Source organism: Cibotium barometz, chromosome 62 (genome assembly GCF_041138505.1).
Source record: "Cibotium barometz isolate CiBa-2024 chromosome 62, ASM4113850v1, whole genome shotgun sequence".
Lineage (NCBI taxonomy): Eukaryota > Viridiplantae > Streptophyta > Polypodiopsida > Cyatheales > Cibotiaceae > Cibotium > Cibotium barometz.
The window spans coordinates 23,225,777-23,297,865 of record NC_141107.1 but is presented as its reverse complement, the minus strand read 5'-3'; the positions used below and the strand labels follow the sequence as shown (position 1 = coordinate 23,297,865).

The 72,089-nt window shown below is 39.3% G+C and overlaps 4 protein-coding genes across 4 annotated transcripts; 2 read left to right on the top strand and 2 right to left on the bottom strand.

Moving 5' to 3' along the window:
• Positions 1–54,889: 54,889 nt before the first annotated feature.
• On the top strand, positions 54,890–56,347 carry LOC147604269 (uncharacterized). The gene is made up of 2 exons (XM_086795270.1): positions 54,890–56,116; positions 56,199–56,347. The coding sequence occupies exons 1-2, from the start codon at positions 55,204–55,206 to the stop codon at positions 56,345–56,347; spliced, it is 1,062 nt and encodes a 353-aa protein (XP_086651396.1). The 5' UTR covers positions 54,890–55,203.
• Positions 56,348–56,439: 92 nt separating this feature from the next.
• Positions 56,440–57,563, top strand: LOC147604268 (uncharacterized). The gene is made up of 2 exons (XM_086795269.1): positions 56,440–56,850; positions 56,938–57,563. The coding sequence occupies exons 1-2, from the start codon at positions 56,440–56,442 to the stop codon at positions 57,376–57,378; spliced, it is 852 nt and encodes a 283-aa protein (XP_086651395.1). The 3' UTR covers positions 57,379–57,563.
• A 2,512-nt stretch (positions 57,564–60,075) lies between these two features.
• On the bottom strand, positions 60,076–62,851 carry LOC147604267 (uncharacterized). Its single transcript, XM_086795660.1, has 11 exons — positions 62,822–62,851; positions 62,603–62,674; positions 62,440–62,505; positions 62,213–62,281; positions 61,815–62,029; positions 61,579–61,707; positions 61,343–61,507; positions 61,099–61,236; positions 60,913–61,006; positions 60,713–60,814; positions 60,076–60,627 (listed from the first exon to the last, which is right to left on the bottom strand). The coding sequence occupies exons 1-11, from the start codon at positions 62,849–62,851 to the stop codon at positions 60,538–60,540; spliced, it is 1,170 nt and encodes a 389-aa protein (XP_086651786.1). The 3' UTR covers positions 60,076–60,537.
• Positions 62,852–62,885: 34 nt separating this feature from the next.
• On the bottom strand, positions 62,886–65,873 carry LOC147604266 (uncharacterized). Its single transcript, XM_086795254.1, has 9 exons — positions 65,647–65,873; positions 65,156–65,224; positions 64,925–64,993; positions 64,613–64,678; positions 64,027–64,098; positions 63,568–63,639; positions 63,405–63,470; positions 63,088–63,159; positions 62,886–62,988 (listed from the first exon to the last, which is right to left on the bottom strand). Exons 1-9 carry the CDS (start codon positions 65,737–65,739, stop codon positions 62,902–62,904), a joined length of 666 nt encoding a protein of 221 aa, XP_086651380.1. The 5' UTR covers positions 65,740–65,873; the 3' UTR covers positions 62,886–62,901.
• Positions 65,874–72,089: the final 6,216 nt, after the last annotated feature.

Genomic DNA, 72,089 nt, shown 5'->3' with positions numbered 1-72,089 from the left:
TCAACTGAGAAGACAAATATATCAAAAATTTATGAAGAAACACAAAAAGGTTATAATTGTGTGAGATAATTCATACAATTTGATATTCAAACTGAAATTCGTAATTTGGTAGTTGGGTCTTCAGATGGAAGTACCGCAATTATATAGAATCCTTGACTTTCTTGAGGCCTAGACATGATAGTAGTTACCTTATAATTCCAAGGGCCTTGACTACCCGTATATACCGAGAGTATACTGCAGCTCTTTACTGACAGTATATACGAGTAAATCTAAGACTTGAAATTATAAGCGTTAATGCTATCTAGATGATGATTTCGAATGTGATTGATATGATTTTTAATTCTGTTTGAGAATGGATGAATTGATTTGGATTCTGATTGAAAATTCTGATTGAAAAATGATGATTTTTAAAAATTAGTTGAAATATAATGAAACCACAATGAGGGGGAATGGGACGAGTCCCTGTGATGATATTCATAACTAGAATGATGATAATGAATTCAGCAAATCACTATGAGATTAGTGGGTTGTGCTGTCAGATTGCTGCTGTTAATACTTGATCGGTAGATCAAGTTAAGGGACGTCAAATTGAGGACTTGCTTGACTGAATTTCCGTGGAGGAATGTTCCGAAGGAAACTTTTCGGTCTAATGGACCATTATCATGTTAAAGATATGAATGATATAATCTGAATGAATTGTTATTTAATGATGAGTTCTATATAAGGGATATTTATCCTAGTGTTCTGTTGGGTTGACCAGAATATAAGGAACCCCAGAATAAAATTGGATCTTAAGAAAAAGAGCTGTCCTCTACCTTGCGAGATGAGGACATCTCGCACTTTTTAAGTGGGGTAGAATGTAAGATTCCTCCCCAACCTTCGAGGTATACAGGAGTAAGAATCTCCCTTTCTGATCTTATAATTATTCCCTCTCTAAAATAAAAGAAAGTTTCTGTTTAAAAAAGGAAGACCCTTTTCCTAGAATACTTCTCAAGAGTCACGCCTATTTTAAGGATTCAGAACAATGAGTTCAGAAGTGAAAATCGGTGTTTTGGATACCAAGGTTTTGGTTTTCATTCGAGTACGGCCCAAAAGAAGTTCTTTATCTATTGGGAAGTTTAAGAAGTTATCCCCCAGATATTGTGAGCCTTATATCTGAATTCAATGAAAGTAGGTGACTTAGCCTACAAGCTTCTTTTATCTCTTCATCTCAAAATTCTTAATGCCTTCTATAGAAAAATGTGTCAAACCCAAATCATGGAAAGACGGTAAAACTTCAGTGGCAAGTTACCGTTGGCTTCTAAGTTACGCTAGCTCCTTCCTTTATATAAGTCGTAACTTTTACTTGTCGCTCACAGTAATCTTACTTCCATCGATCTCCTTTCTTTCTTAATCTCCTTCATGGCTTGGCAACAAGAACTAGTTTTATCCATAATGATTCCTCACCTTCAAGACGCAAGTGAGTCTGTGAAGAAGGATTTTATAGAACAGTATGAGCGCTCACTTTTCCCTCACTTGGGAACTTCTGTAGCGCAGACCAAATGGCGGACCTATCAAGACATAACTAGGGTAACACCCTGGGGTCAGCAGCACTTTCGCAACAATGTCCGCTTGGCCATGGTTATTGAAGCCTTGGGTTTGGGTCCCCGATACTACTGCGTCATGAGATCAAGACATCCTGGGTTTTCTGAGCGGGTCTTCTTACTGGCGTGTTTTCTTCCTCATGAGAAGATATGCCTTTACCCCGTTTTTGGCTTGCCTCTCAGAGGTCCTTTTGTTAGAACACCTCATACCACTGAGATAGGCGCAGCAATAACCCACAGAATCATTCCCATAGATGAGTTACCTTATACTTGTGCAGCTTGTGAGGACTGCTTTTGTGACCATATGATGGACGGGCTTATGGAAGTGTAAAGAGTTCCTCTATCTTTACTGTATAAGTTCCAAGAATGAATAAAGTTTAAATCTTGTTCTTATCTTGAATCTTGCTCTCTTTGAGACTTTTTCTTGGTGGTTAATCCTGATTTAAATTTTTCTCTAAGTCTCATAATTCGTGCATCTTGCGAAATTATCCCAGTTTGCGAGATGAGGACATCTCGCGTTTTTTAAGTGGGGTAGAATGTAAGATTCCTCCCCCACCCCCTTTTTGATGTCTAGTATCTTTCCCTGTAATCAATGCCTCTTCAGAAATATAAAGACCTTGTTTCTATCTGTTTTAGCCTAGAGAGAGAAAAATATTCTAGAGAGAGAATATTCAGATTTTGAATATTTTTGGATAGAAAAATATCTCTTCTAATTCAGATGAGTTCCCCTGAAACAGAAATTCAAAAAGAATTTTCCAATGTGCAATTGGAATTAATTGAAAATAGCTATAAAGAACCTTAGCCTAAGGGTCTAGATTTTCAGAAATCTTTAGACTATGGTCCAATTAAGGTTCCTATGGACCAATAGCATCAATCCATGTGTAGGGAGGAGATAAATCCAACTTGTAAAAAGAAAATACCCAAAAATGAGTAAATGCTCACATGAGGTGAAGAGTTGAAAATGTACAAGGTTTATTAGTAAAAAACTATGAGCAATATTAAAAATATGACATATGTAAGGAAGGGGAATTCTTTAAAGGAGGTGCATATTTCACATAAGATGAAGAGTTGAAAATGTACAAGGTTTATTAGTAAAAAACTATGAGCAATATTAAAAATATGACATATGTAAGGAAGGGGAATTCTTTAAAGGAGGTGCATATTTCACATAAGATGAAGAGTTGAAAATGTACAAGGTTTATTAGTAAAAAATTATGAGCAATATTAAAAGTATGACATATGTAAGGAAGAGGAGTTCTTTAAAGGAGGTGCATATTTCACATAAGATGAAGAGTTGAAAATGTACAAGGTTTATTAGTAAAAAAATTATGAGCAATATTAAAAGTATGACATATGTAAGGAAGGGGAGTTCTTTAAAGGAGGTGCATATTTCACATAAGATGAAGAGTTGAAAATGTACAAGGTTTATTAGTAAAAAAATTATGAGCAATATTAAAAGTATGACATATGTAAGGAAGGGGAGTTCTTTAAAGGAGGTGCATATTTCACATGCTTGAATGAGTTTTAAACTCATAAAAATTGAGATATTTCATCTCTCCTCTCTCCTCATTTAAGTCTAGTTCCAAAAAGTTAGCTTAACTGACCTAAAAATGGTCAAATATTGACCAAACTGATTTAGAAAATTCTAGAATCAGTTTGTTTGGTTAGGAGCTCAATTTTTCCTATAAATAGAAGCCTCCCCCTTGTTGAAAAATATATAGTGTTTATGCATCGTTACTCTACTCCACCTAAGCCAAGAACTGTGAATTCATTTAATAATTCACTAGTTTTTGGAGCTTCCCTCTTTCTTCAATTCCCATTAGTGGCTCCATCAACATACTTAACCAATTGATTGGTTGGGGGCCTCTACCGTGAACAAAGAATCAAGCAAGTTGTAAGGTAATTAGTGAATATTGATCTTTCTATAATTTCTCAATGTTTCTCTCTTCTCAACCCCTCTCAAGCTTGAGAAGTTTAATTGGTATGGTTTTTTTTTAAAATGCTATTGAAGTTTGAATAGTAGTGAAGAGTTACATGATTTAATAAATGCTATTGAAGTTAATTTTCATTTATGTTTAAATTCTAATGATTCTTATGTAAATTCTCTCTCTAACTCAAGAAATGGTCATACTCATGACCCATTCTCAATCCAAATCAAGCTTTTCATAAAGCTTTTCCTTAACCCAAGATTAAGCTATGCTTGAGGCCAAATTAATGGCTTTTTCTTATGCTTTTAGTTTATATATATTAATGATTCAATCCATTATGGATTGATAATCCAATTAGAGATTATTTTAATTATTTTCTTAATGATAAGCATTATCCCTTAGAAAAATTGAGATTTATCAGTCATAGCAGCGGAGCTATGGCAAAATTTTTATAAAAATTATGCATAAAATAATCTCATTCAAAGCATAAAAAGAGGACTTCCTACCATATTCTAGGAATTATCATCCTAGATGAATTGAAAGAATTTCATTACAATCATGAAGAAATTGAATTTTAATATTAGGCATAATGGATAAATTTTTATATCAAAAGTGTTATTTTTACCATTTTTATTTCATGCATAGAAGTATGCATAATGGATAAATTTTTATATCAAAAGTGTTATTTTTACCATTTTTATTTCATGCATAGAAGTATGCATAATGGAAAAATTTTTATATCAAAAGTGTTACTTTTATCATATTGGATTTCATGCATAGAGGTATGCATAAAAGTTGATTATTTTATTATAAAAGTGTGACTTTTATCATAATTGAATTTCATGCATATAGGTATGCATAAAAGATATTCTTTTTATACTAAAAGTGTGATTTTCCTCATAAATGGATTTTATGCTTAACTTAGATGCATAAGAGAAATTTTTTTATTCTAAAAGTGTAATTCCTACCAAATTGAATTTATGCATAAGAAGATGCATAAAAGATTGATTTTTTTAATTCAAAAGTGTCATTCTCATCTAAATTGAATTTATGTATAGAAAAATGCATAAAAGATTAAAATTTAATTCAAAAGTGTCATTTTCATTAAAAATGAATTTATGCATAGGAAGACGCATAAAAGATTGATTTTTAGTTTGAAAGTATTAATCTCCTTAAATAGAATTTATTCATAAATAAATGTGTAAAGAAATCTTATATCAAATGTAAGAATTCTCTTGTATTATATAAATAGATAAGAGATGTGATAAGATGTGATAAGAGGTGTGATAAGATGCTTATGAAATAAGTTAGGAGGTGATAAGAGATGTGATAAGAGGTGTGATAAGAGGTGATAAGATGCTTATGAAATAAGTTAGGAGGTGATAAGATGAATTAAGATGTGTATGGGGGGATGAGGTAAGAAGTGTATGTGATAGGATAAGATGTATATGGGTTGTGATAGGGCGAGAATGGATGTGATGTAAAAGATTAGATGTGAAGGTATATGGGGTTATATAAATGGGAATGTGGAAATGGATGTATGTATGTGGATGTGTGGATGTGGAGATGGAGTGTGGATGTATGAACGTGAAAATGGATATATGCATGAAGATATATAGGCATAGATGTGAATGTGGATGTAGATGTGGATGTATAGATGTGAATGGATGTGGATGTATAGATGTGAATGGGAATGTGGATGTGGATGTATGTGAATGTGGATGTAGATGTGGATGTATAGATGTGAATGTGGAATGTGGATGTGGATGTATGTGAATGTGAATGTAGATGTGGATGTATGTGAATGTGAATGTAGATGTGGATGTATAGATGTGAATGGATGTGGATGTATAGATGTGAATGTGGATGTAGATGTGGATGTATAGATGTGAATGGATGTGGATGTATAGATGTGAATGGGAATGTGGATGTGGATGAATGTGAATGTGGATGTAGATGTGGATGTATAGATGTGAATGTGGAATGTGGATGTGGATGTATGTATGTATGTGGATGTAGATGTGGATGTATAGATGTGAATGGGAATGGGGATGTGGATGTATGTGAATGTGAATGTAGATGTGGATGTATAGATGTGAATGTGGAATGTGGATGTATAGATGTGGATGTATGGGAATGTGGATGTGGATGTATGTGAATGTGAATGTGGATGTGGATGTATGTATGTATGTGGATGTAGATGTGGATGTATGGATGTGTATGTATGAATGTGGATATGGGATGAGGATGTATAAATGAGGATGTGAAAATGGAGGTAAGCATGTAGATGTGGATGTATGGATGTGAATGTGGATGTGGATGTGGATGTATGGATGTGGATATGGATGTGTATATATGAATGTGGATATGGGATGTGGATGTATAAATGAAGATGTGAAAATGGAGATAAGCATGTAGATGTGGATGTATGGATGTGAATGTGGATATGGATGTGGATGTATGGATGTGGATATGGATGTGAATATATGATATGTGATGTGAAGGAATTTGAAGTGAAGAGATGGAAAATGAGGTGATTGGATGAGTACACATATAAATGGAATGTGGAATAAGTAATGTGGTTTAATGAGGAACAATGTGGAAAAATGAGAGTTAATATAGAAACTGTATTTGTAAACTGTTTGTAAATGCTGTTTGTAAATGGCTGTTTTATGTCAAGAATGCTGGGGAAGCATTTTGACCATCTTGTGATTAAGGTCGTGGAGACCTAACTGATAAAGTTGCAACTGCTGACGGAGAGTCAATGGAGGACGTCTCGCGTAGCAAGGTCGACCGAGGTCTTGACCAGCCTCGGTTCGATTAAAATGGTGAGCTTCCGGTACGGTGGATGAGGGACCAAGGAAGCGGCCTATGAGTGAAGCGCTAGGTCACCTGCGAAGGATCCTAGAGGGTGCTGACCATACGGTGCTCGGGCTCTGGGTCGCCTAGGATACCCACGCGTGCGTCGAGGAAGATATTGGAACAAGGAGTAAGAGTTGTTTTGTGAAACCGGGCATGGATCTGGTTGACTGACCTTGCTGGTCCTCAACGGATGAGTCCATGGCTCTTTTATATGGATCTGTTGGTTGATCTTGCTGATCTTCAACGAGAGTCCATCTTGATAAGTGATTATATTGCCGAGTATTATGGGCTAGGAACTATGGAAACGGCCTCTGTGTGGACAGGTGGTGAGCGTTCTAGTTGCCAATGATGCCATAGATACTCTGATGAAGGAATGATGGGAAATTATGAATCAACTGGATAAATTGGAAGATTGTGATCAGTGGTACTATGGTTTCATTAAAGGATTGTTTTAAAGTTAGCTGATGCTAAGAAAAAGGCAATTTTCATATTGGGTGTGTAAGTGGTGTGGCTAGTTTTATGTTTGCATGAACTTCCGGCTAGGGGGCCTTGGAACTCTTTTCCTTGGTACCCGGGACAAAACCTAACCAAATTCCAAATTGGATCCCATCACTACAGTGGTTGGGCGGTTGGCTAACCCATGGGATCGGATGGGGTTAGGCTGGACTGATGGATCCGTAAATCGAGATTTAATTTCTATTATTACGATAGATGAAGTAAATCCCGGATAGAAATTGTTCTATGGATAGGAATCAACGGCTGTGCCTCTTGATGGGGAAAAAAGCGTTGATCCCAATGATCCAAGTGCAAGTTCTTCCTTGATTTGACCAAGTACCGTTAAAGGTGCAGTCAGATCAGTTTGATCAGTAATGATCTTGACTACGTTAGAGTAAAGAGTTATCCTGGTGGAATCGCCCGTGCTTTCCGGGTAAAGGAAGTTTTTCCGGTTTCGGTTTTGGACAAACCGACGGATTAGTCTCTTGTCCGGATATCCGTGGGCGAGGCCCCGAGTGTGGGACCCCTGTCCCGCGCGAGAAGTGCTACTTCCGCTGCTAGTACCCCGAATCCGTTGCTCGGTGGGAACAGGGATCTCACAATACAGGTATGGCACCATATCTTGGACCCAGCAATATGGCAAGTGATCAATTTTTTAAATTTATCGTAGTCCTGATTGATCAACCCAAAGAGCCCTATGATGGCTATGAAGCTGAGCAACTGCAGTTTGACATGAATCGAGGCCCATCTAACTAGGGCATGATGTTGTATTACCATCATCTAAGGTGTCTTCCAGTTTACATGCATGTCACATTCGAAGACATGGTGGACACAGGGTTCTGGCACTCACACTCAGCATTCAGACGAACCCTTAGAAAGCTTCAGTCCCGCCGAAACTTCTACCGACATGAGTTCAGTGACTAGGTCTTTAGAGCTCGGTAACAGGTTTTGAGGACAGAACCTACATTAGGAAGGAGGAATTGAATCCCATTTTGGATTAACAAGTATGCTCCTCCAATTGAGGACATTAATAAGTGTCATGAAAAGGCACTATAAAAGTTGTACATTATGAGATTTTGGACACCCAAGGCCTAGTTAAGTAAGTTTTGGGTGCCCAAGTGTGAATAAGGACCAAATGTATATAAGGCATTTTCTCATAACGAAAAGACACAATCCCCTTTGTGCTATTAAAATCTCTTCTTTGTATCTTAAGAGAGATTTGGAGAGAGCATTCTAGCATTTGTGCCTCTTCTATGCTGGTATGATTCATGCTTGTATGGGAGAGTTAGAGAGAGTGATTACCTTATGCGACGGTGTGAGCGACTCTACGGTGACAGTGTGGAGGTGGATCTTGGAGGTTTGGAGCTTAACAAGTGAGCTTGGATGCCTTAAGGGACTCAAGTTCGAAACATTGGTAAGTGACCTACGACAGTTCTGTTCTATTGCTCATCTTTTAGGTGAATGCATTGAGTTCCCTCTCGGAGGTATGGTAGCCCATAACATTTTTGGCACTGTGTTGGGGGGAAACACCTTCGTTTCTTCCTTCCTCTTGGATTTTTAGCTCCCATTGCATAAGATTCATGATTTCCTTTACATTCTGGTGTAGTGCATTGTGTAGGAAATGAATGGATAAGATTTGTGTTGAAGTAAAAACTTATGTGAAATTGGTTGTGTTGTTGTGTATATGTGTGGTGGAGTGGTTTTAGAATAGAGCTTTACTAGTTTTTCTAGTTAATTTTGATATTTGCATCACTGGAAGCATCAACACGAATGAGCAAGTTGGTGTTCTATTTTTCTTGTTTTCTAAAAATTCACAAAAATCTAAAATATAAGGAGCCATTGACTGTGCCTTGAACTTGTATTCCACTCCTTAGACGTGGCGCAATCATTTTGGGAACAACTGTTTGGATATAAGTATTTTGCACCCCCAAAATCACATTACTCGACACGTGAAGTTCTCATGTGAAGCTGCAAGAAAATGTTCACACCGTGAACCATTTTTTGCTACTTCATGCCGTGAACCTCTCCCGACATCAGCACTGTGATTCACACCACAATTCCCTATAATGTTATGGCCTAACACACCTCCAAGAGGGAACTCAATGCATTCACCTAAAGGATGAGCAATAAAACACAACTCTCATAGGGCACTTACGAATGTTTCAACTTGAGTCCCTTGAGGCCTCCAAGCTCACTTGTAAAGCTCCAAACCTCTAAGCTCCACCTCCATGCTGTCTCACTGTAGAGTCGTTCACACCGTCGCATAAGGCAATCACTCTCTCTCACTCTCCCACATAAGCATGAATCATACAAGCATATAAGAGACACAAATGCTAAATGATCTCTGTCAATGTCTCACAAGAGACAAACAAGAGCTCTCAATGGCACAAAGGGGGATTGTGTCTTTTCATTATGGACGCTTGGAAAAGTTGCCTCTCTAAGCAGATTGGAACCATATAGATTGGCCAATTCCTGATTCATGCATTATAGAATCTATTAAGAGTAAGCTTTACAAAGACGTGCAACAATCTACGAGGGGGTAGTCCCACACACGGATAGTGAAAATTGTGCTCTCCCACACACGGATAGTGAAAATTGTGCTCCCCCACACACGGATAGTGAAAATTATGCTCATTTGCAAAAATCTAGATTCTACATTCTTGGCAACTTTACTTGACAAGAGCTAGGACAAGAAAGTGCATGAAGAGCAACGGTCTCGTTACATCAAAGGAGAGAAAGTTCCAATCAATCAGGAAGCGGCCAGTTTAGAGGGCAATAACGTGGTAGATATTGAAGTACATGATGCAGACTCAACCTTGCTCACAGTCATTTCAGTGCGAGAGCTATGCATTTTACAACATTTGAGGAAAGATATCATAGACGAATGCATAAATGAAATGCAAGCAGAGTTTTCTTTCTTTCACAATGGAAGAAAGGTGCAACAGAGAAGAGAAAAGATAATTATTTGTACAGATTTGCAGAACAAAGTAATTATCATTCCTAACTTCAATTACCCATGTACTTTTGATCCAAGACAATGTAATTTTTTATATTATCAACAATTTTGATTGCAAGACAATGTACATCATTTTTATATTATCAGTACTTATTTTTTATATTAGATGAAAGAAAGCTTGCAATTAATACGAGTCATCACTTTGATTTATAAGAAATTACTTCAATTAAATGGATTAATGCCAAAAAAATTGTACAAGCCTTTTAAACAAGGAATTAGTGTCTGTTCCAAAAACCTATCATCTACATCTCCCTCAAAAGATATAGGGGTGATATACAAGTGTGCTCTGGATTAAATATCCCCTTCTCAAGGATATCATCTATCAACAAAGTATTATGTATGTCAATAGGTAGATGGATAATGGCAAAGGGCTTAGTGTATAGCGGCACTCCCTCTTTGCTTGGATGAAACATACTGGGATGCACTTCACAAGCCCTTTGATTATAGATAAAATAAAATTCGCTTCGCTAAAAACCTATTTCTGTGCAAAGGACTCTGATCATAGGTTCCAAGTTCTGCGAAGCCATTGAGGATCAAATGGTAGCCCAAAAAAAATAGAGCACAAACTTGACAAAATCTGCCACTTCTGGCCTCATCATCATGTGCATATACCCTACACAAAATGTTCTCACCCCGCTAATATTGAGAGGAATAGATTTCCTTCTGAGAAGTAGACCATTTATGTCTAGAATTATCAGTCTCTGAATTCAGAAAACATTTCAATTAGTTTGATAAGAAATGTTACAAACCTTCACTACTTAAAAATATAGTGGGCATGTCTTTAAAGAATGTTACAAATAAATTGTCTACTGGCTCACATTAATCTTTTGAGGTGTGTATGTTCCACATCTCCATCGATGTCGTTGAGCTCAACTCCCTTCTCCTCTTCCAACTTGTTGTTCTGGTCTTCCAAAACATTCTCATCCTTCTTCTCCTCCTCACCCATATTCTCCACCTCACACTTCTCTTCCTTGCCCTTCTCAACCTTCTCATCTTTCTTCTCCTCATCATCCATCTTCTCATTCACACCCTTCTCTTCCCTGCTCTCCTCAACCTCCTCTTCTCTGCCCTCCTCCTCCTCCTCCTCCTTCTCTTCTCTGCCCTTCTCCCCCTTCTCTCCTTTTTCATCATCACCGTTCTTCTCTTTCTCAACACTCTCCTCCTCCTTCCCTTGGTTGGCTGAACAATTCCGTACTCAACGAGAACCTCAACCTCATCTGGGAAAGTAGGTTTGTTCTGTGGCATCTTCTCCTCAGCACATTTTAAGATCATCCATATCATGGTTACTCTATAGTGCTCCACAAAGAGGTTGTCGTATCTTTCAATATTTGACTGCGTGGTGAAAGGAAAAAAATCATCAAGTTTAGTAGAGCATAAATTTATGATTGTTGAGGAAGAAATTATCAACAAGTTTTATTACCTTGGTCCATGTAGGTTTATGTTGAAACATATGTATAATAGTTCTCCAGCCACACGAATAACCATCTGTTTGATATGGCACATATATTTCCTTGATTGCAGAATCAAAAATACCTTCAACAAGGCAAATAGGGCCAATAGCTGCAAGCATTCTCTTAATACAATTGTCAAGGCATACAAATTTAATAAGACACCAAAAATTGCAAAAGGACTTGGTAATTTAGAGTAACATAAATGAGCAAGACTCAAAGTCTCAATTTAAGGTGTGTGCCTGGTATGGAATTCATAGTCCAGACAATCTTCTTGTCTACCTCCAAACAGACAAGGCTCCAATGATTGCTGAAACATTAAAAATCAGAGTTAAAAAGATAAATTTTTAAATAATATAAAAAAATATGTATATTTACCTTGATTCGTATGGAAAAATAATCATGTTTACTTCCCTAAAGTTGTAGTAGGTAAACCATCTTCTTATGTTATCCCCGGTGGAGTACTTTTGATCCTTAGTAGAGGAGCCAGTTGAGAATTAAGAATAAAAACTTTAGTCTGGGAAATCGCTCTGCTTCCTAAAAGGGGATATCATAAGAATATCTCTCATTTTACAATCAATTATTTCGTGGTAGGAAACATAAGCTTCTTGAATCTCCATCTAACTCTCTTCAAAGTCTCCGAATCTTTAACCATGATGGTGATTCTGTGTGCGTGTGCAGGAACTATACACATATCATTGAAATATTCTAGAATACAACCTTCGGCTGCCTCTTGAAGACAAAGCAAGCCTATTCTCTTCCACCTCATCTGAAGAGACCATTGATCACAAACTGATCTCACTAACCTCTGGAAAGGAGCCTTAGGAATACAGAGCTCAATACATTTTTGAGCTTTCCTAATCTCCCTTAAAATAGTTACCATTTGAGCTTTCCTAATCTCCCTTAAAATAGTTACCATTTGAGAAAATCTATGCATAGGCTTTCCCTTTGTCCTCTATTTAGCATCAGCTTTTGTACCAACATTAGGAGCCTTGCCCTGCTTACAATGCGGGCAGTTCTCTTAGTCCTTGCCATACAAAAAACTGCACATTTAAAAACATATCCATAAGCATATATATATATATATATATATATATATCTTTCTCTCTCTCAAATATGCTTTATACACAAACACACACACACACACACACAAACACACACAAACACAAACACACACACACACACACACACACACACACAAACACACATACACACACACACACACACATGTACGCATCCACATATACACTTTACATTTCTATATAAATGCAGGTACAAGCATATGAGAAATTGGTCATGATAGCCTAAAGATGCTTTATCCCATTTGCAAACCTCTTAGATTTTTATATTCACATCAAATGGCTACGAAGGTGCAAGCATGAAAATATATGTATAAAAGAATAAATAGATAGATATATATATGTATGTATGTATATGTATATAAATAGTATATATACATACATACATATATATATATATATATATATATATATATATATGTACGTACATATATATATATATATGTACGTATATATACTTGGGAGGTTGCAAGATGAGGGTACTCACTTTCGTTCACCCTCTCTAAAATTGGGACATCCATGCATCTCGGGCGGAGTACCTCGATCGTGATAGTGCCGTGAATTAAAACACGACACGTGCCTCCCGAGCCTAAATCGACATATCTCGATCGAGATGCCAACTAATGCCACGCTAGCAGGTCCGGGTTTCCAAGCGTCATCCATGTCACCATTACATGTCACCGCCACCACAATATCTCGATCGAGATATCTATGCCACTCGGATCCACATCACGGCCACGCTGTATCCCCCTAGGCATATTTGACTAGCACATCTCCATCGTCCACGTATCTCGAACGAGAAATTAACAGCAAATCGTGACCATTCATTGTTCGAGGTAATGGGATACAATCTTCACTGTCCCCATATCTCGATCGAGATACTGAGATCAAATCTCCACCGTCCAAATAACTCGTTCTTCGAGATACAGAGATATAATCTCCACCGTCTAAATATCTCGATCGAGATATATAGATGCAATATCCACCATCCAAATATCTTGTTCGAGATACGCAAATGCAATCTCTACCGTCCATTCAGGTACATTGGAAGATGCGATCTCAGCCGTTTAAATATCTCGATCGAGGTATATAATGAATCTTGACCGTCGACATACCTTGGTCGTGGTAACAACTTTAAATCGTAGCCGTCCATGTACCTCGAACGAGATAGTAATACCAAATCTCAGCCGTCGATCCTTCACCAACCCTAAAATTAAGAGTGTATCTTGGTCATACGTTGCACTAACCCTAATATCCAGAGCGTTAATCTTGCAAACCCTAAATTGCATGATTTTACCGAACCTCGATCGAGGTTATAAAACCGGAAAACTTTTTTTTTAACCTCATTGTCACAAGTCGTTTTCACTCTCCTTGCTCTCTTGATTTGGATTAGCATTAGTGAGCCCATTAGCATTGTTTTATAGCTTCATTAGTGCTACTTAGCACTAAGCATTAGACCTTTCACATTAGACCCTTCACATTGAACCCTTCACATTTGGCTTAGGTTTTAGCATGGAGGGCCACGAGGAGGGCCACTCATCTATTGCGGACCTCATCGCGGAGATAGACCGTGAGTTAGCGGCTATCCGTAGGAGTGCTAGAGACACACCGTCTACATTACATATCGTGGCAGACTTGGAGGCGATGCTTTCGTCCCTTCGTAGCCTTCACGATATTGTTTATGTAGATGAGTGGATAGTCCACCATCGCACTGCTCCTGTGTCACATGGCCTGACATATCGTCAGGTCTGTGATCTTGCTCCGATTAGGGATGGAGCATACTTAGATCTTTTCCTCGATAGTCGTGGGATGATGCCTGGGGCGGGCAAGCCCCTTACTATTTCGCGGTGTTTGCATCCTCGTATGGCGGCACATATCTATAGTCGATATGTTGCCGCATATGGGAGGATGCCGAACAACCGCCAGATTCCCATATACTTCGCAAAGCAATTATATGCGGAGTTTGTCTTAGGGGAGGAGGTGGTGGTGCTGGCCGAGGCCGTCTCCAGGACCAGGGTAGGCGGCCTCCACCCGCCCTTCGTGTAGCACCTACTACAGATCCTTCATTTGTGCCATTGTCGACAGTAGAGGCACTTGGCACCCAGGTCGGCATCGACGTACCGAGTACCACGGAGAGCATCCAGCACGTGGTGCACCTATTCTCACGATCTATACCGACGAACAGATGTCGAGGTATTTACATATATATTACTTCTTAAGTTTTTTAAGTCATTTATTTACATGTTTATATGTACTTTTCTATATTTTTACATGAGCGGCGGCATGGTTGATTGTGTCACATAGGGTCCCACACCTACCATTGAGAGACTCACTCAGGAGTTGGTAGAGGCGAGAGTGGAGATTGACCGTTCAGAGCTGCATTACAGATGGCAGAGGCAGCTACTGCAGAGGCACAGCATCTGAGAGAGTCCGACATCCAGCAGGTAGGTTTCTCTTGCACGTAAAAGAGTTATAATTAAGGTCCTAAGTTATAAATTTCTTTAAGTAATACCTAATGAGAGACTAATGAATTATTTTAATGCTTTACTTTTTTGCGTAGGCTCGGACTGAGGTAGAGAGCTCTAGAGCTGAGGCACAGCATCATCAGATTATGGAGCGGATTGCCCATCATAGGGCAGAGCAGTTGATGCTGCATGTTCGAGATGCACCACCCTTCCTACGTGATGCGTGCTGCGCTTTATGTATCGAGGACATTGATAGTACTGGCGGATATGCCCTGGGATGTGGACATTTTTTCCATTTGTCTTACATCACCCAGAAGCTAGTACGTTTCTCAGCATGCCCCTCTTGCCGTGCATGCGTCAACCTAGTGACATACAGAGTTCTGGGCATCGATGATCTTCACCCAGGCCTCGTTCGAGTAGATGCTAGGACAGGCAGGCCTATTGATTTTACATCAGCTATTGACTTGGGATTCGACGCCTTCGACGATAGAGATCAGGAGCTTGAGGTGTCTCCAGAGATTGAGTGGAGCTCACATGAGTTTGATGCATACCAGAGAGTCCTACATGAGAGCCAGATCACAGCATATGAGCGCGTGGGTGGTGCTGGTCCTAGTGGCACCTCGGGTGATGGTGCTAGCAGCAGTGCTGCTTCTCATGAGCAGCGTGTCCTTACAGAGCAGAGGAGCTTACACGAGCAGAGTGGCAAACACGTACTCCTGTAGATTAGAGATTTTGGGTTTACAGATAGAGACGTCTTGCATTAGTACGACGTAGAGAGAGAGAGAGGGCTATAGCAGCTTTTGGGACTCGTGAGCTCCCGAGTACATCGGTACCAGCTCACGATCCTGCCTTTGAGGCAGACCTCCCCGCAGACATTCGACGACCCCCGCAGCCGGCACCGCCTCCTCGACGTGCACAGCAGCCTCGACGCGCACGTCGACCGACAGTTAGAGATGACGATTTTGATTGGGTTGCCGTTGATAGTGACTAAACTCAGACTAGCTGGGTTAGCTCACTTGTAAGATTCCTCCCCCAACCCCCTTTTTGATGTCTAGTATCTTCCCCCGTAATCAATCCCTCTTCAGAAATATAAAGACCTTGTTTCTAACTGTTTTAACCTAGAGAGAGAAAATATTCTAGAGAGAGAATATTCAGATTATGAATATTTTTGGATAGAAAAATAACTCATCTTATTAAAATAAGTTCCCCTGAAACAGAAATTCAAAAAGAAATTTCCAATGTGCAATTGGAATTAATTGGAAATAGGTATAAAGAACCTTAGTCTAAGGGCCTAGATTTTCAGAAATCTTTAGACTATGGTCCAATTAAGGTTTCTATGGGCCAATAGCATCAATCCATGTGTAGGGAGGAGATAAATCCAAATTGAAAAAGAAGATACCCAAAAATGAGTAAATGCTCACATAAGATGAAGAGTTGAAAATGTACAAGGTTTATTAAGTAAATAAACTCATATGTAAGGAAGAGGAGTTCTTTAAAGGAGGTGCATATTTCACATAAGATGAAGAGTTGAAAATGTACAAGGTTTATTAGTAAATAAACACATATGTAAGGAAGGGGAGTTCTTTAAAGGAGGTGCATATTTCACATAAGATGAAGAGTTGAAAATGTACAAGGCTTATTAGTAAAAAAACTATGACACATATGTAAGGAAGAGGAGTTCTTTAAAGGAGGTGCATATTTCACATAAGATGAAGAGTTGAAAATGTACAAGGTTTATTAGTAAAAAACTATGAGCAATACAATTTTGACACATATGTAAGGAAGGGGAATTCTTTAAAGGAGGTGCATATTTTACATGCTTGAATGAGTTTTAAACTCATAAAAATTGAGATATTTCATCTCTCCTCTCTCCTCATTCAAGTCTAGTTCCAGAAAGTTAGCTTAACTGACCTAAAAATGGTCAAAAAGTGACCAAACTGACTTAGAAAATTCTAGAATCAGTTTGTTTGGTTAGGAGCTCAAATTTTCCTATAAATAGAAGCCTCCCCTTGTTGAAAAAAATATAGTCTCTTATGCTTGTTACTCTACTCCACCTAAGCCAAAATATATAGTCTCTTATGCTTTGTTACTCTACTCCACCTAAGCCAAAATATATAGTCTCTTATGCTTTGTTACTCTACTCTACCTAAGCCAAATTAGATAGTCTCTTATGCTTTGTTACTCTACTCCACCTAAGCCAAAATATATAGTCTCTTATGCTTTGTTACTCTACTCCACCTAAGCCAAAATATATAGTCTCTTATGCTTTGTTACTCTACTCCACCTAAGCCAAAATATAGTCTCTTATGCTTGTTACTCTACTCCACCTAAGCCAAAATATATAGTCTCTTATGCTTTGTTACTCTACTCCACCTAAGCCAAAATATATAGTCTCTTATGCTTTGTTACTCTACTCCACCTAAGCCAAATTAGATAGAGTCTTATGCTTTGTTACTCTACTCCTCCTAAGCCAAAATATATAGTGTCTTATGCTTTGTTACTCTACTCCACCTAAGCCAAAATATATAGTGTCTTATGCTTTGTTACTCTACTCCACCTAAACCAAAATATATAGTGTCTTATGCCTTGTTACTCTACTCCACCTAAGCCAAAATATAGAGTGTCTTATGCATTGTTACTCTACTCTACCTAAGCCAAGAACTGTGAATTCTTTAAGAATTCACTAGTTTTTGATACTTCTCTCTTTCTTCAATCCCCATTGGTGGCTCCATCAACATACTAAACCAATTGATTGGTTGGGGGCCTCTACCGTGAATAAAGAATCAAGCAAATCATAAGGTAAGTATATTGAATTTCGATCTTTTCTATGATTTCTCAATGATTCTCTCTTCTCAACCCCTCTCAAGCTTGAGAAGTTTAATTGGTATGGTTTTTTTTTAAATGCTAATGAAGTTAATTGGTGAATAGTAGTGAAGAGGTACATAATTTAATAAATGCTATAGAAGTTAATTTCCACTTATATTTAAATTCTAATGGTTTTTATAATTTCTCTCTCTCACTCAAGAAATGGTCATACTCATGACCCATTCTCAATCCAAATGAAGCTTTTCATAAAGCTTTTCCTTAATCCAAGATTAAGCTATTCTTGAGGCCAAATTAATGGCTTTTTGCTATGCTTTTAGTTTATGCACATTGATGATTCAATCCATTATGGATTGATGACCCAATTAGAGACCATTCTAATTGTTTTCTTAATGATCCAATTAGAGACCATTATGGATTGATGACCCAATTAGAGACCATTCTAATTGTTTTCTTAATGATCCAATTAGAGACCATTATGGATTGATGATCCAATTAGAGACCATTCTAACTGTTTTCTTAATGATCCAATTAGAGACCATTATGGATTGATGATCCAATTAGAGACCATTCTAATTATTTCTTTAATAATGAGCTTTATCCCTTAGAAAAAAATTGAGATTTATCAGTCTTAGTAGCGGAGCTATGGCAAAATTTTTATAGAAATTACGCATAAAATAAATTCATTCAAAGCATAAAAAGAGGACTTTCTACCATATTCTAGGAACTATCATCCTAGATTAATTAAAAGAATTTTATCATGCATGGAGATGTGGATGTTTGCATGTAGGTGTAGATGTATAGATGTAGATGTGGATATGGAGGTGGATGGATGCATGTAGATGTAGATGTATAGATGTAGATGTGAATGGAGATGTGGATGTATGCATGTAGATGTAGATGTATAGATGTGGATGTGGATGTATACATGTAGATGTAGATGTATAGATACGGATGTGGATGTAGAGGTGGATGTATACATGTAGATGTAGATGTATAGATGTAGATGTGGATGTGGAGGTAGATGGATGCATGTAGATGTAGATGTATAGATGTAGATGGGAATGGAGATATGGATGTATGCATGTAGATGTAGATGTATAGATGTAGATGTGGATGTGGAGGTGGATGGATGCATGTAGATGTAGATGTATAGATGTAGATGTGAATGGAGATGTGGATGTATACATGTAGATGTAGATGTATAGATATAGATGTGGAAGTGGAGGTGGATGGATGTATGTAGATGTAGATGTATAGATGTAGATGTAGATACGAATGGAGATGTGGATGTATGCATGTAGATGTAGATGTATAGATGTGGATGTGAATGTGGAGGTAGATGTATAGATGTATGCATATAGATGTAGATGTATGGAGGTGAATGTGAATGTGGATGTAGATGTATGCATATAGATGTAGATGTATGGAGGTGAATGTGAATGTGGATGTAGATGTATGCATAGAGATGTAGATGTATGTATGTAGATGTGAATGTACGCATATAGATGTAGATGTATGGATGTGAATATGCGATATGTGATGTGAGGGAATCTGAAGTGATGAGATAGAAATGATGTGATGGGATGAGTATACATATAAATGGAATATGGAATAAGTAATGTAGATTGATGAGGGATAATGTGGAAAAATGAAAGTTAAAATAGAAATTGTATTGTAAACTGTTTGTAAATGCTGTTTGTAAATGATTGTTTTATGTCAAGAATGCTGGGGGGAGCATTTTGACCGTCTTGTGATTAAAGTCGTGATGGTAAAGTTGCAACTGCTGACGGGGAGTCAATGAAGGACGTCTCGCGTAGCAAGGTCGGCCGAGGTCTTGACCAGCCTCGGTGCGATTAAAATGGTGAGCTTCCGGTACGGTGGATGAGGGGCCAAGGAAGCGGCCTATGCGTGAAGCGCTAGGTTACCTGCGAAGGATCCTAGAGGGTGCTGACCATACGGTGCTCGGGCTCTGGGTCGCCTAGGATACCCACGCGTGCGTCGAGGAAGATATTGGAACAGAGTTGGAGTTGTTTTCTGAATCGGGCATGGATCTGGTTGATTGACCTTGCTGGTCTTCAATGGATGAGTCCATGGCCCCTTATATGGATCTGTTGGTTGATCTTGCTGATCTTCAACGAGAGTCCATCTTGATAAGTGATTATATTGCCAAGTATTAAAGGCTAGGAACTATTGAAACGGCCCCTGAGCGTTCTAGTTGCCAATGATGCCATATATACTCTGATGAAGGAATGATGGAAAATTATTAAAGGCTAGGAACTATCGAAACGGCCCCTGAGCGTTCTAGTTGCCAATGATGCCATATATACTCTGATGAAGGAATGATGGAAAATTAAGAATCAATGGGATAAATTGGAAGATTGTGATCAGTGATACTATGGTTTTATTAAAGGATTGTTTTAAACTGGTTGAATCTGATTGAAAAAGGCAATTTCATATTGGGTGTGTGAGTGGTGTGACTAGTTTTATTTTGCATGAACCTCCGGCTAGGGGGCCTTGGAACTCTTTTCCCTGGTACCCGGGACAAAACCTAACCAAATTTTTAATTGGATCCCATCACTACAGTGGTTGGGCGGTTGGCTAACCCATGGGATCGGATGGGGTTAGGCTGGACTGATGGATCCGTAAACCGAGACTCAAACTTTTGTTTTTACGATAGGAAAAAAAAGAAAAAAATAAATCCCGGACAGTAACTGTTCTATGGATAGGAATCAACGGCTGTGCCTCTTGAATGGGGAAAAAAGCGTTGATCCCAATGATCCAAGTGCAAGTTTCTTCCTTGAACTGACTAAGTATCTTATAGATGTAATCGGATCATCTCGATCAGAAATGATCTTGACTACGTTAGAGTAAAAAGTTATCCTGGTGGAATCGCCCGTGCTTTCCGGTAAAGGAAGTTTTTCCGGGTTCGGTTTTGGAACAACCGACGGATTAGTCTCTTATCCGGATATCCGTGGGCGAGGCCCCGAGTGTGGGACCCCTGTCCCACGCGAGAAGCGCTACTTCCGCTGCCAGTACCCCGAATCCGTTGCTCGGTGGGAACAGGGATCTTACAGTTGGTATCAGAGAATTTGGTTAATAAAGATCAACTGAGAAGACAAATATGTCAAAAATTTATCAAGAAACACAAAAAGGTTATAATTGTGTGATATAATTCATATAATTTGATATTCAAACTGAAATTCATAATTTGGTAATTGGTTCTCCAGATAGAAGTACCGCGATTATATAGAATCCTTGACTTGCTTGAGGCGTAGACCTGATATTATTTACCTTATAATTCCAAGGGCCGTGACTACGCGTATATACCGAGAGTATACTGCAGCTCTTTACTGACAGTATATACGAGTAAATCTAAGACTTGAAATTATAAGCGTTAATGCTATCTAGATGATGATTTCGAATGTGATTGATATGATTTTTAATTCTGTTTGAGAATGAATGAATTGATTTGGATTCTGATTGAAAATGCTGATTGAAAAATGTTGATTTTTAAAAATTAGTTGAAATATAATGAAACCACAATGAGGGGGAATGGGACGAGTCCTTGTGATGATATTCATAACTAGAATGATGATAACGAATTCAGCAAATCACTATGAGATTAGTGGGTTGTGCTGTCAGATTGCTACTGTTAATACTTGACCGGTAGATCAAGTTAAGGGATGTCAAATTGAGAACTTGCTTAACTGAAATTTCCGTGGAGGAATGTTCCGAAGGAAACTTTTCAGTCTAATGGACCTTATCATGTTAAAGATATGAATGATATGATCTGAATGAATTGTTATTTAATGATGAGTTCTATATAAGGGATAATTATCCCAGTGTTCTGTTGGGTTGACCAGAATATAAGGGACCCCAGAATAAAATTGGATCTTAAGAATAAGAGCTGTCCTCTACCTTGCGAGATGAGGACATCTCGCACTTTTTAAGTGGGGTAGGATGTAAGATTCCTCCCCAGCCTTCGAGGTATATAGGAGTAAGAATCTCCCTTTCGGATCTTATAATTATTCCCTCTCTAAAATAAAAGAAAGTTTCTGTTTAAAAAAGGAATACCCTTTTCCTAATATACTTCTCAGGAGTCACGCCTAATTTAAGGATTTAGAACAATGAGTTTAGAAGTGAGAATCGGTGTTTTGGATACCAAGGTTTTGGTTTTCATTCGAGTATGGCCCAAAAGAAGTTCTTTATCTCTTGGGGAGTATAAGAAGTTATCCCCCAGATATTGTGATCCTTATATCTGAATTCAATGAAAGTAGGTGACTTAGCCTACAAGTTTCTTTTATCTCCTCATCTCAAAATTCTTAATGCCTTCTATAGAGAAATGTGTCAAACACAAATCATGGAAAGACGGTAAAACTTCAGTGGCAAGTTACCGTTGGCTTCTAGGTTACGCTAGCTCCTTCCTTTATATAAGTCGTAACTTTTACTTGTCGCTCACAGTAATCTTACTCCCATCAATCTCCTTTCTTTCTTAATCTCCTTCATGGCTTGGCAACAAGAACTAGTTTTATCCCTGATGATTTCTCACCTTCAAGACGCAAGAGAGTCTGTGAAGAAAGACTTTATAGAACAGTATGAGCGTTCACTTTTTCCTCACCTAGGAACTTCTGTAGCTCAGACCAAATGGCGGACCTATCAAAACATAACTAGGGTAACATCCTGGGGTCAGCAGCACTTTCGTAACAATGTCCGCTTGGCCATGGTTATTGAAGCTTTGGGTCTAGGTCCCCGATACTACTGTGTCATGAGATCAAGGCATCTTGGGTTTTCTGAGCGGGTCTTCTTACTGGCATGTTTTCTTCCTCATGAGAAGATATGCCTTTACCCCGTTTTTGGCTTGCCTCTCAGAGGTCCTTTTGTTAGATCACCTCATACCACTGAGATAGGTGCGGCAATAACCAGTAGAATCATTCCCATAGATGAGTTACCCTATACTTGTGCAGCTTGTGAGGACTGCTTTTGTGACCATATGATGGACGGGCTTATGGAAGTGTAAAGAGTTCTTCTATCTTTACTGTATAAGTTCCGTGAATGAGTAAAGTTTAAATCTTGTTCTTATTTTGAATCTTGCTCTCTTTAAGACTTTTCTTGGTGGTTAATCTTGATTAAAAATTTTCTCTAAGTCTCATATTCGTGCATCTTGCGAAATTATCCCAAGTTGCGAGATGAGGACATCTCGCGTTTTTTAAGTGGGGTAGAATGTAAGATTCCTCCCCCAACCCCCTTTTTGATGTCTAGTATCTTCCCCCGTAATCAATCCCTCTTCAGAAATATAAAGACCTTGTTTCTAACTGTTTTAACCTAGAGAGAGAAAATATTCTAGAGAGAGAATATTCAGATTATGAATATTTTTGGATAGAAAAATAACTCATCTTATTAAAATAAGTTCCCCTGAAACAGAAATTCAAAAAGAAATTTCCAATGTGCAATTGGAATTAATTGGAAATAGGTATAAAGAACCTTAGTCTAAGGGCCTAGATTTTCAGAAATCTTTAGACTATGGTCCAATTAAGGTTTCTATGGGCCAATAGCATCAATCCATGTGTAGGGAGGAGATAAATCCAAATTGAAAAAGAAGATACCCAAAAATGAGTAAATGCTCACATAAGATGAAGAGTTGAAAATGTACAAGGTTTATTAAGTAAATAAACTCATATGTAAGGAAGAGGAGTTCTTTAAAGGAGGTGCATATTTCACATAAGATGAAGAGTTGAAAATGTACAAGGTTTATTAGTAAATAAACACATATGTAAGGAAGGGGAGTTCTTTAAAGGAGGTGCATATTTCACATAAGATGAAGAGTTGAAAATGTACAAGGCTTATTAGTAAAAAAACTATGACACATATGTAAGGAAGAGGAGTTCTTTAAAGGAGGTGCATATTTCACATAAGATGAAGAGTTGAAAATGTACAAGGTTTATTAGTAAAAAACTATGAGCAATACAATTTTGACACATATGTAAGGAAGGGGAATTCTTTAAAGGAGGTGCATATTTCACATGCTTGAATGAGTTTTAAACTCATAAAAATTGAGATATTTCATCTCTCCTCTCTCCTCATTCAAGTCTAGTTCCAGAAAGTTAGCTTAACTGACCTAAAAATGGTCAAAAAGTGACCAAACTGACTTAGAAAATTCTAGAATCAGTTTGTTTGGTTAGGAGCTCAAATTTTCCTATAAATAGAAGCCTCCCCTTGTTGAAAAAAATATAGTCTCTTATGCTTGTTACTCTACTCCACCTAAGCCAAAATATATAGTCTCTTATGCTTTGTTACTCTACTCCACCTAAGCCAAAATATATAGTCTCTTATGCTTTGTTACTCTACTCTACCTAAGCCAAATTAGATAGTCTCTTATGCTTTGTTACTCTACTCCACCTAAGCCAAAATATATAGTCTCTTATGCTTTGTTACTCTACTCCACCTAAGCCAAAATATATAGTCTCTTATGCTTTGTTACTCTACTCCACCTAAGCCAAAATATAGTCTCTTATGCTTGTTACTCTACTCCACCTAAGCCAAAATATATAGTCTCTTATGCTTTGTTACTCTACTCCACCTAAGCCAAAATATATAGTCTCTTATGCTTTGTTACTCTACTCCACCTAAGCCAAATTAGATAGAGTCTTATGCTTTGTTACTCTACTCCTCCTAAGCCAAAATATATAGTGTCTTATGCTTTGTTACTCTACTCCACCTAAGCCAAAATATATAGTGTCTTATGCTTTGTTACTCTACTCCACCTAAACCAAAATATATAGTGTCTTATGCCTTGTTACTCTACTCCACCTAAGCCAAAATATAGAGTGTCTTATGCATTGTTACTCTACTCTACCTAAGCCAAGAACTGTGAATTCTTTAAGAATTCACTAGTTTTTGATACTTCTCTCTTTCTTCAATCCCCATTGGTGGCTCCATCAACATACTAAACCAATTGATTGGTTGGGGGCCTCTACCGTGAATAAAGAATCAAGCAAATCATAAGGTAAGTATATTGAATTTCGATCTTTTCTATGATTTCTCAATGATTCTCTCTTCTCAACCCCTCTCAAGCTTGAGAAGTTTAATTGGTATGGTTTTTTTTTAAATGCTAATGAAGTTAATTGGTGAATAGTAGTGAAGAGGTACATAATTTAATAAATGCTATAGAAGTTAATTTCCACTTATATTTAAATTCTAATGGTTTTTATAATTTCTCTCTCTCACTCAAGAAATGGTCATACTCATGACCCATTCTCAATCCAAATGAAGCTTTTCATAAAGCTTTTTCTTAATCCAAGATTAAGCTATTCTTGAGGCCAAATTAATGGCTTTTTGCTATGCTTTTAGTTTATGCACATTGATGATTCAATCCATTATGGATTGATGACCCAATTAGAGACCATTCTAATTGTTTTCTTAATGATCCAATTAGAGACCATTATGGATTGATGACCCAATTAGAGACCATTCTAATTGTTTTCTTAATGATCCAATTAGAGACCATTATGGATTGATGATCCAATTAGAGACCATTCTAACTGTTTTCTTAATGATCCAATTAGAGACCATTATGGATTGATGATCCAATTAGAGACCATTCTAATTATTTCTTTAATAATGAGCTTTATCCCTTAGAAAAAAATTGAGATTTATCAGTCTTAGTAGCGGAGCTATGGCAAAATTTTTATAGAAATTACGCATAAAATAAATTCATTCAAAGCATAAAAAGAGGACTTTCTACCATATTCTAGGAACTATCATCCTAGATTAATTAAAAGAATTTTATCATGCATGGAGATGTGGATGTTTGCATGTAGGTGTAGATGTATAGATGTAGATGTGGATATGGAGGTGGATGGATGCATGTAGATGTAGATGTATAGATGTAGATGTGAATGGAGATGTGGATGTATGCATGTAGATGTAGATGTATAGATGTGGATGTGGATGTATACATGTAGATGTAGATGTATAGATACGGATGTGGATGTAGAGGTGGATGTATACATGTAGATGTAGATGTATAGATGTAGATGTGGATGTGGAGGTAGATGGATGCATGTAGATGTAGATGTATAGATGTAGATGGGAATGGAGATATGGATGTATGCATGTAGATGTAGATGTATAGATGTAGATGTGGATGTGGAGGTGGATGGATGCATGTAGATGTAGATGTATAGATGTAGATGTGAATGGAGATGTGGATGTATACATGTAGATGTAGATGTATAGATATAGATGTGGAAGTGGAGGTGGATGGATGTATGTAGATGTAGATGTATAGATGTAGATGTAGATACGAATGGAGATGTGGATGTATGCATGTAGATGTAGATGTATAGATGTGGATGTGAATGTGGAGGTAGATGTATGCATATAGATGTAGATGTATGGAGGTGAATGTGAATGTGGATGTAGATGTATGCATAGAGATGTAGATGTATGTATGTAGATGTGAATGTACGCATATAGATGTAGATGTATGGATGTGAATATGCGATATGTGATGTGAGGGAATCTGAAGTGATGAGATAGAAATGATGTGATGGGATGAGTATACATATAAATGGAATATGGAATAAGTAATGTAGATTGATGAGGGATAATGTGGAAAAATGAAAGTTAAAATAGAAATTGTATTGTAAACTGTTTGTAAATGCTGTTTGTAAATGATTGTTTTATGTCAAGAATGCTGGGGGGAGCATTTTGACCGTCTTGTGATTAAAGTCGTGATGGTAAAGTTGCAACTGCTGACGGGGAGTCAATGAAGGACGTCTTGCGTAGCAAGGTCGGCCGAGGTCTTGACCAGCCTCGGTGCGATTAAAATGGTGAGCTTCCGGTACGGTGGATGAGGGGCCAAGGAAGCGGCCTATGCGTGAAGCGCTAGGTTACCTGCGAAGGATCCTAGAGGGTGCTGACCATACGGTGCTCGGGCTCTGGGTCGCCTAGGATACCCACGCGTGCGTCGAGGAAGATATTGGAACAGAGTTGGAGTTGTTTTCTGAATCGGGCATGGATCTGGTTGATTGACCTTGCTGGTCTTCAATGGATGAGTCCATGGCCCCTTATATGGATCTGTTGGTTGATCTTGCTGATCTTCAACGAGAGTCCATCTTGATAAGTGATTATATTGCCAAGTATTAAAGGCTAGGAACTATTGAAACGGCCCCTGAGCGTTCTAGTTGCCAATGATGCCATATATACTCTGATGAAGGAATGATGGAAAATTATTAAAGGCTAGGAACTATCGAAACGGCCCCTGAGCGTTCTAGTTGCCAATGATGCCATATATACTCTGATGAAGGAATGATGGAAAATTAAGAATCAATGGGATAAATTGGAAGATTGTGATCAGTGATACTATGGTTTTATTAAAGGATTGTTTTAAACTGGTTGAATCTGATTGAAAAAGGCAATTTCATATTGGGTGTGTGAGTGGTGTGACTAGTTTTATTTTGCATGAACCTCCGGCTAGGGGGCCTTGGAACTCTTTTCCCTGGTACCCGGGACAAAACCTAACCAAATTTTTAATTGGATCCCATCACTACAGTGGTTGGGCGGTTGGCTAACCCATGGGATCGGATGGGGTTAGGCTGGACTGATGGATCCGTAAACCGAGACTCAAACTTTTGTTTTTACGATAGGAAAAAAAAGAAAAAAATAAATCCCGGACAGTAACTGTTCTATGGATAGGAATCAACGGCTGTGCCTCTTGAATGGGGAAAAAAGCGTTGATCCCAATGATCCAAGTGCAAGTTTCTTCCTTGAACTGACTAAGTATCTTATAGATGTAATCGGATCATCTCGATCAGAAATGATCTTGACTACGTTAGAGTAAAAAGTTATCCTGGTGGAATCGCCCGTGCTTTCCGGTAAAGGAAGTTTTTCCGGGTTCGGTTTTGGAATAACCGACGGATTAGTCTCTTATCCGGATATCCGTGGGCGAGGCCCCGAGTGTGGGACCCCTGTCCCACGCGAGAAGCGCTACTTCCGCTGCCAGTACCCCGAATCCGTTGCTCGGTGGGAACAGGGATCTTACATCACTTACATTGTACTTAGATTTTTGGACAGTGACTAACCTCAGAGTAGCTGGGGTAGCTCATTTTCATTCTGATGTACTTATTTGATGTTTATATCATTATGAGTTTTTTCATTATTGAGTATCATTACATTTTAGTTGATGTTCTTGATTTTATTATATTTTTTAACACTTTGGCTATCATATTGTTTGTTGAAAATCTCCATGCCATCGTACCTAAACATGCTCCGATGTGGGGACCAAACTTTGCAAGCATGGGGGGGGACCCACCCCCACATGCTTGCAAACTTTGGTCACAATCACAGCATGTTTGGATTGGTAATTAGCGCCCAGTGTGGGTTTTTGAAGTCTCTTGGTGCTTAAGAGGTTAAGGAAAATCCGGGCCTTCCCCATACCATCGTACCCAAACATGCTCCGATGGGAACCAAACTTTGCAAGCATGGGGGGGGACCCACCCCCACATGCTTGCAAAGTTTGGTCCCCATCGGAGCATGTTTGGATTGGAAATTAGCGCCCAGTCTGGATTTTTGAAGTCTCTTGGTGCTTAAGAGGCCATGGAGAATCCGGACCTTCCCCATACCATCGTACCCAAACATGCTCCGATGGGGACCAAACTTTGCAAGCATGGGGGGGGGACCCACCCCCACATCCTTGCAAAGTTTGGTTCCCATCGAAGCATGTTTGGATTGGTAATTAGTGCCCAGTGCGGGTTTTTGAAGTCTCTTAGTGCTTAAGAGGCCATGGAAAATTCGGGCCTTCCCCATACCATCGTACCCAAACATACTCTGATGGGGACCAAACTTTGCAAGCATGTGGGGGTGGGACCCCCCCACATGCTTGCAAAGTTTGGTCCCCATCGAAGCATGTTTGGATTGGTAATTAGCGCCCAGTCCAGGTTTTTGAAGTCTCTTGGTGCTTAAGAGGCCATGGAAAATCCGGGCCTTCCCCATACCATCGTACCCAAACATGCTCCGCCGATGGGGACCAAACTTTGCAAGCATGGGGGGGACCCATCCCCATATGCTTGCAAAGTTTGGTCCCCATCGGAGCATGTTTGGGTACGATGGTATGGGGAAGGCCCGAATTTTCCATGGCCTCTTAAGCACCAAGAGACTTGAGAAATCTGGACTGGACGCTAATTACATATCCAAACATTCTCCGATGGGGACCAAACTTTGCAAGCATGGGGGGGGGACCGACCCCCACATGCTTGCAAACTTTGGTCATAATCAGAGCATGTTTGGATTGGTAATTAGCGCCCAGTGTGGGTTTTTGAAGTCTCTTGGTGCTTAAGAGGTTAAGGAAAATCCGGGCCTTCCCCATACCATTGTACCCAAACATGCTCCGATGGGGACCAAACTTTGCAAGCATGGGGGGAGACCCACCCCCACATGCTTGCAAAGTTTGGTCCCCATCGGAGCATGTTTGGATTGCCCCAGTCCGGATTTTTGAAGTCTCTTGGTGCTTAAGAGGCCATGGAGAATCCGGGCCTTCCCCATACCATCGTACCCATGCTCCGATGAGGACCAAACTTTGCAAGCATGGGGGGGGACCCACCCCCACATGCTTGCAAAGTTTGGTTCCCATTGGAGCATGATTGGATTGGTAATTAGCGCCCAGTCCGGATTTTTGAAGTCTCTTGGTGCTTAAGAGGCCATGGAGAATCCGGGCCTTCCCCATACCATCGTACCCAAACATGCTCCGATGGGGACCAAACTTTGCAAGCATGTGGGGGGGTGGGACCCCCCCCACATGCTTGCAAAGTTTGGTCCCCATCAGAGCATGTTTGGATTGGTAATTAGCGCCCAGTGCGGGTTTTTGAAGTCTCTTGGTGCTTAAGAGGCCATGGAAAATTCGGGCCTTCCCCATACCATCGTACCCAAACATGCTCCGATGGGGACCAACTTTGCAAGCATGTGGGGGTGGGACCCCCCCCCACATGCTTGCAAAGTTTGGTCCCCATCGGAGCATGTTTGGATTGGTAATTGGCGCCCAGTCCGGGTTTTTGAAGTCTCTTGGTGCTTAAGAGGCCATGGAAAATCTGGGCCTTCCCCATACCATCATACCCAAACATGCTCCGATGGGGACCAAACTTTGCAAGCGTGGGGGGGGGGGGACCCATTCCCATATGCTTGCAAAGTTTGGTCCCCATCGGAGCATGTTTGGGTACGATGGTATGGGGAAGGCCCGAATTTTCCATGGCCTCTTAAGCACCAAGAGACTTGAGAAATCTGGACTGGATGCCAATTACCAATCCAAACATGCTCCGATGGGGACCAAACTTTGCAAGCATGTGGGGGGGACCCATCCCCATATGCTTGCAAAGTTTGGTCCCCATCGGAGCATGTTTGGGTATGATGGTATGGGGAAGGCCCGAATTTTCCATGGCCTCTTAAGCACCAAGAGACTTGAGAAATCTGGACTGGACGCTAATTATCAATCCAAACATGCCCCGATGGGGGACCAAACTTTGCAAGCATGTGGGGAGGACCCATCCCCATATGCTTGCAAAGTTTGGTCCCCATCGGAGCATGTTTGGGTACGATGGTATGGGGAAGGCCCGAATTTTCCATGGCCTCTTAAGCACCAAGAGACCTTAAAAACCCACACTGGGCGCTAATTTCCAATCCAAACATGCTCCGATGGGGACCAAACTTTGCAAGCATGTGGGGAGGACCCATCCCCATATGCTTGCAAAGTTTGGTCCCCATCGGAGCATGTTTGGGTACGATGGTATGGGGAAGGCCCGAATTTTCCATGGCCTCTTAAGCACCAAGAGACCTTAAAAACCCACACTGGGCGCTAATTTCCAATCCAAACATGCTCCGATGGGGACCAAACTTTGCAAGCATGTGGGGGGGAACCTATCCCCATATGATTGCAAAGTTTGGTCCCCATCGGAGCATGTTTGGGTATGATGGTATGGGGAAGGCCCGAATTTTCCATGGCCTCTTAAGCACCAAGAGACTTGAGAAGTCTGGACTGGATGCTAATTATTAATCCAAACATGCTCTGACCCACCCCCACATGCTTGCAAAGTTTGGTCCCCATCGGAGCATGTTTGGGTACGATGGTATGGGGAAGGCCCGGATTCTCCAGGGCCTCTTAAGCACCAAGAGACCTTAAAAACCCGCACTGGGCGCTAATTTCCAATCCAAACATGCTCCGATGGGTGGGGACCAAACTTTGCAAGCCATGCACGTGCTCCTGATGGAATGTAAGCCCAAGGTGCCAGGTACTGTGTCACAATCATGGGAGGCTCTACGGTCAATCATGCCACCATCCACATGCCAAAAAAATCTCCTGACAATCCGAGCATCACGTTTGGGGTACGATGATGCTGCACTCCCACACAAATGTTGGGAGCACCACTCGACTACGTGGCCCGCATCTCTGAACCGCTGAGCATCCTGCCGCAACTCTGATGACGCCTCAAGGCACGTTTCACACACGTGCCCGCACCATCATGCTCTCCCTTCCCGTGACCAGTCTCAAAGAATGACCAAATCACTGGGATACTAGGCTGCACATGCCACCTATAAATCCATAAAAGATAGTCTTAGTTATTGTTTTCTTTAAGATGTTCTAGTGAATTTAGTTTAATTGTAAATGTAAGAAAACCATAAGTACTACCTGTAGAGCCAATAGAATTGTCGTGATGACTTGAACTGTGCGCCACAACCATCCGACCAAACCCATCGCTGGACATGTCTGATCCCACAATCTCCTAAAAAATCGTCATGGAGACGAAAAAAGTGTTGCACAAAATGTGCATCATGTGAACGATCATCACTGATATAGAAATGATACTCTCGAATAATGACACGTGTCTCAGGGGGGTACTCGCTATCCCATCTACATGAGCCTCTGCATGTCGATAGCTAATGTGGACCATAATAGCAACCTGGTGAGGTAAGCAATACATACGTTTAGGACACAAAAAATCAAATAAGTAATGTAGCTCAAACATAAAACAAATATTACAAAATATAACCATTACCTGCTCTGAGAAGTAATACTCAGATTGTATCTCCTGAAAAGGTGTGAAAGTGTAGTTCTCTGCAAAATCAATCACAGAGACGACCACACCAATAGGAAACTCTGCTAGGCATGCTCGGAACTGACGATCCTTCCACTTGGCACAATGACTGTGCTGTATGTAGGGGTAGATCTGCTCCCTAAATGTGGCTGTGAAGTGACAACGTGGTGTATGTTTGTCCACGAGCTGCAACTTCCTGGACTGTCCACCACTCTGGTGTGTCACATACTCATAACGTTGCCATGCCACTATCTCTTGGTCACTTGCATCAAGATCTACCATCTGATGTGCAAGTGAACCACATGATGTGCAATTTGCTCTCCACACAAGGCATCCTATGGAACTGGGCATCCTTCGTGCGTGCACACAAAAGAGAGTGGATGAAATCACGTGGACTACGAGGCAACTCTCTATGCCCACTAAGAGAACGGAACACATCATAAAAAAGTTTGAACTCAACATGGTAGCGACAATAACATGTGTCACGCTGACGTGAGTACCTCACAAACCAAGGCTTACACCCCTCAAATGACCTTTGCCCAATTTTAAGCTCTGGATACGAAGCCACAAACTGAGAATACAACTCAGTTTGGGTCATTTCAAGAAAGCAAGCACCGTGCTCAATGAACACTCCTCTTGTCACTCTCTTACGCAAAGCTTTCTTGAAAACTGGCGAGGCACGACAATTCTCCTCCCAAAAACTTTCTATCAAGGTTCTAGTGGTTTCATCTAGTAGGCGATCATGCCTAGCTACACGACCACTACTCGCCCACAAAGCACCAACCTCATTGGCATCTAAACTTTGTCGTCTAATAGACCCAACTCTAAGTGCATGTGGTGCTATGGAAAGGATGCGAGATGTGGCACTAACCTTACCCTTCATTTGGGAGCTACTTATGGCTGCCACAATAGCCCGTCGAGCAGCCAAAGCGTCCGCAGAGTTCCTCTTCTTGTTAACTATATAGGAATGACGAACACTTTGTAGCACCGCCATGCCAGCTCTCCTCTCTCTTTGACCTCCAATGTCAGAAAGCGCCCTGCAGTTGCCCATGTTGGGCAGATCAATCAAAGCATCAAGCACACATGCCTGTGATGAAGGCGTGAGGTCTTTGAAATAGGAATGGAAGATTGCATGGGCACGACGATGTGCCCCTGACTTTGATAGTTCTTTCCTATCCACACGAAGGGCGCCCAAAGGAGGGGGGGTGGGTTCTTGTAGAAGAGAGGACTCAAGAAGGGCGGGTTCATGTGGATTATCTAAACTAAGGGGTAGTGGGGGGGAAGAGGGCGAAGGGAGAGAAAGTGGAAGAGGAGGAGCAAGGCTTGAATCATCGCCAACGGAAGGTGTTACTCGTTGACGTGCTCTCCACTCTCTCTTTCTCTCACGAGCTACCCTTCTCCTCTCCTCCTCTTGAACTTGGTGGATGGGGGGGAGTCTAGTCCTATCACGTTTCCGACTCCTACGACTTTGAGAACCCATTCTCAAGGAAGCTAAGAGAGAAAATATTATAAAGGCTCAATGATGGGATAGTACTAGAGATAAGTGTGGGATAGTACTAGAGATGTGTGATTATATAGAAAAAATAGGTTATCCACTTCAAATCTCATTGGATTTCCTATCTAAGATTGATTGGATAACTAAGATAAACATAAAGATAATTAAAGAAAAACTATTATCCACTTAAAAATCAATATTATTAATAATATTTATTAACAACTCTAAATATTTATCATTACTAGATATATAAATATATCTTTAAAGATATCTTTTATTTTATAATTATATAACTGCTTTTTTTTAATAAAGTATTTTTTTCAAATTTTATTCAAAGGTTTATTCTACTTTAAAATTTATCAAGAAATATTAAATTAAAAAATTTATTTTTTTAAAATTATATGAACTTTAATAATAATATTATTGATCTAATCCCAAAATATAATCCTTTAAAATTAGTTATTTTAAATTCTTTTATTTAATAATTATATATATTTTATTATTTAAAATTCTATATTCTATTTCTCTAAATTACTAAATTAACTTTTTCAAAAATATGTTTTTGAAAAAAGAGGGGAGGTGGGAAGGAGGTGCCACGTGTCATATGCGTGCATGACACATGGCATTCTCTTGACATGTGGCACTATTATGGTTGATGTGGCAATTCCATGATGTGGCACGCCATGTCACCAAGTGCGAGGTGGCATGCAAAGGTGGCAAGATGATGTGGCATTAATGATGACTAGGATGATGAGGTGGGGAGTCAACTAGGTTGACCATGATGACATGGAGGGTGGAGGTGGCAAGCTGAGGTGGCAAGCTGCTTATGTGGATCCTCTCGATGCTCATGTGGACATAAAGTGGCATGCATATATAAGATTTGTGCCTACCCAAGCCTCACACATGGAATGAAACCTAAGCTGTGAAGATTACCAAGCCTAGATTTCCAAACCTAACTAGGATTGGTTTTAGACTTGAAAAGGGGAGAGTGGACACAATATGGAAATTTTCACTTGGGAGGATTGAAAATGGACCTTCCCATACTCAAATCGAGCCAAATTTTTTTTAATAAATTTATGGCAACAAGAGTATTGATCCCTTGAGTTTTTAGATTGAAAGATTCAATATTTAATTTTCTAGAATTAAATTACTATTGATTTAATGGGTCTCTGACAGTCATACTAAATTTTCCAAAGTAAATCTATAAAAATCCAACCGTTAGATTTGTAATTTTACCTTATACCCACATTATACTAATATTTCCCAATCTAATCATCACTAGATCCATACAATTTGAGCATTTTAAATGGTAGATGTGGTGGGAGGATAAAATAGTATGTTTTTTAACAATTCTAATACCTTTTAAATAATATAGAAAATAGTAGAACACATCAAAAATTACTCGATAATACAAGTTAAGCTCTATGTTATTTGTATTTATGATATGCAAAGTGGGAACATCATATGAGTAATAATGTAAAAGTTATAGGTAATTTACTCACATTCACTGTACCTGTCTAAACCTAGGACAGGGCCTGTATACAAACTTGGTTCCCAAAGAAAAGGAGATTTGCAATTATTGGATATTCGATCAGATTATAGTTTTAGGTGCCCAACTTTGCATATGATGTTTTGTTAGAAGACCTTGAAGTGAAACTCCTTGGCTAACTATGAGAGATTGGCTATTCTTCTTGAAAAAATGCCTGTTTTCCAACTAAAGCCAAGGGCGCCCACTACATGAAACTAGATAACCTCATCTTGCAACCACCCACTTATGCTTGCACCTTCGTAGCCATTTGACCCGAATATAAAAATCTATGAAGTTTGCAAACGGGATATCGCGTCTTTCGGCTATAATGGCCAATACACAACTTTATTCGTAGGTAGAATCATATATTCGCAGGTAGAATCATATACACAACTATATTCGCAGGTAGAATCATATAGAAATATGGTGCATATAGCCGAAAGATGCGATATTCACTTTGAGTAGCTACTAATTTAGGATCTTTTAATTTCAACTATTCCCTTAGAGTAGCTAGAATATATGCATCTAGTAGCCATTTAAAGCAAATAAGAAAAAATAAGAAGACTGGAAATGGGATTTCATGCCTTTCGACTATCGTAAAGATTTTGGTATATATATATAAATAGATACATATATATATACATATGTGTGTGTGTGTGTGTGTGTGTGTGTGTGTGCATGCGTATATATACCTATGCTTGCGCCTTCATAGCCATTTGACGCAAATATGAAAATCTAAGAGGTTTGCAAATGAGATATCACGTCTTTCGGCTATCATGACCAAATTCTTGTGTGTATGGGTGTGTGTATCTATATACACATACACAACTATATTTGCAGGTAGAATTGTATAGAAATATGGTGCATATAACCGAAAAACGTGATATTCACTTTGAGTAGCTACTAATTTAGGATCTTTTAATTTCGACTATTTGCTTAGAGTAGCTAGAATATATGCATCTAGTAGCCATTTAACGCGGATAAGAAAAAAGAAGAAGACTGGAAATGGGATATCGTGCCTTTTGACTATCATAAAGATTTTGGTATATTATGTTGTATGCTAAAATATATTTAAGTATATTTCTTTACAAGTATGACGATACAGTTGTCGTTGCACATATATGTATGTAGTAAACATACATGTATTTTTATGTACAGGGACGATTGTATTGTCAAATTTTTTAAGAAACAAGCATAAAAAATGACTTCTTCACTCGATAGGTGTAACCCTTAAGAAATAAGGAAACAAATGTGCTTCCGATGCATTCTGGTTTTTAAAAGATATATTTAATGCTATTTTTGTGATGGTAATATGATCTGGAATAGATACCTGGTAAGAGATTTCGTTGAGCTGAAGCATTGGTCGTGAGGCAGATAGAGTATTGTCGTGAGGCAGCTGGAGTGGGGTTCGTGAGCTAGAGCATTGGAGGCTGAGCTGGAGTGTTGGTTGTCAGCTTAAGTCGGCTTCTTTTGAGACAAAAAGCCAAACACGCGTTCACGGATTGCAAGAAATAAAATGACATTAAATAATGGAAAAGTGCACTTTAAATGTGACGTGTAGAGAGTACTTTTTGCCACGTGTCATTGTTTTATTCGTTGCATGCAGATTGGCCGTTTGACACAAATATCAAAGCACTCAACATGTCACGCTACGATTGAATGTCATACGGTCACGTTTAAATATCATGTTTGGACTTAAATAGCATGGCCCAATAAACTATTCTCACACAAACTCACGGAACTAGAGAGTTTTTTGCCCCAAATTTCTCTAAGGTTTATCTAGCTGTCACTTGCTTTTTCGAGAGAAACAACGACTTAAACTGCGCTTTGAGTACAATTATTTCAACTGTTATAATGGACAAAACGGAAACAGACATCAATCAAAATATATATTCCAGAGCAAGTAGGTGTATTACGCTTTTTCACGTACCTTCTTTAAAGAATTATTTTAAAATCTTTAGATGCTTTTAGATCTCAGGGAATCCCTGCATGCAGCAGCCATATGATGTGAATAGGCTAATCATGGATATTTCAAGACGAAATACCTCATCATTTTGCTTCCCAAAACAAATTTGGTTTCGATAGCCAAAAGACACGATATTATGTCTTGAAATCCCTTACTTTTTCATTTTCGCGTCAAATGGCTACATACACAAATACACACACACACATACATATATAGATATCCTTAAGTATATAATGCAAATATATATATATATATATATATATTTGTGTGTATATATATATATATGTGTGTGTATATATATATATATATAAGTGTGTGTGTGTGTGTGTGTGTGTGCATGTCTATATGTTTTTATATGTGTAGATATATTTTTCTGTATGTGTGTCTGTATATTAGTATATCTATGTAATTGTAAATTTGTATATATGCATAGATACGCCTCTACGAGATTTTGCATGTGCACGTAAACTATATTCATGTTTGCTTTTTGATAGTCAAAAGACACGATATTCTGATTTCAAAGCTCTTATTTTTGTATCTTCGCGTCAAATGGCTACTTGTATTTTCTCTCTCTCTCTCTCTCTCTCTCTCTCTCTCTCTCTCTCTCTCTCTCTCACTCACACACACACACACACACACACACACATAGATCAACACAGCTATTTTGCAATCTGTTTTTATAAATTAATCATATATCGATTTCTTATAATGCAGGGTCAAGGGGATTTAAAAGAAAGTCTTCTAAAATGGATGTAGAGTTTAGCTTTAGAGGACGGAAAGATGTATTGGATAAGCAACCAAGGGAATCAAAGATTTCAAAGAAGAGGTTGATCGATTTTTCATCAGGTTGAGTTTTTTCTTCAAGCGACACTCCTCTTATAGTGCAGAGTGAGGTACCTGAATTTGCTCAACCAATTGCAGCAATGTCTTTCGTATTTGATTACAGGCACGTCAAGAGTTCTGGAGATCTTGTACTTTATAGTGAGTCTGTAAAATTAAGCAGGTCTTCTAGTGTTGTTCCAAAGATTTGTGCCTTTAAAGTAGAGGATCTCGATTCTGAGGAACAAATTAAGACCAGCAAGGATTATGACAGTAGTGTGCCGACAGCTTAGATTCTGTGGTAGAAGTTAATATGGATATGCCAAACTTGTCCTTGATTCCTATCATGGCAAGGAAATCAGTAAACATTAGAACCTCAATGGAAGGCTTCTTGGGCCCTTTTATTTGGCAGTTTAAGGGAGTCAAACCTTTTCTCTTAAGAAGAAACTTTTTCTAATTAGAAGCTTCAAAACGGCTACTTTATTCGAATTTGAATTTTGGGGGGAAAATGGAATTTAAAATCTAGCGGATAAAACCATATCATGTAACATATCTACGGAAAGCTCTTGATGCGTAGATCACGGATCTGTAATCTCCGCTCAAATCGGAGCTTGTATGTAGAAGTTATGGAGGTCCAAAAATTGTAAAATTACCCCCCCCCCCCTTTTTGGGGGAAAAAGTGCACCCTTTGACCACTCTTACACCTCTCTTAAAAACCCAACATTTCAGTCCACATGGCAACCCCCCATTTGGCTATTCCTTAATCACCTTGATTAGGTTTGGGCAAATTAAAGGGCCCAAGAAGACCCCATTCACTTCCTAATGAAGGGATGTTCATTTCTCTATAGGAACTCGTAAGAAACAAGAGGTTGTAACAGGGATTTTGAAAGATCAGTCTCACTATTATTTAATTTTGGAGCAGCATGCAGATTTTCTATCAAAGGAGAGGTCTGATTTTGAAGCTTCTCTCAGGAATGGGAGAGTCCCTATTTGTGGGAGAGCTTATGTACATTTAATGGATTGCTCTCCAAGTTCCAAGTACCTGAATCTTCTCCAAAAAACGTATCTGCAATTTCTTTCTGACCACAAAGCGACATGCTTTGTACACCCCAGGCACTGTAAGAGACTACTGGAGGAATCGATTGGATTCCAATGTTTCCTTCATTGCCTATACACCATTCTTTCTTCATTAGGGGAAGAGGTGCTCTACAAGGAGACTGTTGATGAAGATGTCCCTGCTGCAGATGAGACCAGCCGGCCTACTGAGATGAAGACATAGAAGTTTTTAATGAGGTTCAACTTGAACAGGAGGTAGAAGAAGAGAAGACCCTAGACCTGGTTCTTCTCAAGAGTCAAGGTTTGAAGATGCCAGATGATCTACAGGAGTTCAATGTTGAAGATAGCCAATTGATCCTGCCTGTACTCTCGGAGTTTGAAAATGGTGGGAAGGTGTATCTCCTTTTGAGTGACATACAGAATACATTTAGGATACCTGAAGACTACGCTCTATCTGCCATAGCCAGTTTTTATGATGGAGAGGAGGGATTTATTTCAGAGGACTCTAGTGATGAAGAGGCCCTTGAGCTGAATTTTGATGGCAAAGACTATCTAAGGAAGTGTTTCAATAAGGCACCAAGGCACTATAGGGATGATGGATTAGTCTTTCAAAAATTTTCAGGAGGATCACGATTTTGATAAGCTAGATGACTCTACACAAGGCTGGGTGGACAAGAAGATGCCGGCAACTTAAGAGAGCTCAATTGATCTCTGGATCAACGACGCGTTTGTAGCACATGAAAGCACTCAGGTATTGGAATCTCTCTCTCTCTCTCTCTCCTCTCTCTCTCTCTCTCATATTTATGTGGTATTAAAATTTCTTGCACACCTTTATGGAGGAGCTAGATCAGTTTTTTTATAGAGGCACAATCAGAGCTACCGTGGTAGAGATGCTGCATCATCTTACTACTTGAAGAGAAGATTTTGATCTACCATTATTCTAGGAGCCAACAGGGTGTCTTAGCAAATTTCTTGTTCAAGACACTCTCACGCTTTCTTGGCGGTACAATAATACCCAAAACATATGATAAGATAATTCTTGTAGAGAAAGTAAGTGCAGTAGATATTTTTGGATACTACCCTGGCTTAAGAGCTTCTAGAGAGCCTACTTTCTTACATACACTGCTAATGCTTTATCCTTAGGTATAGAGAATCCTGAGGAGTTAGATGAGTATGGAAAACATTTTCTACTTAGATTAAAGTAGCCAACACACCGTGTTAGCAATAAATTACTCAGGGACAGAGAATCCTGAGATTGTATTAAAAAATATCTTATATCATTACATTCTATTAATCCAGCAGGTGATTTACATAAATCTTTTTTTCTCTCCATTTGTTTTGTGCTTGGATAACATTTGAGTTTTTAAAATCTTTAGATCTTTTCTGTTTTCTCTTTTCTATATCTCTAAGTGTCTGAAGAAGCATCCTAGACGACTGTAAGGTTTCTTTCTTGTGTAGTTGTTGGAGTATTCTGCGATAGAACCATTGGAATACTTCATGCATGTTGTTTGCTTTTCTCCTTCCTCCACCATGTTGTGTATACCTAAAATATGTATTTTGTGCCATATAGTGTGACTTTTCCATTCCTTGAGTGTTCTAAGTACTAGGGTTACCAATTTTTTGGATTAAAAATGGCACATGGTTGTAGAGAATATGCTGCATATCAACAGAGAGAGAATCAGATGTGCATCAATCAATTGCGCATGTCAACTAAAAGAACATAATCATGAACCTTACCATGTAGTGTGTTATGTTGGAAAGTTTGCACGTTGTCTTGAAAGCTCTTTTTATCTTGTTGTGTCCAGTTAACTTTGTCACACATTCTCAAAAGAACATCAATTGATCACCAAACCTCTGCCTTTGCATGCCTTGATTCACTCTCTTGATCTTTCATCCATTATGGAGACATTTCCATTTTTCGTACTTGATTCACTCTCTTGATCTTTCATCCATTATGGAGACATTTCCATTATTCGTACTTGATTCTTCTAATGTAGTTTGATTTATATACTTTTCTTGTCTTGGTGCTTTTGTGTTTCTGGTTGTGGAGGGGTTCTGATAGAAATCTTCTTGATTTAACACCTCCAATTGATGGTTTCATTGGTACATCCTTCTCATTGGTTGACTTCTTAGTGTCTTTCAGAATACAAACATTCCCTCCAAGTAGTCCAATCTTAGACAACACCTTTTCCAATGAGCAAAGGGCTTCTTTTCTCTTTGGCACCTTCTTTATCTTCCAAGCAAATCCAATGTAGAGAAACACCAATTTCTCAATGATACAGCACAACGTATGAAGGGTACAAATATGATTCCAATTTCTAGCTCTTTTGCGGAATCCATGCAATAAAGACAGGGTGACCTTGCGTTAGCTCCCTTGCTATAATTGAATAAGCACTTGAGGTCACTTGCAAGATGCCACTGAACTTGGAAGTCTCCCTTGTTGTCGACGCTAATGATTCTATTTCCCTTCATCTGTTCAACACTCCCTTGCGTCTTCCCATGACTATCTCCGACTCCTTACCCCGTGATTGGAGTAGGTTTGAACCTCCCATCTCCTTTTGTTCAGCTCTCACCCTTCGAGTAGCGAGCTCTTGTTTCCTTAAGCTCAACTCTCGTAGGTTGTCGTTCCACCTTGATCCTTTTTAGATCTAACTCTATTTCCTCTTAGGTGGGGAAGATTACTTGGCCCATCATGGCCGCACTTTCCATGTCTCATCTCATTCGAGGGATTCCAGTGTTTGACAGCCTTGAATTTGATGTTTGGATGGGCACTTCTTGTCTTGGACGAAGTCCAGTGTGTTGGTTGACGGACCCATGCCCCATATTGTGCTTCTTCGTCTCATGACTAGTTTGAAGACCAAAAAATCCTTGAGCGATATCAATGATACTACTAGATCTGGTTGGGGAGGGTGGTTTTTCTTCTTCCCCAAACCCACAGTACCTCAGCCCTCTTCCATGGACTCTTCACTACTAGTTTCAATGTGGTTAGATTCCTTAAGATACTCAAGTGAGTGCTTAATGAGTGACCTAAAACCCACATGTTTTTTATAAGAAGATCCTAGGTGATTTGATGCACTATCGTCAGGTGTAAGATCATCTCCGATGAGCTTTCCAGTTCTTAAGTGCATGTATGTATGATTTGATAAGCTACTTTGATTTTCCAATTAAGTTTTAATCAGATTCTGTCGATATGTTTCTAAGGTTGTGAGATTGCACAGAGCAGTTCACGGCGTGAAGTGCTAGAAAACAATTCACATCAATGAACGATTTTTTGCACTTTCACGTCTTTAAAATTTTATGTTCTTGCAATCAGAACTCCTCGTTACCTTATTATGGGTGTCAATCTTTTCAAGACTTCCTTAGCCTTAACTAACTATACCAAGCTCGTGAGTTGGATTTGATTAAGGCGTGAGATTGTAGGAAAAAGTTCACATCGTGAAAAGATAAGGTTTCACGTTATGAAAAATAATGGGTTCATGTCGTGAACAAAAAATGGTTCACGCTGTGAAAGTTTCTAAAATGGTTCACATTGTGAGAACAAAAAATAATGGGTTCATGTCGTGAACAAAAAATGTTTCACATTGTGAACAAAAATGGTTCACATTGTGAACAAAAAATGTTTCACATTGTGAACAAAAAATGGTTCACGCCGTGAAGAGTTCTGAAATAGTTCACGTCATAAATGATTTTATGCACTTTCATGATTGATAATTTTGTCAGACCTCGTGGTGTCAAAGGGTATTAGGATAAGGTTACCTATTTTTGGCAAGGTAATCGCTTGAATTGCGGCATTAATCCCGGCGCCAATGTGAGGAGTAGTTCACGGTGTGAAGTTATAGAAAATGATTCATGGCGTGGACATTTTCCTATAGTTTCACGTGGGAACTTCCCACGTCAACTAATGTGATTCTGGGTGCAAAATACTTATGCAGCAACAGTTCCCAAAATGAGTGGAATACAAGTTCAAGCCACAGTTAATGACTCCTTATTTTTTAGATTTTTATGAATTTTTAGAAAAGAAGAAAAACAGAACACTAACCTGCTCATTCACGTTGATCTAACCTGTGGTGATTCTTAGCCTACTATCGACCTAATACTTCAACACGATGTAGAGAGGTTTAGATATGTAGAGAAGGTGGTGGAGTTGTGTATAGGGCACTTGAGTGTTGAGTGATAGTGTGACCTCTTCTTGTCCCTCATGTGATGTGAGGGTGGTTAGGAGACTTTTTGGCTATGTGGATGGTGGCACTGTGGATCCCTTGGTGGCAGTCATCTACTAGATAATTCTAGGCACTTGGGCTTCTCCACTCACTACAACACATCGAGATCGCAACAACAACAGCATTTTCAAAAGGAAAATATCGAGGGGTTTCACCATGCTGAGGCTGCTCAGCAGTGAAATTTTGCTGCTTAGCAGAGCGAAAACTCGCTGTGCCCAGCAGCATGTATAGCAACAAAAAAACGTTGCTATATTGTAACAATATAGCAACAAAAAAACGTTGCTATATTGTAAAAATATCTCACTTTTGCCGCTTCTTTTGTCATTGCGTAGTCTTATCTCTTAAATACAATAAACTTGTACTCTGAGTTTTTTTGTAGGTTTATGCCTTATCTATCACTTCTACCTCTCCTACCCTATCCTTCTCAAGCCCAAGCAAGGTATGTTTATTCTTTTCCTTTATCTCCTATGCAAACAAGCTTTCCAAGAAAGATTCTTTGTGAGTATTTCCTTTCTCTTTCCTCTCTTTTAAGTTTTTCTTTTCTTCTTTTTCCCTTCTTATTGAAGCTTAACCATTACGAGTATTTTTCCTTCTTCTTTTTCCCTAATTAAGAGCTCTCCATTAAAGCTTCATATGGTAAGAGATCTTGATTTTTCTTAATACTATTTTTTTCTTACCTTAGTTAATTTTGTAGGTTTTCAACACATACAAGCCTCACAAGAGATATCTTCTTGTATTTTTCTTCTTTCATGCTTTTACATGTTTATAGGGTTTGTAAGTTTTAGCGTTTTTAAGATTAAGGTTTGTTATTAATACTTCTTGTCCTTAATTTGGTTTGATTTTGTAGGTTTTCAACACATACAAACCTCACAAGCTAAGAGATCTATTTCTTGTATCTTTCTTCTCTTATGCTTTTACATGTTATAGGGTTTGTAAGTTTAGGGTTTGTTATTTTTTCCATGCTCTATGGATAGCCTTTAGAGAGCTATGCTTCTCTCAAGAGATGGCCATATGCCTTAGCATCATGCATGAGACTTATGCATTATCCATATGCATAAGGCCATATGCATAAGCTCTATGCGCCGATAACTTCCAATGCATGCTGGTAGCTACCTATGCATGCTGACAGCTTCCAATGCATGCCGATAGCAACCTATGCATGCCGGTAGCTTCCAAGGTATGCCAATAGCTTGCAATGCATGCCGGTAGCAACCTAGGCATGCCATTAGCAACCTAGACATGCCGCTAGCCTTATACATTAGCTATATGCATAAGGCTATATACATAATACCATATGCATAGGACTCATGCATTTGAGTATGCATAAGAGTTTTAAGTATTTATGTTTTTTCTTGGATAGATGGCAAATAACTTGCGGTGCGATGTTACACCGGAGAAGGTGATATTCCAACAATATTTGTAAGTATATATTAGCCTCAAATTGTATCTTATCTTTTAATTAAAGAAGGTTATCTTAAATAACAACGTACTTGTAATACTCATTTATTTGTATGTCTATAGCTTGAAGCAGTGGACTGCTCCCTACGCAAGATGAATATGATTTTGCATTACAACAACGGGGTTTGGAAGCTCTATTTGAAAGGGTGCAAGATGAAGGATATATTGTTATTATTGGAGGACACGCTTAGCAAGCATGGCAAGTAAGTACATTCCTAAACCCTAAACCTTTTTGTTTTTGCAAAACTGATTTTCATTTGTGTTAGTTTTATTGTGTTTTAGGATCATGTAACTAGAAACGATGGTGCAAATGTCCAAGCAAGAAGAAATGGAAATGTGAGAAGCGAAAGGACTGGGGTGGAGCTACATGGAACAATAATAATCGCAACGCATGAAATGTGAGAAGCGAAGGGACTGGGGTGGAGCTACAAGGAACATTCCTAAACCCTAAACCTTTTTGTTTTTGCAAAATTGATTTTCACTTGTGTTAGTTTTATTGTGTTTTAGGATCATGTAACTAGAAACGATGGTGCAAATGTCCAAGCAAGAAGAAATGGAAATGTGAGAAGCGAAGGGACTGGGGTGGAGCTACAAGGAACAATAATAATCGCAACGCATGAAATGTAGACCTCCTCAATGTAGCCCCTAGCTCCATAGATTTTCATTATGCTTTATCTTGTATATGAGTCTTTTAAAATCATACACTTATGTAATTTCGTCAGGTATTGTAATTGAATTTTGAGATTCCTAAAACCATGAATTGCAATTGTTCTTTTTTTGTATTTGTCAAGTTTTACATTACACTTGTCCATGACGATGAGTAGGACAAAGTTGTGTTAGTTTTATTGTGTGTACATTAGAAAAAAAAGAGCTGGGGTAGACTGGGAAGTCCTCTGCACACTCCCCAATCTACCCTAGCTTTTTTTACTATGCAGTACTGCTAAAACCCTAAGATCTCTCTAGATAATTGTTATGCATAAACATGCATAAATCAGGCCATAAACTCATCCACCTGACCACCCCCAAGCCCAAGGGATGCACACATGAATTATAATGAAGTACATCATACCTTTACCTTGATGTCCCATACCATCAAGAGGTATAACTCCAATCCAGCAGCATGTAGCTATAATGTGAAATGGTAGGTGAGTAGATATAATCGTCTTTACAAGAGAACACCATATCATAACCTAGCCTCAAGATAACATAGCCTTAGCCTCCCTTGAGTGTGCTCCGAGCCCCTATTATATAGGAGTGCCCTCAAGTGACTCTTGACTCTCCATTTCCCATGTGTGACCCTTAGATGCCTGACCCTAACCTTACCCTTAAGGTTAGTCCTAACCCATGCTCCACTAGATCTTGTTCCCGTGCTCCCATGCTCACAAGCCTAATGTGGGTTAGCCTCCTAGTATATGCACACGTAATGTGCATATAACATACTTCCCCTCTCTTAAAACATTGCACTCTTGCAATGAAAAGAAGGAGAACTGCACTGAACAATCTCAACCGACTCCTAAGTCAAAACCTCTATTTCCCTATCTTCCCACCTAATTTTAACCTCAAGGATTAGTCAACTAGAAAGTTTCCTTTCCTCCCTGAATTCAAGTACCTTATTAGATTCATGTGGAACATAGGATAATTCTTCGACTTCAACTAGTTCTTGAGGAGTAACTGTGTTATCCTCACCTCCTCCTAGTTTCCCTTTCAATCTAATGATATAAAAAACTGGATGAACTCTAACATGTGGAGGTAGTTTTTAGTTTATACGTAACCGTGCCAATCCGATGTATAACTCGAAATTGACCACAATATCTAGGAGATAAATTAGAACATTTTTCTATTGACAAAGTCTGAGAATCTTTAGGAACATTTAAATAAACCAACACTCCTAGTTCAAAAGACCCAGATGAGCGCCCCCTATCAGCATAAAATCGTGCTCTATCCTGAGCACTCCTGATAGAATCCTGAGCTTTAGTCAGCATTTCCTACATATCACCCAGCAGCAAGAAATACCTCAATACATCAAGCTCAATGTCCTTAAGACCGACAACAATAGGTGCCCTGGGTTGATACCCATACATAAGCATGAACGAACTAAAACCAATAGCCGTATGTTTACAATTGTTATAGGCAAATTCCATCATTGGAAGATACTTTTCCCAATTTGATGCTTTTCCAGAGACATATGCACGAAGCATATCCTCTACAATCTGATTCATACGCTTTGTTTGCCCATTAGACTGCGATGATCAGAGGAATTCATACTCAAAGTAGTTTCTAAACCATTCAAAATAAAGTACGAAAACATGGCATTATAATAGCAGGAACCAGGTATCCATCGACGGCCCGATGTACCCACATGTGCTCATGGAATTATCGGCATCTTGAGTTACCCATATCAACATATAGATTCATCAACATCTCGATGAGTCACATATGTCCATCCGTAAACCATTAGGTTGACTGTATAAATCACCTACTAAAGTACGGAACTAGAGAAAGAAATACCAATAAAAGAAAATTCTAAATTTCCTTAATCCGTAAACCATTAGGTTGACTGTGTAAATCACCTAAAGTACGGAACTAGAGAAAGAAATACCAATAAAAGAAAATTCTAAATTTCCTTAATCCGTAAACCATTAGGTTGACTGTGTAAATCACCTAAAGTACGGAACTAGAGAAAGAAATACCAATAAAAGAAAATTCTAAATTTCCTTAATCCGAACACAACAAGATAAACTCATTGAACTCTAAAGAAAGAGATTTCAACAAATGAATATGCCGACAAGATTACACTCATCACAATACATGTAGGCTATAGATAAAAGAAGTTCATCTAGAGAATGCCCACACAAGAACTTTAAATGAATTCAAAAAATGAGATTTTTGAATGTTGAGGTCAACATGCTAAGTGATGTTAGCAAAGCAATAATCTTGAGCCCAAATTATCCCATAAGATAATATATGTGAGGGATCGCTAGCGTCCCATACCACCATGATGCCACCCATACATACCTTAACAATTTGAAACTCCCTAGTATGCCATCTAGGAAATATGAATAAAATCCTATATAAAAGGAATAAAATCCTATATAAAAGGAATAAGATGGCCTTATCCTAGACTTTCACATACTAAAACCTGCCTCTATATATTCCTGAGACCACATCAAGGAATAACTCTTTCCGAGTACATCATTAGAATTTTTTTTAAAATTATTGGTGCCTTTCTAATGATAACTACCCAATAAATACACTAAAGCTAGGATAGAAAAATAACTCACCTAGATACATAAGCAACTAGGTATCCAAGTTGGAATATGTACAAAAGTACAAGCAATATACTCCAAAATTAAGTGAAAAAAATGAAGGCAAATGCTACCTTCAAAGCATACGATATTATCCAAAAGATCAAAAGATCCTTATAAAACCATGGATAAAAGCATAGAAGCTCCTCAAATCCATGAAAACCATAGTTGATCATAAAAATCAATGCATGTCATCTAATGATCATTAATCGAGCATTAATCATGCCAAAAGAAGCATTTAAAATTGGTGGCCAACTCATCAATCCGGAGTATATGAACGTGGCGTCGTTCAAGCAAAACTCTAAAGTAAGAAAGTGAAACATATGTGTGTAACACTCATTAAAAAACCCCTAGATACAAATGATCTAGGTAGAACCTGAGTCCATATAAAACTTAGAAAACATCCAATAAAATCCACCAAAACAAACCGATCAACTAACCCATGATAGAATTTGTCTTAGGCTTAAGAAATTAAGCACAAACCACACTTTAACAAGTGCAAAATAAATTATCATGAAAAAGTGTCAAAGGTGAAACACACTTTGAACGCAAATTATAGCCATCAAAAGAAATTAAGGAACATGTCCAAAAAGAATGGCTAAAAACAATGGTAAAAAATCATGAAAACATCGTTTAGAATTAATCCAAACAAAAATAACTACTAATACGAGATACAATCGTATTAATAATATGCGAATAACCCGCATCTATCTAATGTCAGTATGAGAAAACATAACATTAAATAACTCTCAAAAATATTAAATTCTCAAGAAAAAGAGTTATCATGATTTTTTTCTAGTTTTATAGGGCCTCAAAATACAATAATTTTGAATTCCACCAAACCTATCTTATGGCATTCCAAACCTATATTTTTGTAGAAAACTTTTAGCAATTTAGATTTGCCAAAATACCATTAATATTTTAAAAATATCAAATTTTTAGGATTTTAAAAAATAATTTCTATAAAATTTCTAATTTTTCCTGAGAACCCCAATCGTTCATGAAATTTCCAATTCCACCCGACAATTCTCAAATCCAATGAAAATTTATAATTTTAATGGATTTTTTAATTTTTTGGGTCAAAAAATATATTTTTAAAGGAATTTAAATGGTCACGGGTGCGCGAACGGACACACCACATGCCAATCACCAACCCCACATTTTCCAAAAATTTAAAATAATCTTTGTCTAATTTTCTACTAATTTCTTGGAATTTTTTAAAATTTTTAATTTACCCCGAACGCAAGTAGAATACGAACGGTCAAAAAATTTCGGAATCCCAATGGTCTTCTCGAAATACGAAAAGCCAACAATTTTGGAAAAATGAAAAGACAAAAAAAAAAGGAATGTGAAAGGTCAAAAGTTTCCTAAATCCGAAAGGTCAAATGATTTTTCAGAATTCGGAAAGCCAAAAGGTTTCTCGTTCGTGAATGCAAAAAGCCAAAGGGTTTCAAGAAAATAAACTCATAAAATTTTAGAGAATTTTTTATCTCAAATTTCATATTTTCTTTTTTTTAAATGGCTTTTTTCCAAGCCTTTTTGAAAAGCTTTCAAAAGCTTTTGAATTAAAAAAACCCTTTTTTTTAATGTAAAATTTTTAAATAAAGCTTTTTTTTAAAGCTTATGGAAATAATATATGGGGCCGGGGTGGCGATTTTTTTGGCCCATCTGTAGCCCCCCCCGCCCCCCGCCTGGGTGGCGTGTTGAGATAATCTGAGGAGAGGGAGAAGAACCCTCTCCTCTCTCCTCTCTCCTCTCTCCTCTCCAATTGATCTCTCACAACCTCCTCCTCCTCTATTATATCATAGAGAGGTTGCTTAAAGAATTTAATTAAACCATTCCTAATCATAATTATCCATTAATTATGATTAAAGCTTAATCAATTTGTGGCTATTAAGAGGCATTCACACGTGGGAGAGGAAAATAGAAGAGCAAATCATATTTGAGAGGCGAAGAGATTTCCACGCACACAGGAGACACTCTATGCATCAATTGGCTGCCCCACTCTACATTTCAGCAGAAAATTGGTAGAAAATGGATAGAATATCCGCGGAAAATCCGTAAAAATGCATTAAAAATACATTTCTTTAACCATAAAAATGCTCAAAAAATTCTAAAAAACTAGAAAAATTTCTTTTAAAATGTAGAAGTTTAGGGAATCCATTCTACCAAAAATATCCACAATAAAATATGTGGTATTTTGGTAAAAATTTCCATTAATGCTTATTTTAAACCACAAAAAATAGCATTAAACTCACGAAATTCTCCTCCCCCAACATCGATTCATCCATTTGAATAGAAGAAACACCCATTCCAATTGCCATATCGATGATCTGCATGATAATCATCAACACAAATCAACAAAATAATATTTTTATTTAGTAAATATTAAAATTTACTTTAAAAAATACTAAAATTTACAATAAGAAAGAAAAAATAACAATAATTAACTAGAGATTGCTCGGATACCACTGTTAAAACCCTAAGATCTCTTTAGATAATTGTTATGCATAAACACGCATAAATTAGGCATAAACCCATCCACTCGACCACCCCCGAGCCTAAGGGATGCACACATGAATTATAATGAAGTACATCATACCTTTATCTTGATGTCCCATACCATCAAGAGGTATAACTCCAATCCAGTAGCATGTAGCTATAATGTGAAATGGTAGGTGAGTAGATATAATCCTCTTTACAAGAGAACATCATATCATAACCTAGTCTCAAGATAACATAGCCTTAGCCTCCCTTGAGTGTGCCCCACACCCCTATTATATAAGAGGGCCCTCAAGTGACTCTTGACTCTCCATTTCCCATGTGTGACCCTTGGATGCCTGACCCTAACCTTAACCCTTAAGGTTAGTCCTAACCCATGCTCCACTAGAGCTTGTTCCCATGCTCTTCCCATGCTCCCATACTCACAAGCCTAATGTGGGTTAGCCTCCTAGTATATGCACACATAATGTGCATATAACAAGTACATTTGCTGCTCAACTTAAGGTTAGTTCTAACCCATGATCCATTAGAGCTTGTTCCCATGCTCCCATACTCACAAGCCTAATGTGGGTTAGCCTCCTAGTATATGCACACATAATGTGCATATAACAAGTACATTGCTGCTCAACAGTAATATTTTGTCGCTGCACAGAGCAGCAAAATATCATTACTATTTTTGCTGTTGAGTAGCAAACCCGTTTGCAGTGAAAATAGTAGCTTTTTTAGCAATGAAATGGGCCTGACATCTCTGTACCCTTCTAGTTATAAAAATGCTAGTATTTTCGGTTACTAAACCCTCATTCGATTGTAGTGACTCCACTCAAAGCAACTATCGCATAGAGATCCCACATTTTGTTATATACTTTTATAGAGCATGCATGGATGCATGGATGGTGATAGGGAGAGTATGTGATGTCCACATGGAAGATCCTTGGAGCGAGTGGGTGATTACACCAAAGAATCCGATGAATGTTGTACCTAACTATGACACATGATGTTAGTGCCATGTTTGTAGCTAACTACAATCAGCTTATATATTTATTGACCATGGATGATGTCTTTGTCATCATTTCCCATAGCATGGTCATGGTAAGCTACTACTTTCAACAAGTTTCAAAAATGTGTTCAGTTTCAAGGTTAATCGTAAGTTCTACATCTTCTCTCATCTTATGATTATGATCAAGCTTTGGCTTTATTAAGTTAAGAATCACAAACGTGATACTCGATCTCTCTGTTTTGGCGGCTTTATGTAGATGATCATGAGAGTATATTAGAATGCTTTGAGAGCTAGAGATGCTGATGATTAGTTTGATTCATCATGGGTTTCATTTATTATATTATTGGTGTCTCATGTTTTTCATTGTAGTTCATCTTTTCTATTTGCTTGTTGCGTCATTTGGTTTATATTTGATTGGTGTTGTTTGGTCTCTTTATTTGCAAAGTTATGTAGATTTTAGAGCTGTAAATATTTACTTTTTTCATTTCAATCTATTATATATATAATTAATCAAAACTATATTTAGGGTGATAAACAATGCGAACATGCTCGAATGGCCGATTTTAAGGGAGCTCTCTAGAGACAAGACATGCTAAAAAGTACTTATACGGCAACCTATTTTGATGAGGTTTTGAAGAGACAAGACATATTCAAAAGTACTCATATGGTGACCATTTTCGATTGGGTTCTCTAGAGAAAAGATAATTTTGATAGGGCTCTCTAAAGACAAGACATGTTAAAAAGTACTCATATGGTGACCAGTTTCGAAGTGGCTCTCTAGAGACAAGACAAGTAAAGTTTAGTCATCATCCGAGCACTTTTGGATATAATGTGCAGGCTAGGGACCTACTTTTTTATGTAGCTTGGCTTTAGAGAGCCCCGTAGAAATTGGGTTGTGTGAGTGACTAAATTATGGGAATGTTTTTGGATGGTGACCAAACTTTGCACATCAGTACATATGTCTTGGCTTTAGAACTCCCCTCTAGAAATTTGATTATGTGAGTGATAAACAATGGGAATGCATTCAAATGGTGTGACCAAACTTTGCACATGAGAACATATGCAGGACACTCATGCAAAGTTTGGTTGCCATCTAAATCCCATTTGGTTGGAATGTTGGGGTCAAGGGCCTACTTTTTTAGATGGCTTCGCCTTAGAGAGCCCTCAATGGGTTATTGAGCTAGTTTTTGGAGAACATATGCAGGACACTCATGCAAAGTTTGGTTGCCATCTAAATCCCATTTGGTTGGAATGTTGGGGTCAAGGGCCTACTTTTTTAGATGGCTTCGCCTTAGAGAGCCCTCAATGGGTTATTGAGCTAGTTTTTGGAGACTTCTCAAGCAGTTTGATTAGTTTCTATATGATTTGAATCTCTCGTGTGGTTTGTACCATGATATCATCACGTATAGCATCTTGTGGTTTGAAAGCTCTTTTATAAAGTTGACACTAGTACATGTTACATATGTGATACGAAAAGAAAAAAATATTTAAGAGATGTTAAGCTGAATGTTCAAAAGTTTCCTCATTCCTAGCTAACAAACTAACACTAAGGGACTCAAGTGAAGGGAAAGCATGTCCAAAATAGCAATCGTGAGAGGAGATGTTGACACTCTCTTTCAGAAAGTTTGCATGCCCAATGTAATATAGTTTGTCTTTTTTAAGTGTTCAAAAGGTGTAACGTTTCAACCTTGATGGGGCCCATTTTTGCACTTTTTCGTGCGTGGTTACCGAACTGTTTTGTAGCCAGACACTTTTTTTGAAAACTTGGTTGTCATTGTACTATAGTGGGGGGGCTGTGCAACACTTGTCTATGAAGTGCGAAGAGAAAACATTTTGACCATACCAATCTCTTTTTCCAACATGGGCGTGCATGCAACACTTGTCCACAGAGTGTGTGAAGAGAAAACCTTTTGATTAAGAACCGTAGAGAGAAGAAGTCTTTTTTTAACACGTTAATGTCCATTGAAGGTAGGGTTGCCTTTCAACAAGCACGCTTGTCCGTCAAATTTGACGTTGTAGGGAAAGGCCATGGGAAGGCCTTTCCTTATACAAAACTGGGGAGTTGGTGCGAGTGACCCATTTTCCTAAGGAAAAGCGAACCCATTTTCCTAAGGAAAAGCGAACCCATGGTGTTTCCCAACCATCATGGTCTTGGGGAGCAGAACAATTTTTTAAAATTCTCCTTGTTGATGTGGCAAATTTTTATTAGCTCTCTATTTTTTTGCCTTCCATGTGCTGATGTGTCAAGGTTTTATTGGCCTTTGCATTTTTTAACATTCTCACTGCTTTTGTCTCATCAACTAATTTGCTTTCATTTGAGTAAAATTCAGGTTACTGATGTGTTAATATCCTATGATGCATTCTTAAAAAAACAAAGCTTCCTGATTTGCGTTGATGGGTTAGATTTATTTTCCCCAAGGCCCAAGACATGATGAGAAAGGATGGGAGACTCAATTATTTTTGCCGGTTTTTTACGCCTGTCACAAATGAAGCGTGGTCGGAGATCCCATCAACCTCGATTGCCGCCCGGCTTCTCATCATGCGCTAATAGAACCTGCAGTCGTCTTCTCTCTCGGTTGGTGCGTCTAAATCAGCGACCTGGCTTCTCATCGTGCGCTAATAGAACCTGCAGTCGTCTTGTCTGCACTTTGCGTGTTGCATGCTCACTCGAGAGGGTGGACACCCCTCAACACTAAAGGGCACGGGACACTGGGGAAGCCAAAGATTTGGGATCGAGGCAGGGCAAGTGGGGGGACGCTGGCGGCTTCAATCTGGGCCGTCGGATGCAGTGAACTCGGGTAGCAACTGGTGAACTCGGGTTTCGGCTGAGCTGGCGCCCCAAATCGAAATTTAAAATAAACTCAATAGCCACGTTGGCTTGACGTGGAGGGCAGGCTTCTCCAGCGTGGCTTGCAAAAGGGCAGAATTTCAAATTTGTATGATGACGTCGTAGAGCGTGTGTTGCATGTGTTCTGTAAAATCACCACGGCTATGGAAAGCTCTTCTCAGGAATCACTCAGATTGATTCCAGATTTAAACCAGGTACACACACACACACAAAAACTCACACTTGCCAATCAACAGGCTCTCTCTCTCTCTCTCTCTCTCTCTCTCTCTCTCTCTCTCTCTCTCTCTCTCTCTCTCTCTCTCTCTCTCTATGTGAAGAGCCCCTTACTTAGGTTGATTTTGGATTTAAACCATGCACACACACACTGGATTTAAACCACGCATGCGTGCGCGCATGCACGCACACACACACACACAATTTTGCCACTTGAAATCAGCTTTTCTCTCTCTCTCTTTGAAGAGGTTTTTGCATTGAAGCTAAATGGATGCTCAATGAATATTGAAAACATGGGTCAATCAAGCCATCTAAAACAGAGACCACCTCATCTTTGCGAGAACAGATAAGAAAGAAGCGCTCATGGAGGGAAAAATGCATACATTGATTGCAACACTGTGTCTTGAGCAAAGCCTTGTAGGGGATACTTCTAGCCGTAGCGCTTCATTCATCATCCAATGTTTGATAACTTCTAGGACTAGCAGACCCCCCATAGCTTGTCATTGGCTTTGTGGACATTCGTAGAGCGGAGGGTGACATTACCTTTGAAGTGGCATTAGTTATAGAAAGGTTTGCCCTTCCTAGTGCCCTACATTGTTTTCATAGCCATAATAAAATTAGCAAACGATGCAAAAACTTGTTTTAAGAACATGTCCTACCTCTCTCTGCCTATCTAACTTGGACTTCAATAGCAGGTTGATTGGAATCCAACGAGTGACACAAGTGACTTCGCGGTGCCATGGCAGGCTAATTGGAATGCATCAAATGAGGCTGATTGGAATGCATCCAATGACACAAATCAGTTCATATTGGATGAGTATTTAGATAATACAACAAGTAGTGACACTACATCAAGTGACGACGCAGATGTATGTGACCTCTTCCAAGATGATAATGAGGGTGTTTTTCCAAGTTCATGGAGTACACCTAGGCTTGATTCATGGGGGGCATTGGATCCATTTACATATACATCAAGCTTTTTTTTCTCTTTCGATGAGAAGAGCTTCTCCTTAATGGAGAAAGATCTTAGAGGAGCTCTCACAGTGACGCTTCCAACATTAAAAGCACACGATGCAAGAGACTTGTTGGATTTGAAGAGGTGGAAAAGAATAAGAGAAGAGCTTTGTTTCAGCCCGCTTCACCTTTGCCTATGTTCGAAATCAACAGGATTGAAAATAGCATACATTGAAGATTGGGAGCGTATTGTCATGGCAGCCCATCGTCCTCTTGAGCATGGTGTTCATCATGGTGTGAATGCCACTATCAATGCAATCAAGGCAGAATGGTGCACCGACAAGAGGAGGCATGGAATTTCTCTTGACTATGTGAAAGATAGGATTATCGCTTGCGGCTGCCTGCTTACTGAGGTCGGGGAACAGACCCCTACGAGCAAAAAGACCATAGCTCCAGCATCAACAATTGTCACAACTAAGTCTCAAGTCAATCAAGAGTTGACCAACATCATGATCAAGCACCAAACAAAGCTAGTATTACTTCGATCCACAAAGAAGCATGGACCATCCAAGTGGGTGCAAGAGTACATGTGCCATAGGGCAGGAAGTATTGCTCGGAGAGGTGCTAACAAGAGAAGATTGCGGAGGTCCAAGAGGTGTGGGTGTCCCTTTAAGGTGGTCTTGCAGCACTCTCATGACACAGAGAAGGTGACCATGCTAGTTCATGATGTTCACGAGGGACATATACCAGGCTCACGTGTTGACCTCTATTACTTGCCCGTGCACCCACGTGTGATTGCTTGTTGCATGGATGACTTGTTCGACGTAGGGACATGTCGTCATGTGGCAAAAATGTCTACATCAAAAGAAAGATTTCACATACAGAATGCCTTGCCATTAGATCGTGTAATCTTTCGCTTCTTCATGATACCAAAAGAGGTGCAAATGATGTCATATCAAATGCGCACACAAGGTACTTTGCTTTGCTTTACCAACAATTCTCCTTGTAACTTTTGGTTGTTTTATACTTCTAATCTGCCTCTCTATCCTTGTAGGAAGATGTACAAACAATGATTGGGCTGCGATGTTTGGAGAGGCTCTTCGTTTGCAAGAACAGAACAAGGTTCTTTATGTTCAACCTTACAGCCAACGTTCTTTATGTTTGAAGCTCTTTCCCCTATTCTTGCCTCTTTATTCATCATGATTTCTTTGTAGGTTCTTTATGTTCAACCTTATAACCCACAAGCCTCTGATGAAAGTAAACGACCCTTTGTCCTCATCATTCAAGATGAGTGGATGCTACAAATTGCTCTTCGTTTCTCACGACACAACACTTGGGCAGTAGATAGCACATTCAAGACAAATGTCTTTGGTTTGCCCCTGTATGCTGCAGTTTTGCCCAACCAAAATGGCATGGGTATTCCAATATGGCTCATGCTATGCACTAATGACATCGGCACTAACCAAGAAAGTGTAGCCTTGGAGTTGACCTTCAAGATGATCTTCACAAGGTTGCATGGAGTTCGTCCGACGGCTATTATCATCGACAAAAACCAGCAAGAGTTGGAAGCCATTATGAAGATTGTTGATGTAGACCCCTATTGCTGGACACAAGATGAAGAAGGGAGACGACACCAAATTGCATGCCATGTCTTGCTATGCTGGTTTCATGTTAAGAAGGCATGGGTAGAGAACCTCCTACCGCAAGTAAGTCACCTTTTAAAAGCTAGATCCATTCTATTGTGCATATCATTATCAGGTGGTATGTATATTCATTTTATTTTGGCTGTGTAGGTTCCAAAAGAGAAGCGAGATGATGTGTATAGTTCCTTGTCAAATCTAATGCAAATGGCAAGTGAAGAGGCATTTGAAGAGAGATACCAAGAGCTCTTGCAGAGATATTCAGCGTATATCAATGTTCAACGATACATCTCGAATGGATGGTGTGCCACCACATGCATGTGGCGGAGAAGGTGGCCAAAGTTTGGGCGTCTATTTTCACATGGAAATGTGGATACAACAAACTTGGTCGAGAGGCTCTGGCAATACATCAAGTACACTCTTCTTGATGCAAAGATAAATAGATCAATTCTAGTTCTGTTACATGCTATTGCAGGGGATTCTCTAACGGGCACTTACATCGGCGGAACGCTACTTGAGTTCTTTAAGAACAAACAAGAAATAGGTAATGACCTCTTTTTTTCTCTTGTGGCTTGTCCCCCCTTTGTTGCTTGACACTCATGAAGAAAAGGTGTCGTGATACTAACCAGCTTTACGTACTTTTCAGCTGATTCTCAACGTTTTAGTATTCATGGATCAAGCAAGAGTCATACGTCCAGATTAGCAGCAGGTGAAGAAATCTTGAGAAGATTTGAGGCTAGTTCGTCCACCCTTCAAGTGATTGATGAGTCCACTTTGCTATTCAAAATCTTGAGTATGTCTTCATCTTCGCAATGGTATCATGTCAGTGTTCAGTCCAACTATTGCGATTGTCCAAGTTGGGGATCTGATTGTAAGCATCTTTATGGAATCCGCCTAATAATTCAACATCATTTTCCACATCTACATGCCATTTTCCCTGTCCTTGATAGTCTTCATTCTCTAAGTCAAATGGACGAGGACATTGATGTTGGGCTAAGTGAGCAGGACATGCCAGATAACATAAATAGTGGTGAGTGCAAGGTTGTCAACATCAATGAGCAGATAGCTTGCTGCATTCAAGACATGAAAAGGGTTCTACATGTTTTGGAAGAGAATCTATCAGCATGTGACACCAAGTTGAAAGAAGCAATACTCCAGCAATTGAGCATCTCACAGAATAATATTTCAGCCTTGATTTGCCAATGAGGGGGTCCATCAAACAAATCCAAGCTCATGTTACGCTTACTCGGCTTGGTCACGGGAGACCGCATGAAGTAGCTACAACCGTATGTGATCAAGAGATAGCCTGCTCGCCTCCAACAAAACGTGCTTGTATGACAGGGGTCTTGAGACGTAAGCATCAACGTGGCAGGAGTCGGGTGCGGTTTGACAAGAGACCTCGCATATTTTGTCACCATTGCTGTAGTAAAACTCTCCTAGTTGATCCTATACAAAGTCACTCGTGCCATACATGCCACGCGCTCCTTCCCCTTTCAAGTAGACATGCCCCAGTTGGTTCAGAGGCTCCTCTTATTAACCGAGCTGTTAACCTCTACAACAACCTTTGCATTGAAAAGGGACTACTCATCTCATGTATGTATGGGTCACTTGAAGATGAGGAGAGGCACTTCACTATGCATTTATCTAATGGTTCAGTACTCGAGAAGGTCCTTGCATCCGAGCAAAGGATAATACTTGTATATTAATAATGCAGATGTATTCAACTTGTACATTATATCATTTTGGAACGAGTGAGGAGATTTTTTGTCCATTTTGGTATAACCTGCTGCTCTAAAAACCAAATGTATATGCTTATTTTGGATCAGCTGGAGACTCAATGTTTTGTAAATTTGTATGTATGTTGTTTCTGTGAAGGGAATTCATGTTCAGTATAGCTTGATATAACTTGCTGCTCCAAAAACCATATGTGTCTGCTCATTATGGATCAGTCAAGAAAACGACGCTCAATTTGTGTTATGTTTTTTGACCATAGCTGATTTATACAGCCCTTGGGCATGTAATGCAAGACTAGATTCATGCAATCTTGTCCGAGCTTCTCTCTTTTTTTGTGTGCTCTTAAAACTGTATATACTTTTTGCATGGGTACACAATGTGGGTTAGAACTTAGTTTTACTTGGGTTGACAGACAGACATTAGTTATTTCAAAAGCTGGTGGTTTTGGTACCACGAGACCCTGCAGCAGAAGTCAGTTTATTTGCAACAGGTGGGATCAAGAGCGGGAGGCCTGGTTCTCGTTGGGAGAGGGCGGATGGAAGAGGGAGTTTTGATAATCAGCTATGAAACTTTTATGCTTGGCGTATGAGTGTTGTGGCTTTCCCTGCATATTATGTCGCATGGTCACTGTATTGATCTGTCACATCAACTCATTTCATGACTGACATGTCAAGAGGTAGTAGTTCCAACTGTTGAGTTGTTATGCTATTGTAGGGGATGGTCAGATCCGTCAATGTCTAGGGTCATGAGAAACCTCATCATTGCTGGTGCGTAAGCCGCCTTTCTACCAGCCAGGCACAATTCTCAATCAAGCTTTATAGTTTGAATGCAATGAACATGTTAATCTTTTTGTCACCCAAATTATGAACACTTTCAATACTATAAAAATATTAAGATCATTTTACTAATAGCTTGATAATAGAAGGTAAAAAAGTGATCATATACTTTTATGGCTGCATCGGTAGAGCAAGATCTCTCTCTCTCTCTCTCTCTCTCTCTCTCTCTCTCTCATCATATACTTTTATGGCTGCATCGGTAGAGCAAGATCTCTCTCTATATCTCTCTCTCTCTCTCTCTCTCTCTCTCTCTCTCTCTCTATGTGCACCAGGACTAGCTTGAGAGTTTACACGTCCCACACAATCTACAAACAGAGACCATATCCAAAACGTGGAAGCACTTTGGCTCCTTACAATGCATGTTGGAGTGTCATTATACTCGATCTTCTCGCTACTTGGGCCAAGATATGGGGCTTATCTAGAGCAGCGGAGAATCTGATTCAAATTCAACATGAAGAGCTTCCAGTACAAGAGCATCAACAAGAACCATCATGTTGCGGAACTAAACTAAACACCAAATAGCAAAGTTGAAAAAGGAACCAACGGAAGCATATTTGTTGATAGACAATTTACATCGGAACCAAAACAAATTATATTGAGAAGCTAAAAAATATCATGTATTTCATGTGAATTGGCTGATACAAAACATCCTTAGATGCCAAATATGTTTATAAAGATGTTCATAAGAAGTGTGTTGCCCAGGACAAGCCAAAAACACCGCTTCAAAATCGCATAGCTGGTGCCAAAAATAGAGGTTGCTGCTCCAAAAAGCATCTACATGCTTGTCGCTCGTGCAGGACTCCGCGTCATAAGTTTGCCACCCACCGATAAGCCATGTTACACTGCTCCAAAATCACATCGCTGGTGCGAGGTTGTCGCTCCTACAGTGCTCCAAAATCACATGGCTGGTCCTGCATCTACATGCTTCTTGCTCCAAAGTAAAAAATGCTCCAAAATCACATGGCTGGTCCTGCATCTACATGCTTCTCGCTCCAAAGTAAAAAATGCTACTGTGCGTGTCATAAGAAGTGCGCTGCCCATAAAATAACATCCTTAACATGCTGCTCCGATGTCACTGCTATGTCACTGCTGCTCAAGAAAGTAAACATGTCATAAGAAGTGCGCTGCCCACAAAATAAGACATGCTGCTCGGATGTCACTGCTGCTCAAGACAGTAGACGTGTCACAGTTCTTCCAAAACACTCATGCACCATGTGTGAAGCTCCATCCTAAGCGTGCATACATCTTCATGTTGAAACCACTGATCTGTGAGCTGAAAAAAAGCAAAGCTGTAAGCGTAAATGAGCTTGCATGTTCTTCTTGAAGCAGCAAAGACGTAACACGAAGCAAGCACTTACCCAATTCTTGTCTACATTGTTTTGCAATATACCGGCAATGAGGTATCTCATAAACGCCATCACATAGAAGCCACAATCTGTGCTATTGTCCTGTTGCGGTACCTGCCCCAAATGATGCACATGTAACACCAACATTCAGCATGTAGAACATTCATAACAAATTCAACTCGCTGCTACCAACAAATCAACGTCACCTTCACCTTAACGATTTTTAGTTTCAGCTCTGTCTCGGGGTTGAACAAAGCACCTTGAAGGGTTGAATCAGCCACATGCGGTGCCAAGCATTTTAGAGCACTGTAATCAATCCAAACCAGAACCATGTCATGTGTCATGCATTGTATGAGTATACATGAACAAAACCAACATGGAAGAGAATTTCAATTTACATGAACAAACTATCCAAGCACTCCTCTGGATTTATTAGTCCCAATGAATCCATGTATAACAAATAGCTTTTGTTCCCTTTTAAAAGGGGCACCTCCTCGTTCTTGTTAACATACAGGGTAAAGAGGGACCAATGATTCCTATTGCACACAATAGCCAGCCATTAAAAGCGCACAAATTTGAGTGCCAAGTGGTATGTAAAAAAGCATAGCCAAAATTCTTTACCAATGAAGTGACCACACACACCTGCATACAACGGGAAAGAAACATAATTGAATGGCTGACATATCCATTTTCTCGAAGAAGCGGGTGAGGAAATTCTCCACTAGCTTACGTGACATAGAATACCACAAAGAATCAGCCCAAAACACCTTCTCAAGAATGTCCAATGGCAACTTGTTCTCCATCAACCTGTGCATGCAAGGAGGGAATGAAAGTGCATCCATGTAAGTGCACTAAAATGTTCAAAGTGATACACTTACATCCCAAACAAGTTCATGGTCCTAGTGGATGCCTCATTAACAAACATTTCCCTCAAAAAGCTATCATCTACGCGCACAAAGGTTATGGATCTCTTGGAAACAAAGTCAATGTCAGCCCCGGAAGCTAACCTGCAAGGCAAAAGCCAAACAAAAAAAAATGCAGCAAACCACACAAGCTGAGACTATCATGACAATACATGGTTTTGATAAACTGTCAATCGTGTAGAGCCTCTTACCTAGATCTCGCAACATTGCCCCTTGTTGCTACCAACCTCCCCTCCCCTTTCTCTGTAACAATAACCTGCATGTTGGAGATCTCGAATATAAATTCCATATTGTTGTATGCTTCAGAAAAAGTCGACGATGATACAATAATCGGTGTTTCTTCATTGCTACTTTGCTTTGCACGAGAAGTCCTAATAGGCAACTTTTTCCTTGAAACCTCAAACACCTACACAATGGCAAGAAAACAATGCATTCACCCATTGAGTCCCTTTAGGACATAACAAACTCCAGGGTTGAATTAGTTGCACTTACCTGGCCCATGCAAGTAAAGAGAAGAGTGAACTAACAATGTAGGCAGCAACATGAAAAGCTTTAACAACTCGGCATAAAGGATATTGGAATCTCTTACGTTCTTTTGAGTGTTGTCCTTCTTTCTTGTATTCACGCATGGCCTAACACTCTCATGGGTTCCGGAATCCTGCAACAAACAAGAAGATGGCCATGGCCCAAACGATCTCAAAGTGTGAGGTGTATGGAGCCATGTTAGGCAGCGGCAAGGACTTGAACAAACTAGTGGGAAACCAAGATGATGTGACTCAGAGCAAGGAGATGAATGAAAAATATTAGAAAGCTTACGTTCTTCTTAGTGTTCTTCTTTTTTATATCCACACATGGCCCAACACCCTCACCGGTTCCAGAATCCTGCAGCAAGTAATAGCCATGCATAGTTGTATGCAATCTTTGCACCACAAACATGACTCGAAATGAGGGGATAAGTGAAGGAGATTAGAAATCTTACCTTATTTTGAGTGTTACTCTTCTTTCTTGTATTCGTGCATGGCCCAACCTCATGGGTTCCTGAATCAAAATCCTGCAGCAAACAAGAAGCATGGGCCAAATGATCTCAAAGTGTGGGCATGTAGTGAGTGAACTTGTGAACTTGGCAACAGCAAAGAAACTTGACAAGCTATGAGTGAACTTTGCATGCAGCAAGAAAACATGCATCAAGTTAATAAACTTGGTAAGCTGTGATGACTGAACTTTGCATGCAACAACTAGACAACACTAAGATTGAATGTAAGCAAACTTGGCAGCAAACTAAGAAGAATGTAAGCTTACGTTCTTCTTAGTATTCTTCTTTTTTATATCCACACATGGCCCAACACCCTCACCGGTTCCAGAATCCTGCACAGCAAGTAATAGCCATGCATAGTTGTATGCAATCTTTGCACCACAAACATGACTCGAAACGAGGGGATAAGTGAAGGAGATTAAAAATCTTACCTTATTTTGAGTGTTACTCTTCTTTCTTGTATTCGTGCATGGCCCAACCTCATGGGTTCCGGAATCAAAATCCTGCAGCAAACAAGAAGCATGGGCCAAATGATCTCAAAGTGTGGGCATGTAGTGAGTGAACGAGTGAACTTGGCAACATCAAAGAAACTTGACAAGCTATGAGTGAACTTTGCATGCAGCAAGAAAACATGCATCAAGTTAATAAACTTGGTAAGCTGTGACTGAACTTTGCATGCAACAACTAGACAACACTAAGATTGAATGTAAGCAAACTTGGCAGCAAACTAAGAAGAATGTAAGCTTACGTTCTTCTTAGTGTTCTTCTTTTTTATATCCACACATGGCCCAACACCCTCACCGGTTCCAGAATCCTGCAGCAAGTAATAGCCATGCATAGTTGTATGCAATCTTTGCACCACAAACATGACTCGAAACGAGGGGATAAGTGAAGGAGATTAGAAATCTTACCTTATTTTGAGTGTTACTCTTCTTTCTTGTATTCGTGCATGGCCCAACCTCATGGGTTTCGGAATCAAAATCCTGCGGCAAACAAGAAGCATGGGCCAAATGATCTCAAAGGCCACGCAAGTAGTGAGTGAACTTGTGAACTTGGCAACAGCAAAGAAACTTGACAAGCTATGAGTGAACTTTGCATGCAACAAGAAAACATGCATCAAGTTAATAAACTTGGTAAGCTGTGACTAAACTTTGCATGCAACAACTACACAACACTAAGATTGAATGTAAGCAAACTTGGCAGCAAACTAAGAAGAATGTAAGCTTACGTTAATCTTAGTGTTGTTCTTTTTTGTATCCATGCATAGCCCAACACCCTCCATGCAATAGCCATGCATAGTTGTATGCAATCTTTGCACCACAAACATGACTCGGAACGAGGGCATAAGTGAAGGAGATTGAAAAGCTTACGTTATTTTGAGTGTTGTTCTTCTTTCTTGTATTCGCGCATGGCTTAACCTCATGGGTTCCAGAATTAGAATCCTGCAACAAACAAGAAGCATGTCCAAATGATCTCAAGCTGTAGGGCATGTAGTGAGTTGTATGTGAACTTGACATCAGCAAAGAAACTTGGCATGATGTGAATGAACTTGGCATGATGTGAATGAACTTGGCAAGGTGTGAGTCGTGGACAATGGCTAGTAGACACATTGCCAACTGTTCACCGACCCTTACATGCAACTATGAAGCCATGTTAGATTAGAAGACTTACGTTCTTCTTAGTGTTGTTCTCAAACTAAAGGGCATGTAGTGATTTGTATGTGAACTTGGCAGTACCAAAGAAACTTGGCATGATGTGAATGAACTTGGCATGATGTGAATGAACTAGCAAGGAAGGGATAAGTGTGAGGACACTAAGGAAGACGATAATGTTGTGAGCTAGTAGAAACATTGCACGTGCATTGATTGCATGCAAACTGTTCACCAACCGTTGCATGCAACCATGGAGCCATGTTAATGAAGTAGATAGAGAACTTAGCAAGATTAGAAGGCTTACATTCTTAGTGGTGGTGTTCTTTTCTGTATCCACACGTGACCCAACACCCTCATGTGTTCCAGAATCCTGCAGCATGCCCAAATGATCTCAAACTATAGGGCATGTGAGTTGTATGTGAACTTGGCAGTAGCAAAGAAACTTGGCATGATGTGAATAAACTTGGCATGATGTGAATGAAATTAGCAAGGTGTGAGCTAGTAGACACATTACACGTGCATTGATTGCATGCAAACTATTCACCAACCCTTGCATGCAACTATGGAGCCATGTTAGTGATGTAGAGAGAGAACTTAGCAAACTTTGAAAGCTTACATTGTTTTTAGTGTTGTCCTCCTTTTTTGTATCCACACATGGCCCAACACTCTCATGGGTTTCAGAATCCTGCAACAAATAATATCCATGCATAGTTACAAACAATCTTTGCACTCGTGAATTCGCATACTTACTTATGCCAAGAAGCCCACATGAGCATCGCTAGGCACTTTCAACATCACAAACATGACTCAAAACGAGGGGATGAGTGAAGGATATTGGAAAGCTTACGTTCTTTTGAGTGTTGTCCTTCTTTCTTGTATTCGCGCATGGTCCAACACTCTCATGGGTTCCAGAATCCTGCAACAAACAAAAGGTGTGAGGTGTATGTCAACTTGGGCAATGACTAGTAGACACATTGCATGTGCATTCATTGCAATTTGCTTACCAACCCTTGCATGCAACTATGGAGTCATGTTAGTGCTGCAGGGAGAGAACTTGGCAAGCTGTGAGTGAACTTTGCATTGAACAAGAAAACATGCATCTAGTTAATAAACTTAGCAAGCTGTGAGTGAACTCTGCATGCAACAAGTAAACCTGCATCAGGTTAATAAACTTGGCATGCTGCGAGTAGACCATGGAAATTAGGCAATGGAAAGGACTTGAACAAACTAATGGGAAGACCGTGAGAGAATGGCTAGGCACTTTCAAGGCAGCCATGTTAGTGAAATAGAGATATGAATCAGAACGAGGGGATGAATGAAAAATATGACAAAGCTTACGTTCTTCTTAGTGTTGTGCTTCTTTGTTGTATCCGCACACGGCCCAACACCCTCATGGGTTCCAAAATCCTGCAATAAATAATAGCCATCCATAGTTGTAAGCCCAACAACCTCATGGGTTACGAAATCCTGCAAATACAGCCATGCCAAGTGATCTCAAAAATGTAAGAAGTGAAGTTGACATGTGGTGAATAAACTTGGCCTGCAGCAAGGAAACCATGCGTGTTGTATGTGAACTTGGGAAATAGCCATAGACTTCGACCGTGTATATGACCAAGAATACATATAAATTGTAATCTAATTCAAGAACAATTAATTCAAGAGTAAACACATTGCACATCATGACTTCATCTGCTACCAAGGGGGCAACTGGCATGGAAGCTCAGAGTGTAGGAGCAACTTGGGTTGTTCTTGACATATAAGTTTGACTCAACCCCCCCCACCCCGCCCCCCCCTCCCCCCCCCACACACACACACACACTCGCTCGCACGCATACATGCAACTCAAACATACTTTGTTTCACAGTGGATTTTGTCCAGCTTGCCCAATTTATGGATACACTTTATTTGGCTTTCATTCTACCCCTTGCCCTACTGCCAGCTGAAGAAAGAAGAAGGCAAATTAACGAAAGCAGCCCAACAACTCAGTTCAGCCTTTTGAAATGGATAAGCCCACAAGAGAACATTGCACAACATGTCAAATTAACACATCAAATGAGCTCTAATATTTGCAAGAAAGTCATGACTTGTGAATTGAAGAAATGATAAATTGTAGTTACACAAATCATTCTCAGTATAAGAAAGCGTAAATTCTTCATAAGATAAAAACACATGTTCAAGAAGCATGATTCATAAGATGGAAAACAAGTTAACGAGCTTCAGGTGGCACTCTTTTAAGGTTGCTACACTTTCCACTAGATACAATCCTGAATACAAAGCTACGTTACATTCTGACTTAAGGAGTAGAGCTTATAGATCGTGCATTGCACAACTGTTGGGTAGGCTAAATCTCTAAAACCCATTCTTGGGCAGATTGGCAAGGTAAAAGACGGCTCAAAAACTTGAAGCAGAAATTGTGTGAGCAACGGCACACCACTGATCCACATTCAAGCGAGAACTCGCACGATATTTGAGCACATTGCACCTTTCCTTTCTGCTCCAACTGTTCGATACTTATGCCTTTCATAAACAAAGAGTCTTATGTGTGTGTTTGCCTTGTAAGATCGTCCCAGCTACTCCACTATCATACATTCTTACATTTTGTTGACAACAAAAGAACCTAAAAAAATCAGGGCATTAACTTCTCTTAAGTACATCTAGGAGACTCAAAAAGGGGAAACCAACTCCTTGGTGATAGCTCTCCACCCCCAGGCCCATCCATAACTAACCATAAGGCCTAACGCAAGCATTTAATAAATGCATCCTTGAGAGTAGAGCGAGAAGGGCACACATGATGGGTATCCTTTAGTTGAAAACACATCTTCATGAGATGAAAACACTTCAAAATTAAACCTTTTAGCTTCTAGATGCAGCAAAGCTTACCTCTTTGGAGATATTCTCATCTATCCGAGCCTGGATTTTGGCAACTCGAGCCTCTGCTGTTGACATGTACTTGTCCATCTTATCTTTCACCCAGCTTGCTATGAAGTCCTCTTTTGATTTGTTCTTGAACTGACTACAAAGGTTATCCCATGCGCGCTCAGCCTGCATGTATTGAGAATGCTCATACTTTTGTCGATTGATCTGAAACTTTCTTTCTTTATCTTGCGATCTTTCGTATGCCTGTCTCTTCCACCTCTGAGCATACGGGTGTGGGAAAGCACGAGCTACTAAGTTGCTCTTCGGAGGACGACCAAGTGGCAGCTTGGGAATATCAACATCTAACCCATGAGCAAGCTTTAAGTGCCCAATCATACTCTTTCTCTTTTCTATGAAAGATTTAGCAAGGGGGCAAGTGTCACTTGCACGACATTGGCGCCCAACCCTCCCATCTGGCAATCGTACAATGGCATATGGCAAAATCTGATCTGTCCCCTCAGCCATCCCTTCCCCTTTAACATTAGATGGGCCCGCGTTTTCCTGCATTGAGGTTGTAGGCTTCATGAGCATGGTTTCCAACTTTTTTTTGGGCCTCTTATTGAGGCTATGTGGGGGCAAGATTTCCCCTGATGCAGCATCCAAGTTTTGTGGGGAGGGCGATTGCGGTGATGCTTGCTTTTCCTTTAGTCGAGGACTTCTTCGTTTGTCAAGTTGTGTAGACTCTAGAAACTCCATTGCTTGACCTTCGTTGCCACCTGTTTTGCTTCCTATGGCAGCCTTCTTCCTCCTATGCACTCGGCTTGCACTTGGTGCCATGCTTCTATAAAATTGTGTTGCAGGCTTGATGAAGAACCATACACCTTAGAAGGCGTTGCTGGGTGCTTGTTGCAATACCAACAAGCAGGAAAAACCTTTACAGCTTGATGGCTAGCTTGATGAAGAGCCTTTGATTCTAGCTTAGAAGATCACCCATGCAAAAGCACAGCGTCGTCGCGGAGCCAAGCCTGCAATCGCAGCAAAGCGTGTAGAGAAAAACGCAGAGAGAAGCACGCGCAAAATCAAATCTTTGAGATCTTTCTGGTATACGGGTACCCCTGCATGCACGGCTTTCCCCCGTGGCGTCCTGCCACGTCAGTCCAGCGTGGCTACTTTAAAATTTCGATTTGGGGCGCCAGCTCAGCCGAAACCCGAGTTCACCAGTTGCTACCCGAGTTCACTGCATCCGACGGCCCAGATTGAAGCCGCTAGCGTCCCCCCACTTGCCCTGCCTCGATCCCAAATCTTTGGCTTCCCCAGTGTCCCGTGCCCTTTAGTGTTGAGGGTGGACACCCGGTCAAGGACAAATCGGGTGACCAAATTTTCTAGATTGATTGCCGTGTGGTGACACTTTCTATATGTGAGTTCATATGTACGTTCTTTTCATATTGCCCAACGACCCAATGTTGAACTTTGAAGCCAATGAACCAATGTGAGTGCCTTCCAGAGGACACCAAGCTCTTCAAACCTTCTCGAGAAGGCCTCTTAAGAAATTGGGTTGCAAAAGAAGGCTAGAGAGGCCACCATTTTTAAAAATTCTCTAAATTTTATAAATAAACATATATATTTTGAAGCTCAACCTAGTTTATGGCCTTCAAATTTTAGCCTCGATATGAACACCTCTAGGGGCACGAAGCGAGGGCATTGAGTCAGAATTTCTCACTCCGCTAAAGAGGATGACAGAGAGGTAGGAGATGATGAAGCCCTTTAGGGGAGGGGTGAGTAAATATAAGAACTCACATGATATTGCATCCATGAGGATGGTTAGCCTAGAGCTCTCCCCTTATGCTATTTGTCCCTACCCCAATTTATATGTAAGTTATGTGTTAAAAGATGTATTATATCTTACAAGGATTGTTCACAAAAATTTGTTTTTTACAATAAATCCAAGAACCTTCTCAAGTTTTTGACATAAATCAAAAATTACAAAACACTTTAAACAATTAAAAAGAAGTTGAAAAACCTTCAATTTCAAGACTACGAATTCAAAAATCTTTTAAGATACAAATTTAAATGTTTAAAAGAAATTGAAATGTTAAGAAAGGAGAAAAATGAAATTTATTATAATCTCCGTCACACTCAATACTTTCTTATTGCCAACAAGCAACTATACCATTGACTCTTTGATGTGGCCAGCTCAGCTCTAGGTGATTGGCTAGCCACCTTCATGCCTCACATTCTAGCCTCTGTAATAGAGTTTTAGAGCCTAGTATAATGAAAAAATACAAATAGTATATATAATTTAAAAAGTAATCTATATCCTTTCATGTAAAAAGTATTTTATTCTCTTATTGATCAAAGAAAAGTATAACCCTATAATTTACAATGCATCTAGTTCTTCTTCAAATTTACCGTTCACGTAATATTAGACCCTAGATTTTTAGAAAAAAACTACATGCAACTTTGACATACTTTAATTCCAAAATTACATGTGACTTTATAACATACTTCAAACTCTCTCTAAAAAGGATGTATAGATAAATTTGTTCGTTTAAAAAAACATTTTTTTGTGAAACATTAAGGATTGTGTATTCAGTTGAATATCAATATAGACCCCTAAGAATAGTAGAAGGATGTTGTACTTCTCCAATTATACAATCTCTCTCTCTCTCTCTCTCTCTCTCTCTCTCTCTCTCTCTCTCTCTCTCTCTCTGTGTCTCTCTCTCTCTACTATGATCTACACATGGCTATTGAGATAGGATTTTAGAATCCACACGCTCCGTGTGAATATTGTCTTCCCTCTAACCATATTGCATTATATAGTTTGTACTAACATTAAACAAAAGCATGACATTTAGTATAGTGCATTAAATAATGTATAAAACAATCAAAGCATGAGATAGAGATGAAGAATATACTTACTTGAGGGTCACATCCTCGTGTGAATATTTCCTTCCCTCTAACCATATTGCATTATATAGTTTCTCCTACCATTAAACAAAAGCATGACATTTAGTATAGTGCATTAAACAAGGTATAAAACAATCAAAGCATGAGATAGAGATGAAGAATATACTTACTTTTGAGGGTCACATCATCTATAACATTAGGACCTCAATGGAAGGCTTCTTGGGCCCTTTTATTTGACAGTTTAAGGAGTCAAACCTTTTCTCTTAAGAAGAAACGTTTTCTAATTAGAAGCTTCAAAACGGCTACTTTATTCGAATTTGAATTTTGGAGAGAAAATGGAATTTAAAATCTAGCGGACAAAACCATATCATGTAACATATCTATGGAAAGCTCTTGATGCGTAGATCACGGATCTATAATCTCCGCTCAAATCGGAGCTTGTATGCAGAAGTTATGGAGGTCCGAAAATTGTAAAATTGCCTCCTCCCCTTTTTGGGGGAAAAAGTGCACCCTTTGACCACTCTTATACCTCTCTTACAAACCCAACATTTCAGTCCACATGGCAACCCCCCATTTGGCTATTTCTTAATCACCTTGATTAGGCTTAGGCAAATTAAAGGGCCCAAGAAGACCCCATTCACTTCCTAATGAACTCATGCTCTTCTCTTGTGATCATCTCTTCATTTTTTGATGCCATCGATATTGCCATACGAAGCCATTCTATATTGATCGCATTTGCTAGAGGTTCTAAGCTGGGCGGGAATGGCAAGAGTCTATTTGCTCTTCTGAAAGCTCATTCTCCCATCCTTTTTTCTATTGATTGCATCCTTGTATCTTCCAATCCACTTCTCCATGATGGGACTATTTAGAATGCAGAATGTATTCACCTTTTGGGGTAATGCTTCATCTAGTCTTTGTTACCTTCCTTTTCCTTGTGGCACATTAGTGATTAGTCGGTCATCCTTCTCATTGCTCCACAATTGTGGCATGGAAGTATCTATATCAGAGAGATATTTTGAGATATACACGGGACTCTTGCATCAACCATCCCTTTGCCATGCTTGCTTCTAGCCTTGGTCTTTGGTCTCACAAAGTCCTTTAAGGTTTTCATGAACCTTTCAAGAAAAAACATCCATCAAACATGAACAACACCACAAAGTGCCACTTCATCAACCAAATTCACCACAAGATGCATATGGCTAGTGAGAATAGTTCTAGGAAAGTTTTCTTCGATCATACACTACCTCAATAGCATTGACATGATCCATCTCAATGGATGTAGGATCTATCTCCTTTAAGGATATGTACCTGCATACAAAGCAATCATGTGCACTATTTATTATACATAACTTGTGATTGTATGAGAATAGCAAATAATAAATATAACTTAGCTAGTGAATTGAAGAGAAGATTTATACCTCACCAAGCTTCCCATTTTGTAAATAGCCTCTCTCATCTTCTTATCTCCAAAACCAGCTATAGTTATTGGAAGAATAAACTATGCATAGAAAAAAATGGAAGTTAGTATATGAGCGTATAAATTATGTACTCTTAAGAGAAAATGAATAAGCAAATAATTATATACATGTAATATCTTATGCCAATCATATATCTTGAGGCCATATAATTGTACTTCTCCTTTCTTTTTAGTCTTTGTGAAATCACCCTTCAATGAATGCATTACTCCCATTGGTGTTTAACAAAAACAATCACACTTTTCACCTTATTGTGCTCCTTCTTGGTTAATACCCATGGTGCCTTTGGTAGGACCATGTTACCACTCTCACTTACAATTGGCCATGCACTTTGAAGGCATCCAATGTTTTGTAAGTCATCCGTTGCACCCTTTGTATCTCTTTTACCAATTAAATAGTCCCAAATATTTGTTGCCACATTCTTGAAGATATGCATGGGATCTAAGATATGATTGATCTTCAACTCATACCAATATGGGAGTCAAAAGAAGATTGAGTGTCTAAACATCCCATCAGGTGGTGAATTGGGGGTGCTTCTCCATG

Bases quoted from the DNA above. Each gene is read 5' to 3' on its own strand.
- LOC147604267 (XM_086795660.1), bottom strand. From the start codon at position 62,851: ATGCAAAGTTCAGTCATCACAGCTTACCAA. The intron at 62,030-62,212 runs GTAAGAGATTCC...GCCATTGTGTAG, and splicing joins AGGACAACACTCAAAAGAAC to GTGTTTGAGGTTTCAAGGAA. The intron at 61,708-61,814 runs GTAAGAGGCTCT...TTTGCCTTGCAG, and splicing joins GGCAATGTTGCGAGATCTAG to GTTAGCTTCCGGGGCTGACA.
- LOC147604268 (XM_086795269.1), top strand. From the start codon at position 56,440: ATGCTACAAATTGCTCTTCGTTTCTCACGACACAACACTTGGGCAGTA. The intron at 56,851-56,937 runs GTAAGTCACCTT...TTGGCTGTGTAG, and splicing joins TAGAGAACCTCCTACCGCAA to GTTCCAAAAGAGAAGCGAGA.
- LOC147604269 (XM_086795270.1), top strand. From the start codon at position 55,204: ATGGAGAAAGATCTTAGAGGAGCTCTCACAGTGACGCTTCCAACATTA. The intron at 56,117-56,198 runs GTACTTTGCTTT...CTATCCTTGTAG, and splicing joins ATATCAAATGCGCACACAAG to GAAGATGTACAAACAATGAT.
- LOC147604266 (XM_086795254.1), bottom strand. From the start codon at position 65,739: ATGGATGGCTATTATTTATTGCAGGATTTTGGAACCCATGAGGGTGTT. The intron at 65,225-65,646 runs GTAAGCTTTGTC...TGTTTGTTGCAG, and splicing joins AGCACAACACTAAGAAGAAC to GATTCTGGAACCCATGAGAG. The intron at 64,679-64,924 runs GTAAGCTTTCAA...GGCATGCTGCAG, and splicing joins AGGACAACACTAAAAACAAT to GATTCTGGAACACATGAGGG.